A 72089-nucleotide genomic window follows, 5' to 3' on the forward strand; every position below is an offset into this window, starting at 1 on the left:
TGCTATTTCCATAACAACATCTTCTTGGGCATGATATAATGTGTATATCTTCTTGAACATTTTCATACCAAATTTAAATATTCTGTCCTAATACTTCATGTTAAAACGTAATAAAGTCAAAATAAATTATTTCAAACTGTCAATAAGTGAAATTATCATAAACACACGGTAGCGGGAGTAATTTTGACCTACATTTCATGCAAAGATGAAAGCAAAAAACAATGCTCTTAAATGAATCTGCTTTTATTTATTTGGTGCAATACATGTTGAGTTTATGACACTACGGGAAGAAAATTATATTTATTTAAAACACTAACTGCGCCGAACAAATCTGTCACAGACTAAAATGGTTGAATTAAGAGTGGTAATTTTACATAACGCTAAACACAATTGATACATAGCTTATTCCAAAACTACATAGTGGCCTTAGTCATATTTATGCTCTTTTGAATACAAAATATAAATTATTATGTCAAAATTTATCTTAATAGTTTTTCATACTATTTTATGAATATAATATTTGGTACAACTTCTAAAGATTACGTTAGATTTACTATAATTCGATTTCTACTTGAAATTTCCATTCATTATATATGCACATTGAAAATCTGTTGTTAATATACAATCAATACAGAAGGGGTTCCTTACGTTTTAGTACTAGAATTGGTTTAAGGCTTATTAGTATAATGGAAAAAGGTTCAGTGACGTAGAACCAAACCGGGACGAGAGCTACCGGGGTATTATACCAACTTAATGTGCTGAAGAAACTAATTTTAACCCATGTTATTTTTAAGGTTATTTCTACATGCAAATATTCTATATATTTTTCACACATTATTCTGTATTTATATATTTTAATTATATTTATCTACGTCCTTATTTATATATAATATATTGCGAGGAAAATTGTGTACATTGTTTAGACTGTCTTCCGACTATTATACAAATGATCAATGTTACTAAACGTATTTCTTGCTCATGTGTTTAAACATATGGCAGTAATACTTAAGAAAATATTTTATATATATAATTTTTACCGGATGTTACCGTAATTTTGTGATACATCCGATTGAACACTAACCTAATCTTTGTTTGAAGTTTGTTTTTGACGATTGAGACGGAAACAAGATTTTTCTGGAAATTTGCCACTGTTCAGTGATACAAAAAATCAGTAACTCTACGTTTCGAGGTCTACAATCTGATCTCTTCTTTAGGTAAATAACTAAGCTAATACATAATTAAAATGTATGTCAAAATAAACAAATCATTGTGAGACAATTTTGTGTGTTAACTTCACTAACTCTAAAGTGTGCACTTAATAGAAACAAAACACAACACTGATTATTAAAACTGAACTACAGAATACAGATCACAATATGTCTGCCTCAACCGAACAACCATATACGACTGACATTAACCTATGTTAAAACTAAGAAAATTGTCAATTTATTAAAACTATTTGAAGATACGCAAAAGATCAGATAAAATAACATTAAGTCCAAAATTTAATGTGCTTGCCTTGTTTAAACATTTCTAAATGAACCTTAAGGCATTAAAATTATCCTTAAAAATAATAATTCTTTAGGTTATAGTTTCGATTGAAAAACGTATTTAAATCAGAAAAAGTCAGATTATGCCACACCACATGTCGCATAATAGATTATCACAGGTAGCGTGCAAAATGTTAAGATACAGTTAATTTCATTCTCGAGATGTCCTGCTGCCAGATTGACAGACAGACAGACAGACATGGCACAGAATTGTTTACATCTCCGACAGACAAAAAAAGAAATTCTGTTAGCTACTATCATAAAAATCTCGTAGGCGAATTTTTCGTAGGTAGAAATGAAGCTTCATGCACCATTTCAAGTCTATATGTCAGTTTGTTTTTATGATATCTTGGGGACATACAAAAAAATTATTTTTTTTCAGTCTCACAAGTAATAGGCTTCGCTAACTATCAGCCAATATATGCTATTTTTAACTCGTTGCTATACGGAAGTATTTTCCATTAGTTAAGAGATTTATAGAGACAGAGGCTAACCGTTACCAGAAAGAAGTATGATCTTTAACTACCTAATAAAACTGATTTACTGTGTAACAGGTATTGGTGTCAGTTTCAACAAACTCAATTCCCATACCCATCTGTTAGTTCACTTCTTACAAGAAATACTTTTGGTGTGTGCAAAAATTCTTTTAAAATAAAAAATATTAGATAAATTCAGCTACCCCTCATGGATGGTGGATTAGTAACTTAAAAGAAAACAACAATATAAATTAAAATTTAAAACATAATACCAGCATCTTGTGACTCCTTAGTGGACTACAATTATAATTAAATTGTGAACAGATAGCACGTGGGTCTGCTCAGGCTCGATATGTATAACTGTGTACAACTAGTTGCAAGGTACATCATCTCAGCTCTCGGTGCAGAAAACACCGCCAAACAAGCGGCCCCGCGCCACGACTGTTCCGGCGCTGAGTTGCATCAATATTCGATTACCTCAGTCGTGGTATCAGAGTGTTAATGGTGTCAAAAATACCAACACCCTGAATAAATTTCTCGTAAGAGTGTTTATAAGTGATTTAGTTTTGTAACGAATGGCAATGGTAAATTAGTGTAACATTCCTACCGGCTCATTTGACGCTTTTACTTTTATCTGCTAGTGTTAATTATGATGGATTAAAACAGAAGTAAAAGTCAATACTACGCACAAACCTGCTCTGACAAAAGCTAACTTTCAATGAACATCAAACAGTTTTACCAAACAGAGGGAAGTCGAGAGCTTGTGACGTCACAGCTTTGTAAACAGCTGATTGATTGTCTGTCTATCCATCCTCTGTCATTATCGCCACAACTCACAATTCTATCAGTTTTTCTTGTCCTTTGATAATTGTTTCACACTCTCAATGGTTTTCTTTTGTCTCAATTATACGGCTTAATCTTTAATTCTTCTTGTCCCGAAAGTTCTTACCACTTCTAAAGTTGTATCAGATGTTTCACTTTGTTAAGCAGAGGTTCAATGCTAAACAACTGACAGCAAAAATATAATTACAAGGAATACACTCCTGCGTTCATTAATGTTTAAACTGTGCAGGAAAGAGTGTCAAATAAGCACTTTGAAAAAAGTTGTAAGTGACCGTTAATGTCAGAATTTAATTTATCTCGAACCATTATGTTCATTGACACTTACGAAACAGAACTTGTTATAATGTTATGATTACTGAGAATTGAACTGTTTCAAACCTTAATAAAACAAGATTAACCCTTAACCTTTGTCAATACATTATAAGTGTTACCAAACGTATGATTAAATTTAAACATGACAATTATAATTTTTAATAAATGGTAATGTTTTACAGTTGTTAAAATAAAATATTTCTAATCTAGCACATCGTTTATTAAAATTTAGTTCTTTTTTGAAATTATGTTTTGATGACTGCTGACTTGACTGATGACTACTAAATCTGATGAACTAATTTTCCACCATGCCATGTAAATTATTCAATGTGAATACATTCAACTATAAAAATAATAAATTTAGTGTAATATTTCACGAGTCCTATCTCTGATATAACGGTATCTACTAGTACTATCTCGAGGGATATTTTCTTTCGTCAATATTAGCGCGGGGAAACATCAAAGGTGACGGCAAAGACGGCTCTGATGGCCGGAGTAATTTCTGTTATACGACCGCATTATTTCTATTCTACGATCCTATTTATTGAGCAGTCGTCCAATTGCGCAATTCGACCAATACTATTTTATGCTTTCATAGAAATGTGTTTATATAGAAAATCTTTTAAGAAATTCGGTCGTATAATAGAAAAGGCCTTGTTTCGCACTCAACTATTTAGGTTTGCCTAATCAAACTAAACGTCCTGTCACTAAATCTATACTATCGTTCATTTTAAAACAATTTTAAAACCAACAATTTTAAAATATTTTAATTCATACGACATAAATTTATATGATGAATTAATGTTTTTACATAGTAAAAATAATATACATGAGTAATGAAAACGGTTTATTAAACCTATAATGTAAATCAGATTTATTATAACGTAATTTATTTCCCGAACTTGCAATAGAGTTTACAACAGTTATTATTCTGAATGCTTTGTTGGAGGATCAAAACAATCAACTACTAAATATGATCAAATACAACATTTCTTTGAAAAGAATTATAAAACTGGAGATGTAACAAAGGAAATACTATGAGTATTCAGTCTCAATCTCGATCAGAAAATATTGCAGCTACGCTGAATAGTGACGTGCAGATGGAACACTGCTGTTTATTAAAACTATTCTAGGTAACATATAGTAAAATCAACGTTTTTCTTTAGTTCAAATACATTGAAATTTTTATATTAAAACAAGTTCCAGTTTTTCTTACTACTTCATGGAATCGTACAAAATCAACTGAAAGAAATTACATCGTTGCAATTTTACGAATTAAACTTGGGGGGGGGGGGTGAGAGGGAATAATTTAGAAATCATGGTGTGAAGGCATTTCCTATAAGGATTTTTAAGGAAAATTCTGAATAAACTGGCCTCACAATTCGACTTCATACTTAATGAGGAATCTATAGAGGGTTACTACTTGTCTCCGGAAGCCGTGATCTCAACCACCCTCTCGTTCTTTCTAACGAATTTCGTGTCTCTCGATTAATGCTTGACACCGACTGAAAGACAGTTTAATGCTTAAGGAGATTCAGAGAATGAGCTTGACCAATTAATTATATTCTTTTAAATTATGGATGTATACCCCTAGATCGCATTTCAATTACCATAAGCAGTAAATACAATACAATATTTGGTTATTTGTTTTTTTATTTTAAAGAAATTGTAATGAAATTAACAAATCCAAATTTTTCAGTAGGGCCAATTGGCATTGTATGAGCATACATAACGTGGTTTTATTTGACATTGACAGATAAATTACCTCTAAGAAAGACATCGATTGGCAACCAAACTAATTTTAATGGAGATCGAATGGAAGGGTATCAAAATATCAAACCATAATATTTGTCTCTACTCATGTTTTTTTTTTTTTTTTTTTTTTTTTTTTTTTTTTTTTTTTTTTTTTTTTTTATCTATAGTTCAGAAAAGGAAATACATTAGCCTTCTATACACCCTGTAACAAACCAAGACACGTATATTCGTCATCCAACCGTCCAAAGAAAATGGAAAATTCTAAATTGAGGACATTCTTGATTATTCGAAAAGAATAATGAATAGAATAAAACATTAATTTAGCACTGTAGAGTTGTTAAACATCGCTGCACAAAACTAGCTTTCACCACCCAGCGATTCTGCATTGTAATCAGCATGCCTTCTCTATGGTTGGTAGGTACATTCTATTGTAATGTTACTTGCTATAAAATATTATAAAAGTAACAGCTTTCAAAATCGTATGATTAATTTAACGTAAGCGACACATTTTGCCAACATTTATCAAAAGCAATTTTGCTATGTTTTATTTTATTTTGAGACTAGTAGTTAACGTTCCAATTTACTCTTGTAAAAAATTCTCAATGTAAGGTTAAAACAATTTATTGTTTGTATAATAAACCACATATATCAAAGGTTAACTTCCTAAATCGTTGTAGAAGTTATAAATGAATTGTATTTGTAAATATTTTTATTGTAAATTAGAGTGCAATAAAGTAGCTGATTTATTGATGTCAGTAAATACCTTGCTTGGTTCTTACCGTGTATAAAACATTATACCACATCATGTATTATTTGACCCCCTAAATGGGTTGTCCAGTATCTAGTTTTAACATTGAATAAAAGACGAAATACTTTTTCGCGACAAGATTCTGATACAATAGATGGCTTGAGATATATTTATTAAAGTACAGGCATTTCAGAAACTCCGATAATGTATCGGATCCTTGCGATTTACTTTGTTGCGACTGCTCGTTTTACACTGGAATAATTTTGTTCTTAATATTATTTACCTTTTTAAAACATTTCCATGCTTAAATCTTAAGGCATTCTTGAAAATGTATTATTGAAATATGCGTATTTTAAATTTAAGTTTTGTATATCGTGTGGTTGTTAACTATTCTTTTTAAAGAATAATAAAATTTCTTAATTTTCAATTTTATTTTCCAGTATAAATAACAATAATACTATAAAACATTGAAAATTATGCAAATATTTATTTTCTAATACTTCTAAAATCAAAGATCATATACCCATGGTGAGTTTATTGGGGTTATTGAAAAGAATTAAAAAATTGTATTGTATTTTTATTTATTGTCATTTAAAGTAAAACAACCGCTGCTTTAGCATGAGACCTAAAACGATACTTGAAAGTTTGTAAATGATAATTGTCTTTATAGGATGGATTTGTCTTGCTGTACTGCTGCTATAAAACTGATGAAATAATATTGCGGGCAAAGCTGGTAATATCCCAAAAACACCGGGAGCATCCTGCCATGAGACTGGGACAATTAGTGATGGAGTTATAAACGAAGCAGATGTATCCGAATGTTATAAAGGAGGGGCAAGGTATAGCAGATAACAATGCTTTTGTAGTTTCAAAAAATTTTTCAATCTGGCTAATTCAGGAATATTGGTATATTCGAATGGTAAAAATGCAACATAACTAATCAATAAGATATTGAATACATGTACCTTATCAATTTACCCTAATATCTTTTTACATTAAACTAACAGTACAGTATATTTAATAAATATTTTAGAATTTGAAATGATTACTTCATAAAAAAAAACAAATTTATAGACGCAAATAGTTGTATTTAGTTTTGAAAGGTTTCTAAATACATACATGTAAAATTCTTGAAATTAGTCCAAAGAGAAATTAGGTGATGGGATTCAATCCCGTTGTATCTAAATTATGAAGCACCAAAGCAGTGACTGGAACAAGAAGCTGATACTGTTGAGGTATTACCATCTCTGGAACTGACAACAAAGAGCTGAAATTGTCAGTTTTTTATGTGGTGGTTCTACGAAAACTTGAGCTAGGTCTTTGAAGAGTGAAACTCGAATAAAGGGAATTGGTGAAATATCGTACTCGTTTGAATCTTCCAGGTTACAATTACCCATTCCATCACTGACTTTCTTGTGACAACTTCAGCTGTAGTCACTTTTTATAATCAGTAAAACATCTCAACTTTGGAAAATTGTCATAAATTTTAATATTTTATATTGGAATGCCAATACGCTACTAGATGTATTTGGAAGAATCGAACTATTTTCAATTGGAATATATAAAAATATTTACCTTTATTATCATTTTTAATGATGATTTATGAATTATAAATAGCTCACGACAGTAACTTGTACATTTCGACCGTTGTAATGGTTGAGAATTGCCGCTGCTTCAATATCACAAGCGTTAGCTGAGAACTCTAGGGAATGTTTTATTAGTTTTTCTCTGGGAACTATATCAATATAGACTATTGCAGTTGCATTATAAGGTATTGCAACACAATATTGGCTGATCTATCCCTATATATTTCAGATAAAAGAATACCCTGATTATTAGTCAGTTATTGTTAGCACAAGTGTAACTGAAAAGAATTAAAATTCGTTTTAAGTTTATCTTCTCCAGTAAAAGTTTTCAAGTATCGGTGTGAAGTAAGCGATCATATCTTTCCAAATTTACTTACTAAATATACCGAAAAATTGACTTAATTAGTAAGACTGTGATTAAAGCACTGACAATATACAAGAGCGATTAAACTAAAATAGTAATTTTGAAATTACTCATTTTTCACGAATTAAAAACATTTTGTAACTTGTGAAGATGCATATTGTTGTTAAATACCAGCAATACATTAAATTTAAAACCAATATTTTCTTCAAAGTCAATATTATTTAAAAACAAATTTGAATACAAATATTTCATCTACAAGCATATTTATAACCTGCCTAATGTATTGAATAAAGTTTGATCCTCAAAAGTTGCTATGAGTACGGGAAGAGTTACATGAAGGCTACATAAGGGAGAGGCCTGAGTCAATGAACGTAATGGATTCTGGAGACGAGACAGGCGTACGTTGTGACGTGATTTTACGTCATCCGCGTAGTCCCACAACTAGTTTGTTGGTTTTGTGTGCGAGAGAAAACAGGTTGCCATTTTTCATCACACTAGTAATCACTAGAAAATACTGATCAACAACTATCAAGTATGTAAAGTACTTTAACTTTGTAATTATATACTTTGCATAGTGTTTGTATGTTACATTTATATACTATTCAGTTAGATTTTGTTACTAATGTGTTTGGAGTTACCATAAATTACGTATAAGTAAATACTTACTATACATGCTTATTATGTATTTTTGTATCTAAGTATAGGTAAAATCTGAAAGGCATAGCCCTTGGAATAAATAAAAGTTAAATTGTAAAATGGACTCATGATTATTCATCTGTTTTGTAGTGTTATAAAACAGCGGTTACCCACGGACTACCCTTCCATCAGAGAAGTGATGAAAGTAATACAAATGTATAACATAAAGGTGGTGATGTCATGATCATGTATCGACTGTAAAATAATATACGTGTATATAATATACTAGGTATTTCCTTCACCTCTAAAATAATATTAATAAAACACATTCAGAAATATAAATGGTTTAAAGAAGCTTCTCGTGTTATTTCACTTCTAAGTTAACATTCAAAACTGGCGTTTGAAAATGTATTCATACTATCTTAATACGAGTGTTTTCAATTTTTCAAGTGAAACATGTAGTGAATCCAGTTATATTAACTTATTATATATATAAATCATAATAACAAGTTACTTTATTCTTGTTTTTGAAACAAAAATGTGAAAATCCAATTAAATGTATACAGATAAATGAATATAAATGCAGGACGTGGAAGTGAAGTGCAGTCGATGCAGTATGATGTCGGCCGTCACGTCGCCACATGTTGGTCACGTCCTGCAGAACGTGATGTGTCACGTTATGGATTAGAGCTACGTGACATTTAAGTCCATTAAACCACAACCTAGGATGATCTAAGGAAGTCCATAGATATGAGCATTTCACAAGATAAGATAAACAATATGTAAATATTGTTAACACACACTTGTCTCTACTATGTTTTAGGGCTCGCCAAATACATAATAATAAAGATTACTGAATGTCTTTTTTTCTTGTGTTGAATTTCATAATGGAAAACGTGTCTTATTAATCAGGCAGTCTTTTTAAATATTATGTCCTATAAATTTGATGGTGTCGATGTCACAATTCTTACATCGCATCGTACGTCTTGTTACTTGTTATCAAAGCTTTAAAATTTTCTTAAATGTAAAAGCCGGTAAACCTAAACTAATAAACTGACCCATAGCAAGGTTCTGACTATTATTAGGTCTATATTGATCTGCTTTTTTTCCGAACGACTAAATTATAATGTTATCAAAACATAAATAATGTTTAATAATGTTTTTTCTGAATTGCCTAAAAATGTTTATTACATCTTTTTATAGCTTACAATACTTTACTCCGTTTTAGTTTATTACGGACAGATTGCTTGTATTTATCAGTGATTTAAAATGAGGAGTCACAACACAATATCATTGGCATTTGCCAAACCTTTAAAAATGTTCATAAGAACCAGACATATTTTGAAGTGTAAAAGATGTTGATCTATGGGTGGTTCAATAGTTACCAAACTATAATTAGAATCATTATACATGTTTAGAATCACAAACATTTAAATATTTGTGTCGAGTAAAATTAAATTTAAATTATTTACAAGCAATATTAGAAATCCTTAAACCGTTTCATTAGATATAGAATAGACTCATATAGCTGTACCACGCCCAAAATCGTCCAAATATGTAGATTACAAAAATCTCTTTCAACACAAAATCGAACAATTAACTTGGAATGGTAAACAATTACTGAGCTCAACAATAAAAGTCAGCACTTCAATGTCCATCTTAAAACAAATCTATCAACACAGACATTTATTACATTTTATCTTAAGACAGACAGATTTAATTTTTAGTTTAACAATCACCTTGGACGATAACGATATTAAAGAAGTCTACTCAACAAAATTCCTTGGAATACACTTGATCGAGTTATCAAGTTGATCGAATTATCCAAATACGGGCCAATTCATGTGCTGATGTCGTCGTAGCTTCTTGGGGAGGTTGTGCAAACAAAGATTTTTCTACAATGTTTATCCTTTAAGAAACCACCAGAATTATTACAAAACTGTAACCTAGAGAGTCATACGGACAAACATTCAGAAATCTGAAATTGTTGAATTACCCTTCCTCTGTAAATATTGGAGACATTTTTTCAAGACAAAGTGCAGTCCTATAAGAGTAGCAACTCTTGTGAAGTTAAAGACAGAGATACTGTAACTACCGGACTGGAAAACACAGAACGTATGTCTTCTCATGGAGGAGTTCAATTTGTCAACCAACTACCCAATGTACTACTATTTCTAAACTTTTTTTATAATGCTACTATTTCTAAGGCCTTGAAACTTTTATAATATTAATTAATAATAATAACTAATGTTTAATAATTAATTAACTAATAATGTTAATTTCGAGAGCATTCTACAGTATAGACGAGATTATGACTCTCGTTGGAGAGACCACAAGCTAAGTGACATTGGTACATGAGTGGTAAAAATTCGGTATGCATGAGAATTGGGATGAATCTAAAAATTGTACGTATGAATGACATTCAAATGTAGTGAATGCATGCTCACTTTTAGAATTGCGATAGCATATCAGTATTTATACGGAATAAAACATATTAGTGTTATTATTATTATAGAAATTTTCTTGAAAACGGAAAGACATATTTTACAAAATAAGTTGTTTTTGTTTACACGAGCCTGGAAATTTTAATAATAATCAAAAGTAATCCATTAAAAATAATTAGTAAACTCAGTTTTGACAAATATATTACTTTTAAATTATTATTTCAGATTAAATTATATGTTTGAAGTTCAAAGTGTTGTTTAGATTATAATAGCAAGTGATTAAAGGGGTTCTTGGAAGTAAGTACGTTATAATCTAGAGAGGTCGGTGTCCTGTGACGGGGTGGACACGAGCTGGGATCAGCAATTGTGTGGAGAGGGTGGAGAGAGGACGATATTCACTCTGTTAGAGTAATGGTTCAACTCTTTGACGTGAAGTGATAAAGAAAGCTACTGTCGCCTCAACATCTTCTCGGACATAATATAAATGTATATTCCTTCCTGAACATTTCAATAACAACATTTATATTTGACGTATTCATTCTTTGTTTCAAAACTTCCAGTCAGCTTATGTGATTCATAATCATTCAAACAAATAATGGCAAAAGGTGACACAACTTCATTTCAAACACGAAACAAAAAACTATAGTCTATTAACGACACCAAAGTATTGTATACTATAATCCTAAATGATATTTTGGCATAAAACAGTTTGGTTCCGTCCAATGAAATAATCGCAAAGTTTATTTTTTCGTTTGTTTTGAGTGACACGAAAAAATCTAAAATTGCATGAACATGAGGAATGGACAAAAAATTAATGACAATCAAATGTTGTAGGATTTTTAATGTAGGATGTAAACAAAATGATATTTAAACATAAAACATCTATCATACTCTGATTAAACAAAGCTGATAGTTTTGTTTCAGTTTTCTCATGTGTAAGTGAGCAACACAATGCTGCAAATCAGTATGCATAGCCCACGTTCATTACTGAGACCCATATTACAATTTCAGATGTATACCTATACATTTTGTCAAGCGCAAATTTATTTTATTTAAGTAACAATTATGTAATACTGTGGCGTTTGCCACTTTATTTTGTTGGTCTTTGGACGGACCGGGAGCTGTTTCCTTACAGCTGGTCGAGCCATCTGTTTTACCAGATGGTTGTTCTCTTTCTAGATGTTTCTGTGGCTTTCTGGCTTTTTGATTGGTTCTAGTATTTTTTCAGGTTTTCTAGATATCGGGAATTAGGTTTCTTGTCCTCTTCTCTTCTGACTTCGATAGGGCAAGGACATCTTGGAGTTTTCTGTGGTCGGAGTTACAAAATCAAAGCTGGCTGCCCGCTCCCTCTACGAACCGGCACGGTGTTTTGGTGTTAATATCGTATGCCTACCTTCCAATCAACGTTTCACGACCTCGTTTATTATTTAGGACCCAGTCTTTCCAAATTCAGTTTTCGAAAATCGTCGCATATTGGTAGCAGAGCGTGGTTTCGATCCACGGACCTCTGGGTTATGGGCCCAGCACGCTTCCACTGCGCCAATGTTCTGTCTTAAACTAATTTAGAAGTCGTGCAAAACAGGAAATCAGGTTCAACTTGGCACATGGATGAAGATGTGAACTTAATAATTCAAGTAATTGAAAGGTACGCCATCTCAGCTCTAGCAGACGATGTTAGCTGTTCCGGCACTGAGCTGCATCAATATTTGATTACCCAAACGCGATAACAGAGTGTTAATAGTGTCAGAAATAACACATCCTTTAAAATTCCTTAAAATGTAACTTGGAAAAACCAATTAATCTTTTAATGTTTTATTACGTTAGATACCCCGTACTAAGTTCAGTGTAACAAGCGTAGCCTGTCAAAAACTGTTATGAATCAGATGTTCTAACCGCTTTAAAGTTGTTACTCGACATCAAACAGTTTTACCAAACGGGGGAAGTCGAGTGTTAGTGACGTCACAGCTTTGTAAACAGCTGATTGATTGTCTGTCTGTCCATCCGCTCTCATTATCCCCACAATTCCGACCGTTTTTCTTGTCCTCTGACAAATGCTTCACACTGTCAATGCTTTTATTCTCTCGCAATTATACGGTCCAACCATTAATTCCTCGTGTCCCAATAATAGTGGCTACTGCTAAAGTTGTATATCCAGTTATCCTTTGGAAAGCAGTGATTCAAATTTAGGTAACCAACAAAGAAATTTGTATTATAAGGAATACGCTCCTAAGTTTTAACTGTGCTGGCGTTAGAAATATTGTTTATGGCCATTATTGTAAGAATTTCATTGAACTCGAATCAGTATGTTCTTTGGCACCATAAACGTAATTTTAAACGAGTAAAACTACGAGACAGAATTTTTATTGTGTGAAAAATATTTAGTCTTATATACTCATTGAATATAATCAATTGAGCTGTTTCAGCTCTCAATACTATCTGTAGATGGCAACATCCAGCCTATGAGCGCTAGTAGAGGCACACTCATTCTTTGTACAAACTTTAAATTTCCTCTTCGAATTTTTCCATGTAGTCCCATAGGTAGAATTTTGACCATTGTATAGAACTCAACTGTAAATCGCCATTAATGTCTTTGTGATATTTTTATTTACTTAGGTCAAGAAATTGAGAAATTTCTCATTGCACTTAGTCCTAAAAAGGACTTTTCATTTTGCTTCCAAAGTGACAGAATATTCAAGTTGGGTAACGTTGGGGATTTTCGAGGAAGGGTTGGAGTCACTATATCTCAGTCATGTTACCTTGGAAGAAGGGGAGGTCAGCTCTTTAACAACCCCTCCAGTCAAAGCGAGCAGGGGTAGTACACCCTCGTGCCCTGGCTTACAACAACCATAAATACTTAAGGAGCCCCACCAACTTCTGCACTTATCCTTCGTAGTATGATAGACCTATCGATTCACCCTCGTACCCAAATATCTCGACATTTGCGGTCAGTGATTTGCCGCTCCTGGACATGTATAGGGTGGCACAGATTTTACAATTTACAAATCTGTTTTGCTGTACCCATTGAAAGTTCAACTGAAAGGTATAAACTGGAGAAGTGAAACCTCCTGATATTTTTCAATACCTCACGTCACCATACAAAAATTTATATACACGTTTTACATTAATTTGAACAATTTCATCTAGCATGTACAAATTTTACATTTATAATATTATTTTATTTTGCTATCAACAGCTTAATGTTCAAACTCAAATACTTAAATTTACATTATAGATTGAATTGAACGAAATAGGATACCCAAAGCCTGTGCGAGTTATCGAGTCTTTAAATCTTGCGCGTATACTTCACGCAATCATGCATTATATATACTTAAATCCAGATGCTCACGTTCCTGAAAAATGTTACACTTGAATAAACGTAACATTAAAATATAATTTCCGTGTATAATGTTTTGTTAATTTAATATTTTAGAGTAGTTGAAATAAGTATTGTAATTCTATTATTAAAATGATGTGGTACGATAAAAGTTATTTCACTGTAATAATATTAAGTAGTTACTGTGTATCTTGCAACGGAATTCTTCAATAATTACTGTATTGGATTAAAACATAACGGGAAACAAGTGCAAATTTGTACATTAAGTACAATGTTGTCTATATTGTAAATGTTAAAATGATATTAAATCATGGATCTGTTTTTATACCACTAAAGTAAGTTACATTCGACTGTTTATTTAATCATTATATTGATTAGGATTATTAATAAATGATTAAGGATTAAGACCACAATTATAATCAATATCAGTCTTCATTAGATCAAGAGTAACCCATGTACCAAGATTCAAGTCTCTAGGACCTTAACGAAGAAGTTTAACATTAGATTATAAAGAATAACCTAATGCAACTTTTACTCATAGTTTTTTCTAAATGAAGTTCCTACAGATAAATAAATGTATCGTACCTCCTACTCCATCCTCACCCGCAGTAATGTTTACTAACTATAGGATGCTTTCAATATTATTTATTTATTTATAGGAATCTTTATATTTTTAATTAAGAGAATTGTAAACTTATATAATAATTGAATTGTAAGAATTGTTATCCTTTGAGCAGTGCTGAATTTCTTGTTGAGTCGGGTTCGAGGAATGCCTAGAAGCTTCCTTTTGTATCTAGGTATTGAGCATAGGTTACAGGTCTGGGTTGGATAGGTACCATCCAATTCAGAAGTTGTGTTTGCTCAATTTTGATTGGCCAATGTTAGGTTGATTAGATGGTGGGAGGGACTTCTAGATCCTTCCGGTGGCTTCAACCACGTTTTCAGGGGGTTCTTTGCTGTGTGCTCAGAGATAGAAGTTCGTGTAAAGTGATAGCCTACTCTTGCCGTATTGATTTTTCGGTAGGAAGGTTGAGTATTAAGATTAAAATTATTTTCAAAATTTAAAGTTTGTTTTTTCAATTGATTAATCTATTATAGTTATTTTTGATAGTTGGTGAAGTCTTCAGCAGATGTGTGAGGTACTGTGAAGGTTAGAATTTAACATTTAAATAGAAAATTACTTGATGATATTTTCCTGTTCAATTTGGTTAAATCAGGAATAGCCTACTGAAAAAGAAAATTTATTTTATGTTCTGAGATTCTATATATATTTGAACAAGTTCCTAAATTTAACATTCAAAGCCAAGCGGATAATTCTGGATAATTCAATAATTTGTAAATTGGAAATTTACAGAAAATAAGTACTTTGAAATTGGTACAAATTTGTGTTTAACTGGTTGGGCATTGTCTTTGTTCATATATTAAATATTAATATTACCTTAATTAGTTTGATTTTTATTTTGAGAAGAAGTCTTATTTTATTATTTGTTTCATTTTATATTTGAAGAAGATTATTTTATTTTGAAGTTTAATGAAGATTTTTATTTTGAGTTTGTGTTGAAAACATTAGCACTGAGAACTTGAAGGATACAATTATTGAATGATTGATTGATTGTTAATTTTAAGATTGGACTTGTGAACTTTTGATGGGTTAAAAATATGAAATAATTGAGAATAAATTCAAAGTAAAAAAGATAGCTTGGCGTTGCTGTATTATTGATTTTAAATTTTATTAAAATTACTATTATTTTATACTGAGTTTAATTATTGAATTCCATTGGAACTTGTGCATTCTTAAAATAAAGGGTTATTAGTTCAGAACACAATTGATCGCTCTTATACTAAAACAAAAATAGTTGTAATTTGTTTATAGAAGATAACCTTACTATAGACACGTTACACTAACCATGGCAATAAGTCTGTTTTGCGTTATTGACAACTGACCCTACATCACCTTCTCGACCAATCTAATCTCACCAACACATGACTCCATTAAGGATACTCGTCCCGCTGGCCATCTTATCCTATTTGCCTAAAGGTAACGTGGCAGCTCGTTCCTTTCGTCGGAGATCTGGATTCATCAAGCTCAAGATTTGACACTGGGAAGAAACGAATTTCAGCAGAAACCTTTCTTAGTAGCCTCTGTCATAGGTTACACTAAAATGCACCGATATCATGAGCTTAATAAGCTTCGAGGGGCTGTCAATCTTGGGAGAAATAAGATAAATTCCGAAACACATCAGCTGTTCCAGTAACTTATGCAAGAATCGTTGCTTCTGGAATGTAATGGCTTCGCCGAACATCCCTGTACCATGTAACATATAGAACACACATAATCCTGGCTGTATATGGAATATGAGTATGTACGAGCTGTATCATGAGAAAGGTGTGATATTAAAAATGCTGGCTTTACTGGCAACTGCTTAACAATCCACGTGCGAGTGTTTAATATACACTGGTGTCTCCGAAATCGTCATATGTATATCATCAAACTTCCCCACTTTACCTGCTTCATTATGAAATATTAGAATACATTAGTATACATTAGTAAGGCTCACAAATGTATCTTACAACCCAAAGACGACATAATAAGTACAGCAGTTATACCAGCAAGCGTATTTCACAAGCATTGTGGTAGTGTTTAGAATACGTCATCTCTACCAGAGCCAGATCATCTAGTAAAGTATAATATTTACACTGATGTAATATTTGTTTTAGCCGTTTTATATTTCTTAATAATTTCGCAGAATTTTTAATGTTCTAAAAATGTGTAATTGATAAATATTCTCGCATTATATTTAATTTTTTATATTATAACGTAAGTACCTTGCTTTAAATTTTCAGACAGATGAGGTTAAATCTTGGCAGACAGTCGTATAATTTACTCCCCCGTCACCCATTAATTCGGAGAAACCATAGGATGTACCGTCTCCTTCGCTTCCGATGCGGTTCTCGTTTACCTACAACATATTTAACCGCAAACCCCCTTTTGTTTTACTCGTTGTGTCTTTAAGAACTAAAACTGTCGATTTATGTGGGTGTTCAAAAACCTCCGCTTTACCCCCCCCCCCTCTTTTTACGTTGCCAGATGACTACAAGTGTTGTGAACTCTGATTTACTTCATCACTCTTAAGTGACCAGACATTTTGAAGACCCTGTGACAATCCTTTCGATGGGAGTAGTAACTCAGTGCCGTTATGGGCGGCAGAAGAAGAGAACTCCGATGAGTTTGGCAGTCCTCCTGTAATATAAATATTTAACCTCTCTACTGGGTATACCTTTTCCCCCCTACCCAGGTCTTGTAGTATTTAATTTTTTCCGGGAAATTTCGTAGTCTACTTTGTCTGTGAACTATATCTTAATTTTATCACGTACTGCTTTTATTGTCTCAAACTATTTGTAATAGTCCATTTTAGCTCTCTCCGAACTCGATATTATAGTGGTTTGCCACTCTATTATATAACCACTTTCTCAACAAAGGCAATACAAAATATTTACAATCTTATCTAGTAACAGTTTGGTAACATTAGATTACTTGGTCTAATCCAACAATTGTACCTGGCAAGGCTTTATATTAATTTAGCTGAATTACTTGTTTTTAGTAATAAAAATTCTAACAAAATGGCCGCGATCTTGCGGTTTTAGATGTTAAGAATGTCAAAGCTCTCAGCGCGACAGCACATCCCTCATTAGCTGATGTTATCTCTGCCGCTGACATTACACAAACAACGCTCTCGACATTGGAGACCTGAAGGAGACAAAAGCCTCAAGCCACTTCTCAAGGAGTGTCGGTTACCTGCAGTGGCCGCCTCACCCTTCTTTCTTGTAGTCGACATATATTATAGTGCTATTTTTATTAGTATCAACTACGAGGGAGGAGGTGAGTCTAACTATAGATAAAATTTTGATTAGTATTAAAGTTGTGCTTTTTTTAATTCAATTTCCCATTTAATGAAACATGAATTATATTTTATGGGACAGTTTATACTGATAAACAGATCCATTCATACTCGTATTGATTGTTAGCTATTATAATCAGCTAGTAATAAGTTGTGTATAGTAATGACTCTCAAATTAGTTAAAAAATATTTCAAATTATATAAATGTCTTTATGTTAAACTCTAGGATAAATCAGTTAAAACAAACTGATGGTCATAGCATAATAATTAAAACTTGCTCTCAGTATTAAACAAATATTTGGAAAAGTCTTTAAAGTTTAAAATAATTTTGAGATTGTCTTGGAAATTTTATACTTGAAAAGGCTGCAAATTTTGTATAAATCATCACTACCAATCGTCACTGTTTATTACTGAACTCCTGAGTTACGAACATGTTTTTATAAGTTTATGTTCCATCATAATATGAATGCGCATGAGAAGCAATCGGGATGCAAAAGTTAGAAAAAACATTACCGAGCTATTTGCTATACTACCAAAGACTACCTCACTCACATGTATACTGAGTTGCTACCAACTTATGGTGTCTCGTGGACGGTATGCACATTTAAGACACAGTAGAATTGTCTGACGCTTGCTGAACTGTAGTAGAGACACCATTGGGCAAACACCAGCATACCCTGAAGTTGATTGGAGTTAGTAAAGAAGCAGTTGTTCGACTCTGAAAAAAGGATTATGTCATTCCGAAGTGACATAGTCTATAAAATGAGGCAGTGATTGTCATTGATAGTCAGGTGGTAAATGGAGTATATGTGGTGAGTGATTACATGATGATAATTGTATCAGATATAATACAATGGAGGTTGGTCCTTCCTTATAAATACACGTGAAGCGATGATATCTTTTTATCTTCTGCCAAGCACGAATATTTGGCTAGGTATTTGGTTTTCTCACAGTGACAAGTTTGGCGAGTTCGGTTTAACATCTTACTCGAATACTCAGGAAAATCACCACAAAAGTTCTCCGAGACTGCCATATTGCCACGAGTATTAGAAGAGCTGTAGGTGTCAGATCATTCACTAACTTCTCCTAAATTATACGGTTCGGATTAATTATACAGGTTCAGCACTCATCCTAACGCTCATTATTTCATATTTGTAGGACGTCATAAAAGTTCTCCGAGACTGCCATATTGCCACGAGTAGTTGGAAGAGCTGTAGGTTTTAGATAATTCACCACCTCTCCTGAGTATAGGAGTCGAATGAATTATACAGGTTCAGCACTCATCCTAACGCTCATTATTTCATATTTGTAGGACGTCATAAAAGTTCTCCGAGACTGCCATATTTGCCACGAGTAGTTGGAAGAGCTGTAGGTTTCAGATAATTCACCACCTCTCCTGAGTATAGGAGTCGGATGAATTATACAGGATCAGTGCTCATCCTTACACTCACATTTCATATTTGTAGGACGCCATATTTTTTCCTTTATGTTATTGACAATGAAAAGGTTCTAGGACTGGAGAAAATGGTTGAGGACATTCACTTATACCTTGATTGAATTAAGAGGGTGTCCTAGCCTGTACGAATTCATACATTCGCGAGGTATTCGTTGGACTTTATATTTTTAAAACTGAATGCAAAGATAATATAACACATTCTTTTATATTACATATTAAAAAATGTTCACTTATACGACTACTAAAGTTTACAAAACTAAACTTTTACCTTCTCTAATTTTCCAAGATTACAGAACTGGATGGTTTATCCGGTGAAAAACGCAATTCAAGTAGATTTTGGTAAAACATTGCATATGCAAAATGTTACTTAGATTGTGATAATTTGTAAAAATTAATTAATTGTAAAAATAAGGTACAGAAAGACATACACAGAAGGGTGGACATTCAAAATCCCACTGTCCACTGCTATTACCTTTGAAGCTTTGATTTTTAACATGAGGCAATGGCACAACTCGAGATTGGGTGGGTAATTAAAGAAATTTTAAATTAAAGTTATGAATGTTTTGTTGAAACGTCAGTATAAGTCTCTAAAATTGATTTGTGTATGTCCTATTTTACAATTAAATATTATTATTTTAGTGGCCGAAAACGTTTTCATTAAATAGGAATTTAAAGCGCAAATCTTCCAGTTACAGTGAGCCTGATAATTGAATAAACTTGATCAGCAACCCTTATCGGCGTAGGATGAAAGCTTGAGCAAACTAACCTAATTCAATTTGGTAATTAGCTCGTAGTCATTAGACTCAGTTTTGTGTGGTTGTGTATGTCTGGTGTACAACGTGCACTTTAATATTTTTAATCCATAATTTTCCTTTTTGATAGTTAGTAGTTTGATCAGTGAAAATAAAATTGTTTTATTTATTGCTCAAAAACCACTCGTTAACCATTTGTGAATATATACACGCATTCATTATGAAAGTTAAAACGCTTTGCATCGGCTATGGTAGTTATATATAATGTATTAAATTCACTACACAAAATGAAAAGACGAACGTAATGTGTGCATGGGAAGAAATAACTTTAAGAATTTCAGTGTATTATTAACATGGCACTGCAACAAAAATAATATTGTTCAAAACTTATCTCAACTGAACAAAGTCAAATGAGGAAATTTATTAATTATTAAAATATATAATCTGAAATTATTCACGCAAGACCGCTGTACTTTTTTTTTTTTTTTTTTAATTGTAAAAGCGTGGTATACTTTCATTTCAGAAGGACGAGTTAAAAATAGGAGAAATGGTATATCATTTAGTTGGTAATCAGTTTTTTTTTTCTCAGGTAGAGATATTAACGATGAAAATTTTAAAAAATTCAATTTTGTTTACATCTTCTTATATCCCGGGTATATACATGAGTAATTTGAACAAGATCCATCTAATAAGTTGGTGATCAGGAGCGTGATTCATCTGTTATATTCTAAATCAGCTTCAGAACATCACCTTTTGTCAAAACATCATGACTTTCACCTTTTGTCAAACATCATGACTTTCAACTTTAGTCAGGATATCATGAGTTTTCTTTAGTTTTCTTCTTTTAGTTAAAAGCCTATAACAAAGTACCTAGCATAATAGTAGGACAAAAACTATGGTGATCCCATATAAAGTTGGATTATATCTTCCAGTTATAGCAAATGATTCTATCTTCTTCTTCTATCCTAGACCTGCGTAGAATTAATTTAAATTGATTGTTTCTCTTAGGATCAACTCTCAAATTTTTTAAAGTTCTTCTATAACAGTACCTACAACTAGTTATAATAATTGCAGGAAATGTTTTATCTTGAGATTCAGCCATTTGTATTCAACTAGACTGAATAACATTCTTAAATTTTATATTCATAAATAGCCAAGTTACTAGTTGGAGAAATTTGGACAGAAATTATGGCTTATAAAATATAATTGAATGCTCCATATCGAGTTTAGACTTAATTTTGGTTAGACAATTATTTATATACGGTTTGAACACTTGTAATCCATTTTGCATGAATAATTATTTGGGTGATATAATCAAGATGAAACGCAGACGCAGTCTAAAACGGAACGTGAATCTGAGCACAGGATGGAGATGTGGTGTTCGCCTGGATATGGTAAATGAACACTCAATAATTCAACTAAATAAAAGGTGTGCAACCTCGCTCTCAACTCGCAGTAGGGCAGACGACGCCACGTCACACCACAAACACTGCACCGCCCCGCCACTAAGAGTCATCAATATTCGATTACCCTCAATGGGAGGAACAACAGGCTGTTCTAAATGGTGCTGAAAATGGCAGGTTTTCCAAAACCTCAATCAATGTAAGACTGTTGTGTCAGTAGCCAATTGTTATTCCAAAATACAATAAAAACAATTCATTTAATAAAATTATGTTTTTCCTAATCGGTTGTTTTATGTCTGTAAAGCTATCCTCCACTGGAAAAGTCACAATTGGGTCACTACGCTATACTCGTAACCAGTCTTTAAATTGTAAATTACAACCAAACAAGCTCAAACAGAGGGAAATCGAGCGTTTTATAGCAAATGACGTCACAGTCTTTGTGCACAGCTGATTGATAGTCTGCCTATCTACCACTGTAATTACTGTCACAATTCCATCCGCTTTTCTTGTCCTCTAACAAACGCTTCGCACTTTCACGCTTTTGTTTTTCTAAAATTATCCAACCTAACTAACCGGTGATCCCCTTATCTCTTGTAATAGTCCCGACAGCCTGACACTTTTATCTTGGAAGTTATCAGCAGTTTAGAACTTTATTTTTACTCAGAGGAGAATCAGTTATGCATCTCAGATTAGCTTATGATCTCGGAATGTGACTACGCGTTTCACAGTGGATATAGTAGGTTACCATAATATCGTAGTACTTTGTTAAAGCGTTCGCTATATCGGTGAAGCGAAAACGATGAAGGAAAATGTTCTTTTCATTTTGAAGATGAGAACTATCCATACTGCTGCTATTTGATTTCATTATATCGTAGAAATGAACTGTTGTAGCTCTTTCTCTGAGTCAAGAGATCTTTAAAACTGTCACAAGGCTTACTGTGTCACCACTCGGCTTGTGATGTTATTTTCTTACCGGAGCTCCTCGCTGTGCGCACATAATTTGGAAAGCATTGTTTAGCGGGTGTTTACCATTAGGCACAAGTATATGTAGCCCATACCAAGCAACTGTTTTATTGGCGCTTTATTTAGAAATGTTTAAAAATTAAGCCGAAGATTTGTGTACTCAGAAAACCCCGATCAAATAAAGATTTAAATAAATCACCTGATACTGTCCCAGTTATGTTTCTTTCTAGACCTTTACAAAATAAATTGAAATAAATTATCTTATCAAATATCTTATTTTTACAATTTAAAAAATTCCTATTGTAATTACTAATTATATTCTTATCTGACACATGGCATAAATATTTGAGCTCTCAAAAATTTGATAGCACCAATAACAAAATAAAAGGGATTATTACATAAAAAGAGGAAACTTATGATGGACGAGGGAGTTGTTTTCTAAAAGTTTTCAACTGTATTTTCTTCCAAGTGCGACGCTGTTTAAGCCATTCCAACAATAGCCAGAGGTGATGGAATCGTTGAGCTAGGTATGATAAAAAACGAGCTATAAATGTTTGTTCTTATACTATTTATAAATGCTCCACCAAAGACACCAGATCTTTTATTAACAGTATTATGTATAGCCACAATATATTTGAGTTTTTGTGTGTATCATGAGTTAAACTTCACTGGCAATGGAACAAAATTACATAATGAGTTTAAAGCTTTTTAACGATTATCAAACTCATTATGTAATTTTGTTACATTGCCAGTGAAGTTTAACTCATGATAAACACACAAACTCAAATATAACATTATAACATTGCCTATAACATTATATTTTAAGTAAAAAATCAATAAGTTTGTTACTTAAAATATAATGTTTATACATTAGATGTGTATTTTGATAAACTAATTTACTCTGAGAAGTATTTTGATTATAAAACATTGCTATAACATTTTTTAATGGCCATTTAACAGTGAATGAATAGTTTCGATTTTTTCGTGCTCATCCTTTAATTACGGTGTATAACGGAGTCTAATAAGCAGCGATTCATGAAAAAATTATCTCATGTGTTATCATAACGAAAATTAAGTGTAAGAAAGAACATACTAGTACGAAATTCACCCCTTTAAGATTAAGAACTGATTCATTCATTCATTAATGATATCAACGTGACAATAAATAAAAGATTTGTAAAATCAAAAGTACAACATGTTAGTAACAAACTATAGATAACAGAAAAATGATAGATACTCAATATTCATATCAATATTGATTAAACTGAAAACAATACGCCAACTAATATAAATCTGTGTAGTATCATATCATTTGATTACTTCATGTATGTGTTTGACAACTTAATTAACATAACGCATTTAGAACTAACTCATAATGCATTTAAAATGCTACTTTTCAAAACAAAAACTGTAGAATGTTTATTATACTTGTATTAGGTAGGCTAAAGACAACGCAATCGTTAATGGTAGTAAACCATGAGTTAAACACCCCAAAACATTCAAAATAAAACTTCAAATATATTATTATTAATATATTGCTAACTCGTATATTGTATAATAAACGCAGGTTTTCTGGTTACTTATATGTGTTTTTGTTTCAGGTAAACACGGGTGTTACTCCATAGCCTGATTTGTGGTGCTATACGTAAGTGTTAATAATTAGGATTTAATCACTTTCTTAAAGAAAACGTGTACGAAAATGTATAAAAATATTTGAGAAGAGATCTCATTATACAGAATGCGATACAGTAAGTGTGGATTTATAGGTTTTATTAAGAAAACTGCAGTTATGTAGCAGTTATTTTGACCTTACTTATTAGCAAGTAGCATACCCAGTTGTATGCTTATATCTGTAAATGGTCTTCTCTACACATTATTTTCACTCAAAGGCATTATGTTGTTTAAGCTAGTTTTATTTAAACATTCTACTTATGATAGCAACGGAACGGCAAATAAACGGTGTTAAATATAAAAATAGATCGCTGCTCATATAAAACTATAGAAAGCAAAAAATGTATCTTGGAAGATTTACATTAGTTAAGTAAAAACCATAAACAATATATTAATTGAATTATTCAAATAAATGATATGCAAATGATTGCATGATATTTGCAATTATGTCCTAAAACGTAATCAAGGAGTAGTAGCCTAAGAATCTCTACGGTTTTCCAAGATTCTTAACGTCTTCGGGCCTGATACAAATCTCGATGACACCTTCAGTGACACTAGATAAAACATAGATATGTTTACCTCCCTCATCCTAAAAATATACGTCTGAAAATATGCTGTTGTACAAATACAAAAAGACTAAAAATACAACAAAAAACACACAAAAACAATGATTGTGTTTTCATCTTATTAATACAATTTTAATATTCTTATATAAATTTGTCTTCTAATTGTATAAATTATATAGCTATTTCATTGAGATCTGGAATCAGCTATGGATCCACAACAAGACGTAAACATAAATGCGAATACATTCATTGTGTATTTTAGGTTTATGTATATACTAGGACACACCCGCGGCTTCGCCCACAATATCTATGCAAAATTCTGTATGTTTAAAAATAGCTTTCAAGATTTCAGTAACACATGAAATTTTTATACCAATTTAGAGGAAGTCGAATTTCATAGGTTTCTTAGTAAAAGTACTTACCTGTTACCCATTATTCAGTGTCCATGATTAATTGGACTATATATTAATAAATATATGAGTAATTCTTATTTCAGGTTTTGCACTTCTAATTAAAATGTATTACATTTCCAATGTAAAATTAGAGATTGGTAGAAACAATATATATATATATATATATATATATATATATATATATTATATATTATATATATATATATTATTATATATATATATATTATATATTATATATATATATATATATATATATATATATATATTATACAATTTAATGTCAATAAAAGTCGTTTGACAGGTATTTGGTCTTCCGATCATATGTTAGTTTGCTTATTTAAATGCATATGTGACAGATACAGCCAAATACAAAATAATTGAATCGGAAAAAGTAAGCGCTCTGTGGTGTAATGGTAGCACATTCACCCGGCAAAAGTGAGAGATCCGGGTTCGACTCCCGGCGGAGCAAGTACTTTTTGTGATTCAATGTTTATTGAAATTAAATAAGGCTATTGCCATTTATACAATTTAATGTATATATATATATATATATATATATATATATATATATATATTATAGAAATACTTATAATTATGTAATAAGGTTCAATTCAAAACAGCACAGTATTCTAAGTATTCTAAATGTTATAAATATAATTATTGTCATTGAACATTTAAAACAGAAATTTGCATCAATAATACTGACATTACAACAGTTATCACCCATATGTAAAGATAAATACACGATACAGTAAAGTCCGTGTTCTTGCTTCCCAATCCAGGTTTACTATGTCGTACTATTTCCACGGACCAGTCTAGGAATTAAAATCAGTATCGTATACCTCATCAGTGACAAATGTATGCGATGTCCCCTCGACGAGTTTCTGTCATAAACATTGTATTTAGTGTTTCGTATATTGCTTCTGATTCCACTTGCCATAATCACACTCACTGCGCTCGCTTGATTCCTGGAATCGTAGCAATGAAGCGAATGGTTTGTTGAAACACGCTAATGCCCAGTTCCTCGATTTTTCATTCCATCAGCTAGTGTAAATATGCTGTCCCACAATATATGAGGAAAGCAAATTCAATACGTGACATTCACAATTTTGTTTTATAAAATAAAATATACATTAATTGGTTTGCTTTGATGCAACGATGCTGAGATAAGAAATTTGTTAATTTTGTTATTTTTCGCTCAATAAATGTAAACAAAATTGTGGTTAATTTATATAAACAGATGGTTGTTTTGTCACAAACCAATGTTTACACTGAATATTTGATAAAATTTGGCAGGATTTTTCAATATTAATATTTGACAATTTTAAACACCAAGATGGGATTTTTAACTGCTTTAGTGACCAGTGGGGCGTAGTCCGGAGGAATTTTCGAAATAACGATAGGTCTATATTCATCCCAGGGACCATAAGAATGTTTATGTAAAAATTCAGTACAGTCTGTTAAGTCGTTTACGCGTGAAATTAAAACGAACAAAAGCACTTTTGTATTTATAATATTATTAGGATGTAGAAACTATTATCCTCATCATACAATGAAATTATTAATCAAGATTAAAAGCCTCTCATAAGCTCTTAACAACTTTGTTTTTTAAATATAATTTTATGGATCTATCTCATTTAATTTAAAGAATTAATCAAATGAGTAAACATGTCTCAAACATAAAAATTCCACGAATATCTTCTGCAATAAGGAGCACGGTTACACCAGTCAGTTACATAGCCTGACACCACAACCCTCATTAGCTGGGGTTGCTTCTGCCATTGACATTACACTAACAACGCTCTCAACACTGGAGTCCTGGAGTAGACGAGCCTCCAGCTCCAGGTGTCGGTTAACATTAACGGTCGCATCCTCTTTTCTCGTAGACGCTATCTTGACTGTGCTACGGATAATAACGGCTTGCGCCCGCGGGTAAAACGAAACAGTCGTGCTAAAGGCTTATGATTTACTTTGTGTATTACAACTTTATACAGACAATATAGTAGTACACTGTACTGATTTGTTACTTAAACCCTGCGATAGGGCTTAAAAATAGAGACAATTGTAAAAAAAATCACTGAAATTGAGCTTCTCTTAAATAATAAAAAACAAATCATTCTAAATATACAATATTATCTTGGAATGAAAATTTAAACTTCTATCAACTTCTTGTACAGTGCTATTTTGTATATATGTTACCGGCAATGTGTACAATTCAGGCATTGTATGGAATACCTAGGCATTGTATACATTGCCGAGTGAATCCAGGCAAAGTATGAAATAAACTCATTTCTTAACAATTGTACAAACTTTGCCTAGGCATTGTGTATAATGCCTAGGCATTATATAGAATGTCGAAAGTTTTGCAGGCAAAGTATAAAATGAACAACATTGTTAAAAAATTTTTATTGCAAATAACAAACATGAAATGTATTAAACAAAGGATCTGAAAATCCTCATATTTTACTAGAGTAAAATTTAAAAGTGAAATATTAATTTAAGAAATTACTTGTTACAGCAGGAAAGAGAACTATGGCACTTCGAGTTGCATTTTCGATTGTTTTTAACACAAGCACATTGTTTGGTTTGACATTTAGTTTTGCAAGTGCATCTCACAAATCCTTGGCCGCTTCCTGTTGACTGAGCTGTTGCAACGGTACGAAGTCCTGTTTCTTGATCAGGCACGTCTTCTACTCGAACTAGGCTTTTTTGGCAAACTGTAAACTGTGACCTTGCGTACAGTTGTTTCAAAACTCCGTTGGCGGTCCCTAATTTGTAAAACCCATCTTCTGTCGTATCCATGACCACTGCCAGAATATTTCTCAAGTCACCTCTTCCTTTGTCAACGTCAGGAATTGGAACACGAACAGTGACTCCTTTGGTGACGGGGGGAAACTTTTTATCGGAATTAGCTTTCATTTTCTTAGCTTGTTTTTCAAGACAAGCTTTTGACCTCTTCCTCTCTTTATCAATATTTTCCGAATTAAAACAAGGGACACACAACAGGGTTTTTTCAGTATCATCACACCCCTGAATTGAATGGCCACATGAAATATGTATGTCCGCTAAACATTTTGTGCAGTTTTGTTTCTCATTAGTTTGCTGCAAACAAACGCTACACATTTGTAGAAGGCTAGAACTGACCGAGACATCAACGGTTGCCTCATTAACTTCTGAAGTGTTATGATCGGTTTGGAGTGGAGGTTCTAGACTTGACATTGTTTGTGTTTCTGTTGTGTGCATGTTATTAACCACTCTTTCCAAATCTTCTTCGCTGTTAATGGAATCCAAAATGTCTCGAGGCAGAGAAGATGTTGTAAGACCGACCTTTACTTTACAGCCGAAGAGAGCCTCATAGGGCGTTCTTTTGATTCCTGAATGTAAAGCTCTATTTTTCATAAGTTGCACAAATCTCAATCCCTCACTCCAACGGTCAGTTTTTTCATCTTGCATCCAAGTCGAAATCATGTTTTCAATATCTTGGTTTGCACGTTCTACACTACCCTGACTTTGAGAATGACGTGGTTTGCCATGAACGATTTTTAACGTAGGCCAATAATCTTTTAAATTGTAAACTATTTTGTTTGCAAACTCCCTTCCATTGTCTGACTGCAATATACTTGGTGCTCCAATGAGAGTAAAAATATCAACTAGGTGATATGCTACTTCCTCAGCGGTTTTAGTTTTGAGAGGCTTAAGAATCACAAATTTTGTCAAATGATCCTGATAGACCATTATAAACTTAAACTCCCTGTCGGGCTGTGACTGGAAATCAATTAAATCTACTTGACAACGAGAATTAAATTCTGATGAAATCAGGGGCTTTACTACCACTCCTCTTTTCGAACCCTTTTGTTTCTTCTGACATGGCTCACACAAACTAATATATAGCTCAACATCATGACGTGTAACATTTTTGTACTTAATATCTAGCTCTTTTAACATTCGATCTCTTCCACCATGACCAATAGCTACATGAGCTTCATGGAGAACAGTAAATAAATCTGAATCGTGGACATAAAATTTTACAACACTGTCTCCTTGTTTTAATGGGTGTATTAGTTTTTGCACATTTTCTACGATCATTACATCATACCTGTTGAGTAGCCAGTAGTGACGAGGTTCCTTTCTGGGCTTGGCCTTGGCATCTTCGACCTCCAACACCAGCTTCTTATAGTCGTCTTCAGTCAAAAAAACACTATTTTTAGCACTTGCATTCCGAATTTTTACAAGTTCGGCACTAAAACGAAGTTTCATTAGCGATAAACGATCACTAGAACTACTGATACTACTGTTCACTTGTGACATTTTCAAGCAACAATACAGTGGCACGACAGAACAGAACTGAAGCGTAGGCCTAGCACAATACTGTGGCGTGACGGAACAGAACTGAGAGCAGCGTTATAGCGGGGATGGGCGGGGGGAGTATTTAGCTGTGCTCGTAGGGTCCTAATACTACCCTTTCAACAAATAAACGCTAACTGTGTGGCGGGTTGCGTTTACGTGCTAGCCGCTGAGATGAAGGCGCAACAATCTCTTTAACGACTTTAAAACTCACGATTTTGATTTGCAGATTAGTATTGACAAATATTTTATTTTTAAAAAGACGTTAAACAACACTCTAACAACTGAAAAACAAGGATAAGTCCTATTATTGCTATTATTTGGTATTCTCTTGTTATTTAATTCCACAAAAAAATCAGCACTGTCACAAAACAGACTGATTGTAGTGAGTGTGATGACTAATTTGGCTCAATACGATTCCTGAAAGGAGGGTTTTACCCATGAGTCACGGGAAATGTTTTCGGGACGCAGCGCATAATGCTACCCCGCCACCCCTACCGCCTATCACCACACACTCAAGGTCACGCGCGCAGCTAAAGTCCTCGAACTGTAGGTGAGGCAAGCACGTTGTAACTTGAAAACAATGGAACAGACAGATTTTTAACTCTGCCTGAACTCCAGCAGGCATTCTATAGAATGCCTAGGCAAAGTATGAAATGTTTAAAATTTCACACTTTGCCTGCTTACTTTTGGCAATGTATAGAATGCCTAGGTATTCTATACAATGCCTGATTTTACACTTTGCCGGTAACATATATATATATATTGTAATTTAAATGAAAGACAAATGTAGTAAACAAAATAGCAATGTACAAGAAGTTGATATAAGTATACAGTATACATTATATACATTAAAAATGATCAGAAGCACAAAATATCAATTTTAACTTATAATACCGAATCAATAATATTAATTATGATTATTAATGTTATAACAAAAATTGAAAAAAAAAATTGAAAATTATAATATTATTATTGTCAAGAATAAGATTATGTAAATTACAAAGAAAATATCATTATGTATATAATTTTAAAGTTGTACGATATGTTACATAATTAATTGCCAACTGATTATCTAAAAAATAACACAGTACAATAATATTATGGTAAACTTTCAATAGAACTGGCTGCGATAATAGTATGCTAGACATTTGTAATAGTATGTACAAACTGTAATAACACTAGAATAGACATGTAATAATACTAGGGTAAACATGTAATAGTACTGGGTGCAATAATAATGTGGTAGACATGTAATAGTAAAGGCTGTAAGTACACTACGGCAGACACGTAGTAGTCATGGATATAATAATATTATAGCAGACAGTTAATAGTACTGGCTGTAATAATACTAGGATATACACTACATCCCATTAACTGGTTAATACTGACTGATAATGTTTACAATGTTCTAAAAATGTATTTAGTTGTCAATAATTATAATAGTTTAGAACGTATACAAATATCAAAGGATAAGAGCCTGCTAAAATTGAAGTTGTCTTCCTGAAGAATAGGAAGTTGAATCCTTTGTGAGCCTAAGTTAAGCCTTTGTTAGGGTAGGGTTTAACTCCTTTGTCGCCTAACACTGTTCACTGCCCCCTCCCTCACCTCACACAAGCGTTAGGGAGGCATTCTCAACATACCTTTACTGCACTTCCTTCGTTAAAACACATTTTATCTCACCACTATTTCCCTGATTTTAGTTACTTTTCTAGAAATAAGTTAAATATAAACATTCTAGCTCTCATTTCTAATCTATGGCTAACATTTAAATATATATCAATAAATATACGATTTTTACTTGGTGAATTAAATTTAAAATGTCCTGTGTACTTTATAGTTAATTTATTTTTTAAAATAACAATTTTATTTAGTAAGAATTTAGTCACTGACGGTCAAATATATGTTTTAATTGTTTTCTTTTAAACCTGTCGTATGTATCTTAATAATATTTCATGTCAGTAACAAGTAAACACAGAATTAAATAAACTACGACTATCTGCTAATAACCAAATTAACTGCATACTGCTTAATGGAGACAAAACAACATAACCCAATTTTGTAATCTACTCGGGGAGAACAAACTCTGTTATATATATCTAGCATGCATCACGTGACTTGTAAGACAAGTCCCTTATCACTCTGTATCTGCAATAACTATTTTACACTTTTACTTTCTGCTTTGATGAACGCTTAAACTATCTGTGACAAGTTAGATTGAACAAAACTTAGGATATTATTAATAATTACAGCCTTTTGAGTCTTAATTTGATTTAACTGGACTTAAGGGATAGTCGAGAATGGCCTCCTGCGTTAAAAATACATTAAATAATAAATTTAGTAGTATTCTTGAAGTTTAAAATTGTATCTGCAATTAGTCAAGAACCATTTGTACGTGGATAGATTTTGTATAATTATGAGGAATAAAACTAATTAATACTAGCGTAATAATTACTGCCGAGAAATATAATCTAAAACCTCTTGAAATTCAGAAAAATTACTGATAATGTTTCAATATCAAAATTGTCCAAAATTCCGTTGTTAAATTTTACCATTAAGTGCTCTCTGCATCAGAAAAAAGAGGATACAATCTTTCGTGCCTGTTAAATTGTATATTGATGTTTCTCGCGTATATATAGAAAGTATTGTATAAATAGTGTATCTAGCTCCTCCTTACTAATGTATACAAAGCGATACAACGTATCATAAATGAAAGTCTTTACCGAACTGTCTATAACCTTATCCCATATTATTTGAACTGTTTTATCCTTTGACCTCTTGAAAAAAATCAAAATTGTTCATCCATGGACGAAGAAGATTCTATGCACCAAACTCTCTAGGACGTTTCTATCAAGAGTTATCGCACAGAAGGATTTAAGACAACATACTGATTATAAGAAATCCTTAATAATTCGATTCTTGGATGTCCGGCCTGGTTCTTTATGACTGGTTTTAAAATGGATCAAACAATTTACCTTGAGAAGACATTCAATTTTGACGTATCCGTGAACGAACGTCATAGAACGAACATAAAACCGGTTACACATATGGTGGTAGTTGTTTTCCTGGTGTATACTGAAAGTTCTAAAAATAAAATGACCTTTTTGGAAACACTCGAAAAAATACGCATACTTATGTACATAAAAAACTGTTACTTACCTTGTTTAACTAAACAAGGTAAGTAAAGTTGTATGGTATTGGTTGGGGTCTTGAACATTCTTATTTTTCTTACTAAATAAAGCTAAATTCATTTTCGAGTTTTGACTAGTATTTGATTCATGAATAAGTGTGGCTAAGAAATTTGACGTAATCTGTTAAAGCTATTTATAGGCAAACTGTAATAAACAAATTAATTTGTCTCCTAAAAAGTACGCGCTAATATGAAAATCATTTAAATTTGTTAATGTTATTTTTGTTAACTGCAAAGGTTAAGTAGTTGTGATACGTGATTGTTTATTTCTTTGGAGGGTCAAACAGAATGGATTAAATCCTTTTGAGGTTTTTGTAATTTTATTTTTTCGGTGTTATATTTTAGTGTGACAAGTTCATGTTCGAAAGTTTTGGGAGAGGTTTGCTTAACATAACTACTATTCAACAAAGCCGAACTAATCATTACTTTTATATTTCTTTTATGATTCAAATATTGCTTTAGTTTAAAACAATGGAATAATAGTTATGACAAGGGATCTAACGAATCTCTGTAAGTTTACTACATCAATTAAGGACCTCACTAACGAGCATGACGTTTAAAAGAGTAGTACCCAATTATCTCCAATATTAAATTCTAAGTCGATTTTAGCTATTGTTTTCTTACAAACTTTTGTATAAATAAATGTTTTATGTTTATATATATATAATTGTATAACCTCTAGAAATATTACTACAGAAAGTAATTTTTTCTACGTGGTTTTTAAATCAGTAAATGCCAGTTGTTTCAATAACTGTTCTATAATAGAAACATATACATTTTATGTAATAGTTTAGTTTTGATCAAAGAAATGTTTTGATAACGGTAACAAACTTACTCCCATAATCTACGTTTTGAACTAATATTAAATGTTCAGCGTGATGATAATGTAATAAACTATAATACATATTTTATAATGGTAATATTACAGTTAAATTTTGATTTACTTATTGATCTGCTGATGAAAACCCACTTTGCTAACATTACTAGCTGACATTAACGATACTTATCACTCGACTGGCTTGTAAAAATCGTATTCCTTTATGCCTGTCTGTCCACACGATATCTAAAAAACGAACTGACCTATACACTTTAAATTTTGCATCAAGCTTCATTTCTGAGTTCGACGATGAGCATGTTTCTCCATGGGATTTGGCTGAGCATTAACGAACACTTTTACATTGGTTGGTATGGGCTAACCATGATGGCAACGATAAATGAATTTGTAAATAAACTGAGTACATTCATGTGGCAAGTATACCTATGTCGCTATAGACTTGACATTTTGTATACAACCTCAGCAAAGCCTGTTATGCGTCATGTGTTATGGCATAGTCCTTACTAGTAACAATAGTGACGTAGCCCCCTCACCAATGATTACTACTATTATAGCATATTTTCTTTAAAGTCGAGCTTTAGCCACGCAGTGTTCTAATTAAATTTTGGACGGCCTCAGTTAAAAATTAACATTTTTAACTCAGGGTATTTAAGAAAAATATGTTTTCCATTAGTTAATACATTTCAAATTCAAAAGTCCCGTCCACTCTGATACGTAGACGGTTAAACACTCAATAATGCAACAAAGCGAGGTACGCCATTTCAGCTTTGAGTACGGCACACAACACCAAGCCCATAACCGCCGTCGTTCCAGCCCTTAATTCCATTAATATTCGATCACCCCGAATAGTACAACACTGTCAATGCTGGATAGTGCCAAAATTCAGGCCTATTACTATCCCAATGCTCCCATTCATCGTCTACTTGTGCCTCACGAAATATTATAGGGCCAAACCCTACCTGGTGCTGGAGGTTCTTGTTCAGCCTCATCACTATTACTAAATTTGTCATCTAAATCAAGAACGTTTACTACACTTTCGTTCTATTTGATAGTGAATATTATCATCGTCACTATCAAAGTAAAACCGTACATGCTCAATCGTGCAAAACATTTGCATCACCGCCGCCGCCTCGGCTCGTTGATGCCATTTCAGTTGAAACTCACTTTACATGTTCGTTTGTTGATAAGTTATGATTTCAGTACTATACTCTCGTGGTTTAGTACTCTGCCTATCTCACCGAAGTTTTTATTATTTAAATATTACTATGAAACATACCTTAATTAAGAAAATGTGAATGTATCATGTGAAAAGATATATCTTGATAACGTTTCTATTTCGTTATGTAACGTTTCTGTTTTACATATGAAACTTCATTTTTACATCGATAATTTTGAAGTCATCTTTTAAGCCTATCAGTAGCCTGAGGGGGAGGGGGTTAAACATTTCTTTCCTGTATGATTGACTGTCTGTCTATATATCCTATGGAAATCTCGAGAATGAAATGAGCTACAGGCTGGAAATTTAACATGCAACCTCAGCGAAGCCTGTTACGTGACACATGATACGGCATACTCGTACATTGTTTATTAAAGTAGATACATTAAAATAGGCCGATGAATTCTGAGTTTCTATCACTATTATATAATATTTATAGTGAGTATAATTAAAGAAGGCGTTAGATTTTAATCTACCTTGTCATGGGTTTTGACGAATGTAAATAAAAACAATTTGTATAAACTCAAGTTGAAAATGTTACAGCAAGCAATGTCACACAGCCTTTGTAAGCAGATGATTGATTTTCTCTCCGCTGTCATTATTACGATATTTCCGATCAGCTTTTCTTATCAACTTTTTTATTCTTATTATTTTTTTATTCATCTTACGAAATTGTTTGTGATTTTTTAATTTTGTTTTCAGTCTTTATTTTCGTATTCACATTAGTAGGTTTATTTAAGCTTGAATTGTAACGTATTAAGAACAAATAATAAATATATTTAATTGTGTATTTCAAGGATTGTATTACTTATGTTAAGAACCTGATATTAGTATCATAACATCGTTTCTTTCTTTTTAAGTAAAGAACCTGACATAACAATGTAAATATATACGAAATATTCGTTATATCCCGACTGAGTTAGCTCTGGATGGAAGAGATGTCAAAGTGACACATAGCCTGACATCACATTTCTCATTAGCTGAGGTTGCTTCTGCCATTGACATTACACTAACAACGCACTCAACACTGGAGTCCTGGAGTAGACAAGCCTCTAGCTCCAGCTCCAGGTGTCGGTTAACATTAACGGTCGCATCCTTCCTTCTTGTACATTTTAAAGGATCTGCGTCCATATTTAATGTGTTGATAATGATACTATACAAGAATTTAGGTGTATCATTTGTTCTTTAATCATTGAAAAGCCATATAGGGATTTTTTATTTATTATTATCAATTTTTTTTAAACGTCACACTTGGCCTATACTGGATTTATTACAACCTGTAGGTTACTTCATTCATATGAAATGTATCCTGATAAAGTCGAATACCTTTACTAGCTGAGCGTTAGCGAAGCGTCATCTTAGAGGTTGAAAAAATTGCATGATGTATACCTGTACCTGCCTGCCTGTCTCTCTAACTGTCTATCTGTCTATCTGCCTGCCGGTCTGTCTTTTTGTCGTTTGTCTGTGCACGACATCTTGAGAACGAACTGACCTACAGATTTGAAATGTTGCATGCAACTTGAGCGGAGCCTTGTCACGTGACGTGTGGTGGAGCGTACTCTTACTTTATATATTTAACTTTAGATCTTAAATGTAATATTACATAATTGTATTATAACATTCTAACATGATTAGCGAATTTTAAATCTAAGTTTCTGATAGATAGAAAACTAAATTCCTCCTAATTCTGAATTAAGTCTTAGTTACCGTTGGGTGTAAGTCCGTTGTTGTCAAATACTGTTCATAATCCCCTTACCACCCCATGAATGCTAAACTCGTAATTCTGGCATTGAGTTTGCTAATTTAACGTTTTATCCCATTTACACTAAGTGTCTCAATAAATACAGGAAAGTGTTATGATTCAATAAAAGTGTCAATATTGCACCCTTATTTCATTCATTTATTTTCGGTCACGTTAATAAACCAAAAAGTATTGAAATATTTCCATTCACATTTTATTGTATGTGTATCAGGAAAATAATATACATATTGCGTATGTATAAAATACAACGTTAAAAAAATCATTAACACTATCGGATTTGTTTCTGAATTAAAGCAATTTCTTTACGTAACGAATACCTGGCGTATGTTATATTCTTTCTTTTAGATGTTTGGTTTAACACACTTAACGTCAGTTTCATCAATTATATATTAAATATTTCACAGCATCAGATGTAGAGCCTCTCGTTACTAAATTTCAAAAACTTCATTTCTGAGAATAACAACCTGCTTTTAAAAGTTACTGGACGGATTATGTAACAAATCGTACTAGTGGCGTAACTACATGACAAAGATGTACTCATTTGTATAAATAAAGTCTTTCAAAATAATAATTACTCTTTTATAAATAAACATCTAAATTTAGGTTATTTTCTGTACTTATCAAATCTATTTGTATCATATCATTCATAATTTTTTAATTTCTAAAAAACTGTTTTCATTAATTCATTGTTTTTACTTTTGGCATAATATATTTGTATTGTATATATTGTTATATATTTTATCACATATAGGGTTAAATATCATTTTACATGTGATAAACATTAAACTAGTTGAGTTTTAATTACCATTAAACATTGATGTTTGTATTTATTTGTGTGTTAAACAGAGGCAATATAAATAAAATCAAGGAAATGTAATATCAGTAATATTATTTATGATCCAAAAGTATATACATTCAGATTTGAATTTCACTTACAAACTCAAAGAAGCCGGTAAATACTTGATGTTTGACTGAGGATAATATTAAACCAGAAACATTCTGCTCCGTTACTTCTACAGAGTTAAGAAATATGTCGCGTTTAAAAGATACAGCTTGCTTGCATCCAATCGTCCATTTATTTTCTAAATAATATTAATTTTTAATCTCAGTGTAATGATTTTATTTAATGAAACGTAAAGTTATAAAAACGTATATGAGTTTAAAAAAGAAATCGAAGGCTCTAGATGCCCATAAGTTGTGGTTTCTCATTATAAATTAGGCAATATCCTTCACCAAAAATAAATGAGAAATTTTATTCCTTAAGTGGGTGACTTAATAAGAACTGCAATGATAAACAATGTTATAATGTTAAGTTATGGGAATTAAACTAATTTTTCAGTAACAATTAATACATACAATAGTTTTTTAGTTTTATTTTATACATTTATTTCATTGATATTTTTTATATTACTTAGATCAATTTTTAAACTGTTCGATTTTATATTCTAAATTAAAAAAAAAGAAAATATGCAAGAAAAATGGGGGAAAGGTATATTTTGGATGCATATTCATTATACCTTTAAAATGACTCACCTCCCACGATTCTACAATTAATAGTTAAAAATATATTTAAGGTTTAATATAGCTCTTATGTGGTAGAACTTAAAGTCGTTTCACCTCAGCCAAGTATAAGTGTTACTCCCGGGTAGACCCACTTATATTAGCTAATAATAATGGTGTAACTTTGGAAATATGTAGTTAGGTTTTATAATGGATATATAGTGTTAAATGTACTATATTTTATCAGCTTTGGATAAGGATCAGCTTTTATGAAATACAGCACACGTTTCGTTCTGGTATTCAGTATTCATAAATATTCTCAAATTCTTATATTAATTACGTATTATCCAACTATTATCGTCGATTAAGAATCGATTATGTTCGTTAATCGTATGGAGATTGACCAACAACGTGGCTGGGATATAATATTTTCACATTAGATTTTAACTGTCACTCTTCAGTTGATAATACATTTTCAATTTGGAAACTTGATTTGGCATTTGATGATTAAAAACTATTAATTTGTTTACATTTTCAATCGCATCAATGATAATAATAATGAGTTGATGTTTCACACTTATTCGTATTAAGGGAACTGTATCTGAGTGATTAAAAAAAACAGATAGAAGTAGTTTAACTTAGATGAAATGGATATTAGTCTCAGACAACAGATGTAGATCGATAATTTGGCTGAATAGAACAACATTGGTTCCTTAATCTTATTGGCTGACGCTAGTATAACTAATATATATTAGTGTGAGAAGATTGGTTATGAATGTCTAAAACTAGAAAATATATTTACAGTTTTATAAGTTGGTTTTTTATCCTTTTAGTAAAACTGTCGCTGCTGACGATCAGTTTATTATCAAGGGATACTTTTCTATCGAGTTCTAGAAAAACCAGGTTGTGCGCCTATACAGTACAAGTTGGCTCTTAGCGGCGGACTAGGAGATTATATCGAGTCTTGACCTAGCACGTAGTAACAGTATAGCACTGCTCGCCTACCCGGGATTATTCCATATTCTGTTTGTTTTCTGCACTATCAACATATCCCCTGCATGAACATTCCTGATAAATTACCTTCTAAGTATTCCTCTAATAAATATCGAACGCGAAGCATAATTAGTTGGAATGTTAAATATATACATTTTTCTTTCATCAGATAACGTAATATGAGACCCAAGATCTACAGTTAAGCCTCGCTGGGTACAAGTCCACTCAGGGCGAAGGAACGTGCGTGCCGAGATGTCGTATTAACTTAATTGTATTGTCCTGCCCGTGCGTGTCCTGGACTCGTCACGCACTCCACCAAGTCCCCAACACTTGCAACGCTCATTTTTACACCCTCATTCATCCCTCTACTCTGATAATGAGGTTTCTTAATGAAATCCTCAACTTACAGTCAAACAAGCATTTTTACAAAATAAAGATTTGTTTTTTCCTAGTCTTGTATTTTTATGACGGTCTGAGCTTTAGCGAAGCCTGTTACTCGAGGGAAAGGACAAATTTCATTTCTGTCTGTCTGTTTTCACGATATCAAAAAGATGAACTAACATATAGAGTTCAAATAATTGATAATCAGGGCTGGATTTACTTATGGGCTGAATGGGCTATAAGCACAGGGCGGTAGAATTCAGAGCGCGACAAATTTTGGTAAAAAATAAAAATGAAATTATTCCAAAAGTGAAAAATATGTAAAAAATTACTTGTCATAGATTTTTACAAGTAATTGATTGTAAATTACCGCCTTGCCGCCGAAATCGCGTTGACCCACCGCGGTACCAAGGTAAGCCTACATGGTTGGTGGGGGGAAGGGGAGGGCGGCGAATTATGGATAGCTCAGGGGCGGCAAATCTTCAAATCCGCCTCTGGAAAGCTTAATTTTTATATGTGTGACACTGAGTACGATTATGATACATGTCACTCCATGGGATTTGGCTCAGTTTTAGTGAAGATTTTTAAATTGGTCCATGGTGGTAACGTGAAAATAGCAGATTAAATCATTTTGTGAACAAATAAAGTACAGAAATAAGAAATTTAACCTTGTATCGATATGTAGACTAACTACCCAAACACTGATAATAAACTCAATGTAATGAACAAACATGTGAATGGATCATGATAAAGATATCTTGAAAAACGTTTCATCTTAAGTCGTGAAATTTTGCACGAAACCTAATTTCTACGTAGACAAGAATGTGTTCAATGATAGTGCATATCCAACCTTGAAATTTGGCCAAGTGTTATTGAAACCTATCACTCAGTTGACTGACACAATTTCTCTTGCCTGCCGGGGATGTGCAAAGTTCTTTTCCCCGAAGAATGTTTGTCGTTTTGTTTGTAATTAAATTAGCTAGAAGAACGTTTTGCATTGAACCTCAGCGAAGCCTGTTACGCGACACGTGGTAAATATATGCTCATGACTGATAATATTTAACATATACTACTTACTTATTAGGCACTGTGTTTTATTAGGTTGACTAAACCTATGTATAGGTACATTTTATTTTAAAAATATTTTAGTTTATTGTATTTAACTTTTAACGTAATTTTTGTTTTAAAATTTCTCCAATATTGTATAGCCATCTTGATGTAAAATATTATATGACATTAAGTTTTAAAATTGTGTAAATAGTTTTGTAAATAATGTATTTTCATGTATTTATAAATATTAGCCCCTGTCGGTGTTGCACACAATAATTACTATGACAAACCCGGTCCTTATTTTATTGTATGTATATCATTATATCCCTGAAATCAAAACTGCAAAACGTCGAGAAAACAATGTTTAAGCACGCCAGAAACTTGATATTTTTCTATAAAGTGCATAAAAAACGAAGTTGTCAATCAATTATTTACAAGTATGAATAGCCACGATATTAGAACGTATTGGCGTACTAATCTGGCTAACAAATTAACCAACATACGTATAAGATCAAATTTTGTCCCAAGTTTGAACTTTTTGCGGTTTGTGGGACAGTGATAATCTTTACAGGCCACGTTATATACTAAGATATATTTATAAACTTTGGGACTGGGGAAGGCATTTTGGGCTCCAGGAGTCACATTCGGCAAAGTTAGTTTCGGTAAGTGCTACCATGAGCAATGGGCCGATGTTGTATGAATGTATAAATCCACATATAAAATAGGTAAATATTGTTCGGTAGTTGTGTACTACTCGTTTCAAACCCACGACTTATTTTGAAATTTCAAATTTAAATCGCGATGAGTAGTAATAATAATGTCAAATTCTAATTTAAATAGCATTTAAAAAATGTAAACAGTTCAGAATATTATTCTTAACAACAGAATTTAAAACAATCTATATAATCACATTTTCTGTTATTATCAGATTTTAAACAAATGGCTTGGCTTATTGATCAAGTGTTTCCTTTTTGTTTCGTAATAATTTTAGCTGTTGTAAATAATACATTCGCGGTATATACCTAAGACGTAAAAACCAATGCTGTCTTCTGAAAGACACTTTTAGTATTCATAACTACTGTACAATACGTTTTCTATTACAGACCAATCAAACGCCTACAGTTCTGAAAATGCAATTACATACATATTTGTTTGGCATAATGAATCATTATTTTGCAGGCGTTATGTTTTTAACGTTTATCAACTTAGGCGATTATATTTAATCAATTATTTATTGGAACTTTACTTAAAAAGTTGTTGAACCGTCTGTAAAGTAAAGGAAAGTACAATTTTTGTAGTCTAATAACAGTTGTGATAATATCAAGGTTTATTCACTTAGTCAATAATTGTTTGTTCATTAAAACATACACAGGCATCAGGTTCGTTAAGATAGCAAATATATTAACATATATTTAAATTTTGAAAATGTCTTAAAAAAAGAATACATTGTTTTAAGTTTAATTTAAGTATTCAAAAAGAGCACCATATAGCATGGTAGAGCATGATATAGCACCATAATGTGCCCAATGTGAAAGATGGAGCAATATATGGTTAACACATGCAAAATAAGAAAATGATTACAAGAATTATTTTAATATATTTGACAATGAAAACCTCTTATCCTTATTATTTAATTATGTGTTGTTTATATGTATGTCCTTTTATTAATTTACATAATTAATTTATCTTTTACTTTTGGAATACTAATAATAAAACCTAAAGGATCGGAATGTATGTATGTACGTCATGTATGTAATATAAAAATCTCTAATGAATTCAACCCGAAACATTGATAACTAATTAGTCAATAATCAGGTTCATTCAAATGCTGAAGTCTTAAAACTGATACTCTGATTTATCAATTAGTTCGCTATAGCATCACAATCTACGGTTATTTGACATACGCTAGCTTACTATCTGGAAGCAAATTCAGCTCAAAACATATTTACTGTGGGATGACACAATTGATGATATGCCAATAGCTGATTTCTAACGTAATTAAATTAGTAATTGGTTCACATCAAATGGAATGTTATGAGTAAATTAAAGGTAAGAAGTCATTGCAAAAGCACAAAGAGCAAAATTCCTGATTCTGCTAAAATAAACTGTGTGGTAATTTTTTCCCAAATTTTTAGAATTAGTATTGTCCTTTATCCTATTACTCCAGAAGTCGAGAACTAATTTTATCTGCACACAGAGCCTGGCTTTTCTTTAAATCGAAAGAGAAATTTCCCCTTGGTAAAAAAATTGATCGTCTTCCACACTAGTTTTGGTTGAAGTCGAAATGGGAGTACGATGAAATGGTTAAAAATATGTATCCATGATTTTTCTCAGATTATATTTTTTGTAGCATAATTCAGTTAAAAACGACCGTAATAAACATAAATAATATTTAGATCACCGTCACACAACTAGAAAAAAGGCTGAAACGTCGCACTTTACAGGCCTTTATATGGTTACCTGACACTGATTTAACATTTATTTCCGTGTTTGGCGCTTACTGTGAACTGTATCAAGTTAACAAATATGATGTGACAAAAAATTATAGCTTCATATTCTTATTCTTTTTTATATCTTCCAATTCCACCGAGACTAGCGTGGCTGAGAATCGATTTCTGTCTTTGGGAAATTTTTCTATCGATCTCAACAAAAGCAGATTGTGTACTTATACAAGCAAATTTGCTCTTGACTACTAGAATATATTGCTGTTTGTGTTTATAACAAGGATTTCCAAGCAATATACCTCAGTTATACCGTTTAAGCCATATAGCAAACATATCTACAAAAGAAGCACTAAAAGACGTGTTTAAGTTGCTATGTTTTAACTATATATACAGCACTTTAATTAGTTTTTGGAAAATTAAGCGTTTACTCTAACATTTAACTGAATTAAAATAAAATATTAAATTTGTTCAGTGTTTATCAAGTTTATTTAAACTCAAGTTTATTACATTAAACACAATAACGTCAACAGGTGTATGGGTTTAAACAATATTATTTTCTTAATTAATTAATATTATTGAGATGGATTTTTGTCAGCCGAGGTATTTGTCGAATAGTTTTTTTATAACAAGTTTGAACTGCGTTCTCCGATTCTTGGTGATCGAAAAGTTCTTATGGGATATCCTTGCGTTCGATATTACTAAAAATCTTTTGAGATACTAAACCATAATTGATTACAAAATGTTTAGGACTTTTGTGAAAGTTCTACCAATTTAAGATTCCAACTTGCAGATTAACAACGCTGGACAAGCGTACGCTCGCTTGTCAAGTCGACCATAAACCGTATTAGGATTCATTTCCTTACAGGGTTTTGTTCCAGGAAACGTATAAGAGGAAACGTAGTTGCAGACGCAGTTGCAGGTGGCTGTCATTATGTTGATGAGCCGAACCTTTGGCATTTCACGCGAGTGTCCATTGTGGCATGGTCTGAGCAAGGACAAGGCTAGCAGAGACTATACGAGTAATTGTGCATTGTATCAATCTCACAATGGACGCCGGAGTCATATTTCTCCAATTGCAGGACAATTACATATTTCGGATCATCTTACACGGTAGTGCTCCCTGTGTTCTTCTTTGTGACTCAGTCTTATTACCATAGCTATTGTTAGTCCTTACAAAATTGCTATACCGGTAATAGATTGTATCCTAGCACACCAGATTTATAAAGTCCTTCCGTTCGGAAAGAAGAAGTAGGTAAATATTGTGACAATGTTATGTTAGCAATACATTTATACAAATACATTTTTTTCATTTTCCCCATAAATTACGGAATTGTGAATTATTTTAAGTATCAAAGGCCACCATGTTGAACCGAGATGGCGCACAAAGCTGGCCAATAAACTGAGCCTAGGAAGTTGTCATAGTGAAATAGTTTTTTGTAAGAAGTTGGACTGGTTTTACCAATTCTTGAAGATTGAAAAATTCTTATGGGATTGACATGCAATCGATATTTCTAAAACCTTTCGAGGTGCTAAACAATGATTGATTACAAAATGTTTGTAATATTTTTAAAGCATTTCTGAGCACGTTTAATTGTTTTCTCTAGGTGCACAATAAAAAGTTGAGACTTCTTAAAAAGTCTCAACTTGAAACGTGCCGCCATATTGAAACGATTTGGTGTAAGAAGCTAGTTAATAAATTAATGAAATATTGATTATAATAATTTTTGTACCAATTTTATCTGGTTTTGTTTATTTTTTATGCGACAGTTATCGTTACCATAAGCCGCGTTATATATATCATAGAAATAAATATTATATTTTATATATATATATATATATATATATACTTTGAAATTGAGGGTGCTTTAAGACTCTGACTCTGGGCCATGCTCGCAGAAATTGTGCTACCATGAGCACGATCGTAATACGTTAGGCCGATTGTGTATACAAGCAACTAACCTATAAAATAGCTAAATCGATTTCAATATTTCTGTTAGTACTCGTTTCGAAAGTCAGGACTTAGTAGTGGAACAATTTCCAAATTTCAAATTTAAATAATGGGGAGTAGTAATTAGAATATAAAATTCAGATTTAAATAACATATGACAAAATTTACAATGTACAGTATAAACAATTTGGAATGTAGTTATTACCATTTATTTTACATACAGTTCATGTATAAACACATTATTGTATTAAATGGATTTTGGAAATGGCATGGTTTATTATTTTCGTCACAAGGTTTTATTTTTATTCGGTTACGGATGATAGCAAGTATATTTGGCTGAATGAGTTGTACTCTTCATTTTAAATATGAATTGTTATAAATCAATTAGTATGGATATTCATTATTTTTCTGGGCAGTTCATGTTATTGAACTACTGGTACATATTTTATCTACATTGTCATAGCTATTACTTTACTGTATCCACACAGAGTACATCGTTCATGAACAGGGTTAAAATCGCGCTCTTTCACCTGAAAGATGTTCTTAGGTATTCATGAAGTCAGTAACTGTTATTGGAAGAAATTCCAATTTCCGCCCGCCCCCATCTCATCACTCTCCATCTCGTCCAGAAAATGGACGTCTTCGACAAGAAAGTCACTAGGAACCTTTAATGGAAAACATTATTCCAAGAAAATGTAGTTACACCCTTTGTTATTATGCTGGAGGGAAAACAAATACTTCCGGATCAGTAGGGACTGATGGGACAAAGTAATCCTCAATGATAATATACAACACGTTTTAAGTGTTAATATAACACTTAAAAAACTATACATTAATAGGTATATATATAAATATATATATATATATATATATATATTAGTATACATATTATATATATATACTTATATATTATGTGTGTGTGTGTGTGTGTGTGTGCGTGTGTGTGTGTGTGTGTGCGTGTGTGTGTGTGTGTGTGTGTGTGTGTGTGTGTGTGTGTGTGTGTGTGTGTGTGTGTGTGTGTGTGTGTGTGTGTGTGTGTGTGTGTGTGTGTGTGTGTGTGTGTGTGTGTGTGTGTGTGTGTGTGTGTGTGTGTGTGTGTGTGTGTGTGTGTGTGTGTGTGTGTGTGTGTGTGTGTGTGTGTGTGTGTGTGTGTGTGTGTGTGTACTATAATAACACAATAAAAATATTGTGTTATCTTTGAAATCTTTGATACCTTACTAGACAAAAATTTGTATAACCATATACATTTATTTGTAAAAACATGGACTTGATTAGTTTAAATTTATTCGAAATAATGTATATAAAAAATTTTACTTATAATGGTACAATTATATATTTCTATAATTTTAAACTGCCACAATCTTAAAATCTTAAAAGTTATTGAAAAATAATTTAGATTAAATGTTGCTTTTTATTGGTTGATATTCATTTACGAACTCATCCAAGCTACTGCTTTTGTACTCGACAGTATGTTTTACTAAATCTTCTTTTACAAATATCTATGAACAAAATTAAAAGCTTCACTATGTGTTCTTTAAACTACTAAAGTTTGTACTTTTCTCCCTTTTCTCTAAATGTGACAGATAAAGAACAACTTGAAGTGGATACCTTCATGTTGTGACGTTTCAAATCAAATAGGCACAAAACCAAATATACAGTTTTGTTTTAAAATATTTTATACCTTACCCTCATACTGTGAATGAGTTTGACTTCTTTCACTATAAAAGTAAAACAAAACCCTGTCTGTAGAAACTTGTTCAGAAACGAATAGTCAACGATTTTCAATGATTCTTCTTCCAACTTAAATATTAGATTTCAGACATTTAAAATATATAAAAAGGCTGTAAAATACTATTTTTAGGAAAGTAAAATGAATAACAATTGTTATAAAATTGTATACCATCCAGCAATGTGGTATGTATACATCGCCTTCAAAAATATTAATACAGCCCATTATATCTTTCCTTTATATACAATTTGACTTCTTCTGTTAAAATTGAAATATTTAAACCGGATTTCCAGATTAAATAATTTGAAACCCCGTTTACAATGCATATTGTACTAAAGAGTTTTGTTCCTAATATATCTGAGTATTGAGAGATATTATTTTTTATTTTCTACTAAGTATCATTAATGTACGATCCTTTACTCTGATTTATTGTTAAAATAAATAGCAATTCACTAAAATAATTATAATATAAAGCAATCCTTTTCCCACGATTCTTTATCTTAAATCTAGATAGCTAATCGTGGCAAATGCTTTAAGCATTATCGAAGAATTAACTCAGCTTTATCGAAATGAAAACTTTTAAAACATTTGTTACTAGCAACTAGTACAATATTGTCAAGGTATTTAAAGCGATCTAAAATAGCGGTAAACGATCAGACAAGTGGAACAAAATAGGTGCTTACGACAGCACAATCGACCTTGTGACCTGATGTAGCCAGACCTGGAACAGTTTATGAGGAAGTCCTGTAGCTCCCCCTGTCCTGTCAGTTAACCGTATACCAGCAGCACACAGATATTAGCACACAGCTAGCAATACCATAAATCAGATAGTGGCCTTGTCACCTGGGCAACACTACACTACCGCATGTATATCTCTCTACAATTGTGATTCCTGCAGCACGATCGACCTTGTGACCTGCTGTATCTAGACCTGGAACAGTTTATAAGGAAGTCCTGTAGCTCCCCCTGTCCTGTCAGTTAACCGTATACCAGCAGCACACAGATATTAGCACACAGCTAGCAATACCATAAATCAGACAGTGGTCTTGTCACCAGGGCAACACCACAATACCGCATGTTTTTCTCTCTACAGTTCTATTTCCTGCAGCACGATCGACCTTGTAATGCCAGACCTGGAACAGGTTATGAGGAATTACTGTAGGTCCCCCTGTCCTGTCAGTTAACTGTATACCAGTAACACACAGATATTAGCACACAGCTGGAAATACCATAAATCAGACAGTGGTCTTGTCACCAGGGCAACACCACAATACCGCATGTATCTCTCTCTACAATTGTGATTCCTGCAGCACGATCGACCTTGTGACCTGCTGTATCCAGACCTGGAACAAGTTATGAGGAAGTCCTGTAGCTTCTCCTGTCCTGTCAGTTAACTGTATACCAGCAACACACAGATATTATCACACAGCTGGAAATACCATAAATCAGGTAGTGGTCAGCTGGGTAACGCCACAATACCGCATGTTTTTCTCTCTACAGTTCTATTTCCTGCAGCACGATCGACCTAATGCCAGACCTGGAACAGGTTATGAGGAATTACTGTAGCTCCTCCTGTCCTGTCAGTTAACTGTATACCAGCAACACACAGATATTAGCACACAGCTAGCAATACCATAAATCAGACAGTGGTCTTGTCACCAGGGCAACACCACACTACCGCATGTATCTCTCTCTACAATTGTGATTCCTGCAGCACGATCGACCTTGTGACCTGCTGTATCCAGACCTGGAACAATTTATGAGGAAGTCCTGTAGCTCCCCCTGTCCTGTCAGTTAACCGTACACCAGCAGCACACAGATATTAGCACACAGCTAGCAATACCATAAATCAGACAGTGGTCTTGTCACCAGGGCAACACCACACTACCGCATGTATCTCTCTCTACAATTGTGATTCCTGCAGCACGATCGACCTTGTGACCTGCTGTATCCAGACCTGGAACAATTTATGAGGAAGTCCTGTAGCTCCCCCTGTCCTGTCAGTTAATCGCGTACCGGTAACACACAGATATTATCACACAGCTGGAAATACCATCAATCAGACAGTGGTCTTGTTACCAGGGCAACACCACACTACCGCATGTATCTCTCTCTACAATTATTGTGATTCCTGCAGCACGATCGACCTTGTGACCTGCTGTATCCAGACCTGGAACAAGTTATGAGGAAGTCCTGTAACTTCTCCTGTCCTGTCAGTTAACTGTATACCAGCAACACACAGATATTATCACACAGCTGGAAATACCATAAATCAGATAGTGGTCAGCTGGGTAACACCACAATACCGCATGTTTTTCTCTCTACAGTTCTATTTCCTGCAGCACGATCGACCTAATGCCAGACCTGGAACAGGTTATGAGGAATTACTGTAGGTCCCCCTGTCCTGTCAGTTAACCGCGTACCGGTAACACACAGATATTACCACACAGCTGGAAATATCATCAATCAGACAGTGGCCTTGTCAGCTGGACAACACCACAATACCGCATGTATCTCTCTCTACAATTGTGATTCCTGCAGCACGATCGACCTTATGACCTGCTGTATCTAGACCTGGAACAATTTATGAGGAAGTCCTGTAGCTCCTCCTGTTTTGTCAGTTAACCGCGTACCGGTAACACACAGATATTAGCACACAGCTGGAAATACCATCAATCAGACAGTGGCCTTGTCAGCTGGTCAACACCACAATACCGCATTTCCTCTACCCTTCCTCTTCTAACGTCAGTGATTCCTGGCAATATTCCATATCAGTAGTTGGGTATTGGGATCTAAAATGCCGGGGAGAGAACATCAGCAATAACAAGAGTAAAAATTACCCTGAATTTGGAAATCTTGTCTATAGACTCAAATTGCCATGATCATGGTAAATATTTCGAGGAAATGTAATCAGTATACAAAAATCACTACATATTTTGATATTGATTAACGATAGATAACCTTGGTTAAAGTAAGTTAAATTCACCAAAGACACTTATTTATCTAAGAAGTCTCATATGTGAACTCTACTATATTATGTGTCTTTATAACAACATTTGTCGTTAGTACTCAACAATATACGGTTTTTTTCGTGAGAGCAAAATCTTGCTTATCCAACACTTATATTAAGTTACGCTATTAACTGTTCAGACTTCAATCTGCTCTAAGTTATAAGAACTCATTTTACCGGATTAGAGACAAATATCCTGTCCTTAAAGGAGTAAGCCAATGATCTCTTAGTCCTTCGAAACTGATATTTTGAGAATTATTTTTCATTAAAATGTATTAAGAATACTGTTTATGTTTTTGTTTTTTTTTTTTTTTTTTGGGAAGTGAATGAATTAGATTAATCGGAACTGTTTTCTGCTACATATACGATATCTACATCATTTGTGTCTAGTATTCGTCTTTGTCTACTACAACAACAAATAACCTAACCTGAATAATGCCTTATTTGGTGTCCCTAGATAAAATTGTATATGTGGCTGTCCTCTCCAGGAGCACAGCCACAAATTGTAAAAGTGAATCCAGGAGCTCTAGTACGAAACGACCATACAATCTGCACGCTGCCTATACTGTAGATATACTAGCAATATTTTTATAATTAGTATTATTTTGGAATAAAAGGATGTCTATGTATTATTCATACCAGACGTCTAAATCTGTCCTTTTTATTTTAAATAACATAATATGAATAAACTTTTAACACTTTTAAACTTTTATTTTTCTTATACGATTTTTGTTTGATTAATATCAAACATCCAAATGCCCAAATATACATACAGTATATCCAAACATCACAAGCACTTATATTTCTAATATAGTAATCAAGCAGGCAGAGGATTTAAGAAAAATTAATTAATATTAATTTTATTTCTGCTAATTCATTTGCTACGCTACATAAAACATTTATAGTAAAAATAAAATGTGTTCTGGTCGAATATTTTAATTTCTTAAATACGTTTTTTTCTTATACAAGTACCAAACCAATGCTCTTCACCTGTCGCAACCAATAACAGTTTTCGTCCCAGTCTTGGGTCTGGGTATTGTACAAATATTTTATTTTATTTCGTTTTCAAAACTCATGAATGATATTCGGTATATTAGTTAAGGTGTTAATTTTATAAAATACAAGTTTATTATTTTTCCTCTGATTGGCTGAACTCAATCTCTCTGTCCAACCAGAAACTGTTCAATAAAAAAAATGTTATTGAATGGTTTCCAAAGTAAAACTAGTTAAAGAATCGTAATAAATACAGGTGAGTTTTTCAGTTGAGATAAGAACCCTGAGATATTTCAGTCCAAACCTAAAAACTGAGTTCTTTAACTGCCCTGGGATAGCAATGATTGTGAGTCTGCCAGTTTTAAATCCTCCACAAACTGTAAGGTCAGGTGGAGGATTCCTTCCAATTGCAACTCACCTAACCATTTCCTACGGTTATTTAATGCAATTTTTACGAATTAACAAAATACTATTTTTGAAATTTGTCTACTTCTATCTCTTAACTTGGTAATTAACATTTTTAAGTTAAATTCGTTACTTACTCAGAAAAATGTTGATCACTGAATATAGAAGGAGTATTGGAATGTGAGATATGAGATGAAGCGACAGTACGCGATGTATGCTGCACACGTCCCCGTCATTACTCAATCGCGGCTGTCACAATAGCAGTATCATCATCTCATCTCTATCTACCTCAATATTGCACTCTACATTTGCTTTTTGATATATGAGATGGTGCGACAGTGCGCGGAGTATGCGGCACACGTTCCCTTTATTACTCAATCGCGGCTGTCACAATAGCTGTATCATCACATCTTATTTCCTCATCTACTCATACTGTATTGTAGTTTAGATCGTTTTTTGCGCGCCAGATTAATAATAATATCTATATTTCATTTATTCGCAATGTTAAATTTTATCACCATTGTCAAATCATATTAAACTCATCCCTAACAACCACATTATGACAGATGCAGTATATTTCAGAAATTCCATTGGCACATCATGAACTCATCAATTGCATAACACGCTTTGGACCTCCAAAAACATTTGAGACGAGCTTTAAACTAAATTTTATTATTGGAATTTTTTTATTTCAGGTAACCTGTTGGTTAGTCTGCAACTAATCTGGTAATGTGATAATGACAGTCGGTGATGCTGAGTTCAAGTTGTATCCTCCTGGTTTCAGAATGTTTAAATTCTTACCACGGACAAATTACACCTTGTTCGGCAGAACAGGAACACTTTGAGGCAGGTCAGAGTCAGCACCTACAGCTCCCTGAAAGTTTTTCTGCATGACTCTAGATTTTACTTGCCAATGATTCTCACAACCTATTTATAAAGCCCGAAAAGAAGTTACATTTTGCTTTTGGTAAATATCCCCAAATCATCACTCCATAAGCAAAGTGTGAGGATCATTTAGTTCATAGCATACCAATTAATAACTTTTAGAGAACAGAATATATGCTGGAGGGAATTACCACAAACATTATCAATATGATCATTCTAAGTCAGTATTTTATCAAGGAAAATTCCAGTCTTCTTGGTCTAATAGGCCAAATTGACACACCATTGCAATGTATGGGACAACGACCACATAATTTTATTTGTGTATAGGTCCACAAATAGATGAGACCACGTTTACCATCATGCAGTCTAAAGCAGAAATTAATGGCATTAGATTTAGACTGATTCGTTTTTAAATTCATTGCAGCAAAATGATAAATGCATGAATTAAATTCCACGAAATATGAAATTTCAAGATCTTGTTTTGACTTGCAAATAAAACAGAAAGTCGTGTCATCTGCATATTTTTCACCGTCGATTACTAAATTTAGTCTACATTCATAAAATATAAACAAAAGACGTTTATTTTTTCTCAGTCCAAACTATATGGTATTTTGGATTTCTTTATTTTCAATAAAGTGTTACAAGTATTTCATAGAAAAGGTTTACTAAATACGGTAAAAATTTTATAATTGCTTCTGAGACTAGGGTCATTGTTTTGAAAAAAGGAGTGGGAAGGTTTCTGTTTCGATTGACCAATTGATAAATTTCGTGAGAAGTTTCAATATGTGCCTAATGTAAAGTTTGAATAGCCACATTAATATTCCGTTTGTATTGCTTTTTATAAATTAGAATTCGTACAAAATGTACTACCTACTCCCCTCCCACAGGGGCCATTACATAACATCCATCCCATAAGATTTAGATCCTTTGAACGACGATTCCAATGCAGCCACAAAAGGACAATATTTATTGAACTCATTTGCCACTAGTACTTGGTTATTAACAATATTGTCTTCGATTTTGATTGTAATTTATTAAGATTTATTATTTATATTTGTACAACTTGATCATTTTCCATGCAGTTTTTTAAAAACATTTTCACATTTACGTAAGGTTATTAATATCATAGGCTTTAGCAGCTCGAATTACTTTCCTATAGATCCCCCGGTAATTACTAAAGAAGTTTTTGACGTTTTCGTTTTTCTGAATAAGTTGTGAAAAGATTTGAGCTTTTCTCTAGAAATTAGATTTATTTTGGTTAACCATAAACTCCTTTCCGGTTTAGGTATTTGTTTGATTTTTAGAACAGACAAGCAATGTCCAAATAATAACTGAAACTCTGATTGAATGCTCGGTACATATCGTTGACATCTTCAAAGTAATTAAAAAATTTTCAAGAATCTTTTTTTTTCAAAAACACATTCCGGTGGAAAATATTTTGAAAATCAGCTCTCACAAATCTTTATTTGAAATGTTGTTTCTCCTGTTTGCAGTGATTAAAGATCGTACTTTTAAAAATAGAAAAATAGTGTGGGGAAGTTGTGATAAAATCACATCTCATCTCTCTATCTACCTCAATATTGCACTCTACATCTGCTTCTTGATATATGAGATGCAGCAGCGTGTGTGGTGTATGCAGCACATGTCTCCGTCATTACTCAATCGCGGCTGTCACAATATAACGGTAACATTACATTTCTTTATCTACCTTAATATTGTATTGTAGTTTTCAGATAGATTTTTGCTCGTCAGCTTTGCTTTATTTCTTAATAATACCTGGCGTATGTTAGATGAAACTGCAAGCAAACCTTGGTATACCACAAATTAAGCCTTGGTGTACACTTTTCCAAAGTGATATATGTTAGTTTATCATAATTATTTCCAAAAGTTTAATATTGTAGACATTACATTTTATTATATATAACTAAGTTCTCGAGCTGGCAATTTTATCTTGATATGTCTAATAACATGTTTCCTTAAATTTTCCTTACAACTTTCAAGAAATCTCAAGGACCGGAAAAAAATACTGTATGAGTTACAAACTTTATATTACATTCCATTGTAAATGTATTAAATTAAGTATAATAATATTTATGAACGTAAATTGCACTAAAACATTCGTCACAAAATAACAACGATACTGTAGATTGCTGTACGTTTGTTCTACTACTTGTAAATAAACCGATTACGATAGCATATCAACTGACGTTTAGAATGCATAACTTTTAGAAGTATGGGAAAAATTTCTAGTTGATTGTGAGCATTAGATCGAGAAAATGTCACTTTTGGTACTGTAAGTTGAAAATGTATTTTAAGTAATAGTCTGTATGTAGAGAATTAAATTCATTATGAAAAGTAAAACCAAAAATAATGTAGATTAATTTTTAATGGGATTTTTGTACAAAATTATTTAAATGATCTTATAGGAAATGTATCATATTTTCATCATAAAATATTCAAAAGACGTCTTATTATAAAACTTAAATGAGATAACAGAACCGTAGATTTATCTGAGAATTAGCGGTTTGAGGTGGTATACGTGGTTAACCTTTTGTAGGTAGAGTCGGTGGACGCACGGTCTAAGGTGTCGGTCTTGGAATCTTACGCTGGTTCGAATCCTGCCTGGACCGATGCACTTTTTATTAGCACTCTCCGTCTTGTGATGTATCGATTCTCTCCCTCACTCTGCTTGTTATGTTCCTCGCACATTCCTATAGTGTACTATAGTGTGATGATTGGAAAGAGTAAGATTAACAATATCGGACTTTCTATAAAAATAGACTAAATTGATCAAATTAGATTGACAGGCTCGCTCTGCAATCATCTCCTAAGCAGCAACCACGCATGACGTTACTTGAAATCCGCAAATTGCAAAATTGTCCAAGTAAAGTTGAGTTCACTCCAAACAACTAACTCTGTACCAAATTACTAAAGTTGGTAAACAAAATAAACAAGAGCGGCACAAACTACATGGACGTAAACCCTTAAGGGAATCTCTGACACTTTATTTCTAGAAAGTTCCTTGTCCCTTAAGAGATGTATTTCACGGAACTAAGTGGACTTGACGTCGGTGGTAAATCTTTGACACAATTCGTGTATTATATGTAGTTTACTCAGCCATCCAGAGCATATACTTTGTTTAGTTCCACATTTATTTATGCTGGAATATCGGTTTAAGTTCTTCAATAATATATACTTGAAACATTACTTTAACAACAAAGATTTCATGTATGAAATTACTTTTAATAAGGAAATAATTTAATGAAAACCTGTGTTTTATCCATATATTGCCGTTATTTAGTCTTAAATTTATTAGTCTGTAACATATTCTTACATGTATATTAAATTAAATATAATTGACAAACCACATGTTTGCTGCATGATCATTAAAGTTTAATAAAATATACGAGTACTATTATATCGAATTTCAGTAGTTCTGAAAATGTTTATGTGAAAATATAATAATATATCTTCAATCGTAATATGTATGGAATATAAATGGCATCGTGGACTCATGAAACAATTATTATGGTTTAATGACGACATGTTGTTCCACACTGTAAAGATGTTCAATATATTTCTATTTGTAAATAAGTTCTCTCAAGTTGGCGATATTGCACATTGCTTATTCAGAAGCACATGCACGGGTTATTCCCTAACATTATACTTACAACTGTCAATTAAACCTCCCTTTACACATCTTACTTCAAATACTCGTAGTTTCAATAATATCAAATTATTTTAATGGAAGTTTAATAACATTTTTACTTATTTACAGGTTTAAATGAGCAGAGTGGGAGGTATATTTAAAACTTAGATACTATAAATGTTTTTATTTAAATGAACAAACATCTGGCAGTACATATAGATATCGCGTTAAAAATGTAATGAGTTAGTCGGGTTGGTGTATCCTTAAATTAATGAAAACCTGGAGACGGAAATAGTGGCCTTCGCTAGCACCGCGAACTCCAGACGAGATTTACTATCCACTGTTGCTATAAAAATCTGATTTAAACTTTTTTCCTCATGAATACTCAAAATCGTCTACAACAATTTACTTTAAGAACACATTTAATAATTACTGTAACTCATTTTTCACAGTTGATGAAAAATATGACAGCAAGGTTCCATATTGGGTTCGTTTCTTTCTCTTGTGTATATGAATAAAATTAGGTCATCAACTCTGCACGGGAATCTTGTGCAGTATGCCGACCACACGATTCTCTGCTTAAATGGCAAATCAAAGAAAGAGTTAGAACAACAGGCTTTTGCTAATCTCAACAATTGTATTCAAAACTTTGACAACATCACAACAAACCCTTCCAAATCCATCTTTTTTTCCTTAATACAGCTGGGCGGTTGGATTGTGGACCTGCCCCCTTGCTGGTAGCCTCCTTAATAGGATGTTGTCTAGTGAACTAAATTCCTTGGTATTCACCTAGATCAAGAATTAAGATGGAATGTTCACGTCGATTCATGTTAACACAAAATTGAGGTCTTTAACCAAATATTACCCAAGTAAGGTATTGATAACGTCGTATTATGGACTAATTAACCCACACCTACGGATTTGTGTCATAGAGAGGTTGAGAAACAATAATATTTTAAATAGATTCAATCTGCAAAAAAAATCAATTCGATCAATAGAAAATACGGACTTAGGAGAGTATTACTGACCAGTCTGGAAAACGTTCCGACTGTTGACTCTGCCAAGTTCTACATTTTGAAAACAGTATTATTTTGGATTTAAAGGATGTGCTCTGTCAGCAGCAGAGATATAGCCTACACAGGTATGAAACAATTTACAGAGAAAACTACGGGAAGACACAGAATGATAGTTTAGTTTAAATATTTTCCCTCACAGATCAACCAAAAGATTACCAAATTCCAATAAAAATGCTCTGACACAAAAGCATTCTATAAATTCGACGATCTTTGGACTGTAATTGGGGTAACCAATTTTTTTAATTTACACCGGAAAAAAGTGCCGAAGGAAAGCGTTGTATGAATGCAAAAATGTATTATTGGGTATTGTTATTATTGTATAAAATGTATTATTGTATTATTATTTGGTTGTTTACCAAAAATTTACCACTTTTGGTACAATGTAAGTAAAGAACAACAATAAACGTTTGATGATGTCTCATTTTTATTTATCTCTATATTGTGCCTAATGTGCTTCAAAGTTAACCCCACACATTAGCTGAAGATAAATTAACATATTCTTCAAAATTGACATCAAACATTAAATCAGTCATTGATGTATTTCCTTGTGCACAAAATCAATACTTCAATACTAACATGTGTTGGATCTTTTCAAAACCCGACTGTAATGGAGGCAATCTCGATTTTAGCCCCGTAAGAACAATAATCTCAAACATTGTTACTCCCTCATTGTTGGTCATAACTTTAAGCACGATGAAAAGTGCCTCAACTTAAAGGTATTTCAAACCAATCACTCTTTTTACTTTTTGATATTCTTCTCAGTTTCTTTTCTGAAAATTTTTAAACTTCATTGCACTTCCTCGATTAAAAACCTTATAAATTCATAAAACGAAACATCAAAACATTTTACGAGAAATAAAGGCGTAACAGTGTTCAAGATGTAACATTGAAGTTATTAGTTTGAACTCAAGGTGAAATGTGTGGTTGAACGCTACAGAGCCGGTGTTAAAGTCAGATTTGTATCACAAGTACAAGGAACTTTTGACAGAAAATTAAAATATGTCTAGTGTTTTAAAACTTTCACGTTAAAACAAAGTCTTGCGTGAGTAACAAACTCGGGGCTCGCAACTGCTGCACTGATCGTAATTTTATCATCTTGGGTCGTTTCTCGGCCCCAAAGTGCGCGTCTGTGAAGTTGGGAACTCTTGGCGTATGTTCACTTGTAATCACCTTCAACGTTTCATTCCACTCGGGTCGGTTTATACATCTATGCCAACTTTCAACTTTCACTTGCAAACGCTTGAGAATCATAATATGATTTGTGCGGTATTTATAAGCTTCAGGATTTAAGTTAATTTCCAATTTTTTCTGGATCTTTCTACATTCATCCACCCTGCGGTTTCTAGTGTAAAATTGGTCTGGGAATTCTCCCAAATAGCTAAATATTCTTTTTTTTATCAGCAATTTTAAAAAGTATTTTTATATAATTCTATTGTTTGTTAACCTTATAGATATTTATGTGACAATTATAAAATAGTAAAAAAAAATTATTTTGGTCGCTTCACGTGAAGTCAGGATTTAAAGTAGGAAATTTAGGTAGTTGTATAATCAGGCTCAAAACTGCAGTAAATTTGAAATTTTTACAGAATGTACATGAGTTACACCTTCAGAGCGTGATTTTTATTGCTCATTATAACATTTAATTTTTTTTAAGAAAAAAATATTTTTTCTTTAAGTCATAAATGAAAACCATCATTGAGGTGTTTTATAGCTACAAACAACATCTGTGGCCCTCCAAGACTTTAATTTATTACATATTTGTCTCTGTTTAATTTTTACAGCAAATATAATCTCCCCTCTCATGAAAAACATAATTAGACGAACGTGCTTTCAACCCCACTTAATTCGCTTATAATGTTATAAATAAATAATAAAACAACAACAAAAGGACACTTTGCGCAATTTTCCTAGAACAAAAACAATATTGTTTGACCTGTTGCTTTGAGTGTGCAAAATTAGTCGAGTACGGGAGACGGACAGGCTGTGACGTAGTGTCTGCAAGAGGGTAGGTCTGGTATAAAAGACAGGATGTTGGTAAGTGGCGGGTACACCAGGCCATCCCTGTAACATTGTTGTGTAAGAGTGGACAGATAAGTAGCCTTGAATGGTAGTTAGCCCAGGCCCCGATTCATGGGCTTAATAATTGTGCAGCCCGTCTCAACCGCCGCGCAGTCTCTGCAGAATGTTCTCAAGATGCAGGTCGCTTTAATAATACGCAAAATTTAAGAAATATTTCGATATTAATTTTGGTAAGATTTCCGTCTTCCTTGTAACCTGAAGATTTATTTACTTGCAGTGATCAGACTTTTACTCGAAATTAAGGTGTATCATTGCAAATTAACCACATAACGTTTGGAGCATCTAAACTCTAGTGAAATCTTATTTTGCATTTTTCTTCAGTAGAATGTACTCCAAATGAAAATATGCAAATATTTACTGCATAATACATTCAAAGAATTGTATTAGAATATATTTTTTGTAAAAAGCACAATTAAATTTATTTTCAAATAGATTTCAAAAGTGTTGATACAGATCATTGTAACATATTAGAGATCTATAACTGACAAGCAGTTTGTTCAATTTTAGTAATATCGTGAACTGTTAAACTATACGTCAAACTAAAGTATTTATAGATTTTAAGATAGTCTAAAAAACTCGACTTTTATATTCCTACTAAATATATGTACTATAAATATAAATATACTAAATATATTTAGTAATGAAATGAAACTGTCAAAAGCTATATCAACCAATGTACACTCCGTTTATTACATAGAATACATAATGACTATAAATATTGAAGAAGTGTGATGAAAAAAGAGAAAGGGAAAGATATGAATCATATAGGGAGTATGTAAATATAATTAACAGCCTTCTTTTTAGGTGATATATAATTTATTCATATCTATAAACAAACTGTAAATAGTTTTATAGTTCATTCTAAGGTTCATAGTTGGATGCCCTGCGTACCCGTAAATACAATAATACAGGTGACAGGTTTTGTAATATTGAGATGCAAAGTATAACCATAATTAATTTAAACATAAATGTTAAAAATGGTCTAAAGACTTCATTTTCTGATTATTTTCTGTCTACAATCTCGATGCTTGGCGGTTTCTCTGTTCGAGTTTGTGAGCTTGCGAATATAGTGTGTTAGGGAAGCAAAGGTGCTTGGAGTAAATGTCCATATAAACGTGTCACCACATTTGTTTCTGGTGCAACGTGACTATACAAGGGCGGTTTGATAAGTCTGGTAAATTTGTATCAAAGAGCGGGAAATTTTCTGAACATGCACTGATGTTGATAAGCCTGATATTTCCGCGCATATTAAAGCAATTTTCGAATGGCAGCTGTTATTAGTTGATTGTTAGCAGCCAGATGAAGTGGTAACTGCGTAGTTAGTACCTTAGGATGGAGTAAACGATTTTCATGTTGTAAGTAAACATTTTAATTTGAAGGGTTGAATATTAGCACAGATCAAATCCGAGTTGGAGGAAATCCATGTGGGTTCTGCTCCAACATTGTAGACTATTTACTTGTGAGTTAAAACGTGGTTGGAGAAGCACGGAAGATGAAGCACGCTCTAGTCGCCCCGTTGAAGTCACCACACAGGAAACCATCGATAAGGTGCATAATATGGTAATGAAAGATCGAAGATTAAAATTTCGCGATATAGCTAAAATTGTAGCCATCTCAACTGAACGAGTGCATTACATCCTCCATGAAAAACTGGCTGTGAAGAAGCTCTGTGCGCGATAGGTGCCGCGCCTTGAACCCATTCCGCAACCCTTTTGGCACCTTGGACCAAAAACGGAAACAAAAAAACATTTCTACTCAAAATCTCACTTTTTAGGCACAATCCCAGGGACCTTTTGCGTATATTCATAACTGTGGATGAAATTTGGATCCACCATTACACTTCAGAGACAAAACAATAGACGAAGATTGTGGAGAGTGCTCCAAAGAAGGAGAAAACTGTTTTGTCAGCTGGAAAGGTAATGGCCACTGTCTTTTGGGATTCCCAGGGTATAATCCTATTTGAAAAAATGCAGATCCATAAATGGGTGCTGTTCTGCTGGATCGTTTAAAATAGGAACTCGTTGAAAAATTTCCAAGATTGGCACAGAAGAATATTTTCACCAAGACAATGCTCCAGCCCACACAGCAGCTATCGAAATGGCAAAAATGCTCGACTTGGGATTAACATTGGTTCCTCAACCACCCTATTTACCAAACTTGACTCCAAATGCCTGCTTCTTATTCCCAAACTTGAAAATTTGGCTTGGTGGGAAGAAATGTTCATCGAATGAGGAAGTGTTCGCTGCTGTGATAGACTATTTTGCAGTTTGACAAAGCCTAATATGCCTATGGGTTGCAAAAATTGGAAACTTGCTGGACCAAGTGTATATCCTTGCAAGGAGACTATGTCGAGAAATAAAGTTAATTTTTGTCTTTGAAACAATATTTTCTTCCATTTTTAACAAACTTATCAAACCACCCTTGTATTAACTGAGAATATAATCCCATCTATATAAAAATGCACTCTGAATTTAATTCTCTGGAGCTCAGCCGGCTAGAGTAAAACAAACCTTGAGTGTTACCTCCTAATTGTAGAGTGCCAAATCACATAAGAATGCCTCGTTTCAAAAATAATATTCATAAGCATCAAAGACCTTAATTTATTTTAAATTATACACTTTTTAAATGTTTATGCATTAAAATACTAATATTTTAAGGTTTTTTCTTAATAACTATATGAAAAAAACGAAGTGCTATTGGATGTAATATCCCATAACTCTATGGTGAAAAATAAGTGTGTGTCCAGTACAGCCAGTTCCTAATGAAATGAAAAGAGTTTGGTTGTGGTAGTGCGGTTTTCCAGCACGGACATTGGAGGTAATTACCATTTGCTCGCCGGCCTCTGGCACTGTAGAGTGCTGATAAACTTTCCTAACACATTAAAACAAGTACAGAGCCAAATTATTTGCCTGTAACTATCTCACGTGTCCGAAGGTATATCACTGCGTATATTTCGTGAAACTTAGGGGAGGTCCAGATTTTTCTTTAAATAATAAATACTCGTACAAGAATTAGGTTCTTTATTGTACCTGCATTCCCACTGTCAGTTTTGCAAAACATCAGCACTATGCTAGTTGCTTTCACAAGCAATTTTTTTTCTCTACCGCCACAAAGTGCTAATGCATCTTGTTTTGATCTGGATTATTCCAAATCGGATTATTGAAATCCTACCAAAGTGTATGTCTAATGGATACTATAGGAATTTATGTAGTTAAAACTTGATTATAAGATAAAACTATATTATTTCGGGACAAATGGATGAATGGTAATATATTTACCATTTGAATTTATGGAAACCACAATTGTTACGTATTTAAAATACGTTGGTACGTATCCAAATTACGCAACGTTCTTTTAGATTGACGTTCCACTGTGTGTTTTGAAAGTTGATACCAATTTTTTAATTAAATATTTTCAATTTGAATAATCAACGTTTTTGAATGTTAAGTAAATTAAGTAAATTTACATAATGATATAAAAAATTAAAATTGGCTCAGCATTCAACAATTTTACATATTATTTAGTATTTATCAAAAATGTATATCGTACTTTTATTTCTAGACCTTTTTATTTTTTGTTCAAAATTTAAACTGCAGACTCAAATATATTTAACTTAATTTAGCAATAAAAGTACGTTTAAACACTCAAATTGGCTTCCATTAGCCATATTTGTTCAATATTGTGTCTTAATATGTGCATATTTTAACGGTTATCAAAGTATAAATTTCTTTCATACTTTAAGAGAAATATAACAGCTCGTTAACTAACCCATTTAAATGCTTTCAACAATACAATTATTCATGTTGTTTGAGCTTTAGGCATGTTTTATTATTTTGGATCTGATAAACGGAACAATACAACGGAACAAAGTTAATAAAATCGTCAAAATATTCAGGAGTAATATACTTTTATATAGATACCTCACTGAAGTAGTTTACCACCACTTTTTGTACCAATACCATGAATTTTCAGATACCAGTGTAAGAGTTAAATACCTTTAGTTTCATATTCTTAGATTACATTTTGTTGACAATAAACTTAAAATATTTCAGTTTGGAATATAAGTCTAATTTTGTGCAGGGGAAGGTATTTTCCAGAATTTGGTAATGTTTTATTTGGGCCAAAAAAACTATATTCCTTTGTATGCACACCACAAAGTACTTATTTATCGCTCCAATCTGTTTCATGTTCCAAATGTCATGTCTATATATTTACAAGTCTACAATTAGTGATACAGTGTCAATCCGTGAGTAAATTAGTGACTCAAAAAGAACATTCAGTATTTATCTATGCAAATAAATATAATAACAAGAACTGTATGGCAACAAATATAACAGGGTAGCAGTACGCCACATTACTCACGTAGTACGCTTCGCTGAGATTGTACGCAACATTTAGTTTATAGTAAGTACATGTGTACTATGTGAGATGTTAAAATTTCTTTGCACATTTTTTCCACAAAATGATTCACGATCAGTGAAATCCCATGAAGTGACATCGATCTCGATATTGCCTATATAAAATTGACTTTTTGTGAAAATTCAAATCCTACGTTCAGTTAGTTCATGAGATATCGTGATATGTACACTTACAAACACTTTTTCATTCCCTCGAGTTATAGACTTCGCTAACGCTCTGCCAACAAGTAAGGTTAAGTTTCCACATAAATATAAAGTTCAAATGTTTATTTATAAAACTTACTGTAATATAATAATTGCTCAAATGTAACAGATTAAATAATGAATTTTATTTTTTAAAGTACAAACCTTTATTTCAAATGTATACGTAAGAAGGATTCTTACGTATAGACTGAAGTTTCAGTATGTAATCCATATCCATAATCACTCTTACGAACTGAAAGCAATCACTTTGGAGCAAATCTGTTAAGAGCAAAGTTGAACATCTGACATCAGATGGCGGCGTCCTCTCTCTCTTAAAACAAACCTCAATATTTATGAGCGTGTGCTCTGAGCTGCTCGGTGGGCAAGTCTAAGCGGCAGTGTCCTAAACAGGATTAATAAAATAAATCGTTTAATGTATTTTTTTCTGTTTCTTACTATAAATGTAGCCTATTCAATGTATATTGTAATTCGCACTTTTTACAATTTATTGTATTGCATGTGTGATGTAACTAACATAGAATGGTTATATTTATAAATAGCACTTACTAAATAATTTTCTGCGACAAAACTTCAATAATATAATTCTTTAATAAACGTAGCTATGGTGGGAAGGATTGATTCAATTTAATTTTGAGATTAGCTCCAGTTCACCTTCCTTTTATTGCATCGTCTGGTATCTGCATCAGATGTTATAGCTGCGTTACGTGTAGAAAACTCGGTTGCTCGGTAGATCGTGTCTATCACATCGTAGTGCACTCAATTGTGTACCTTATGAGACAATGAGACTACCACTCAACCAATTTATAGGTGTCTCTGATATCGAAACGATGCAATTGTTTCTTTTGGAACTTCTTCGTCGTCGGCTTTCTTTGGATTTCTTCAGACGAACATGACTCCAGATTCCAGGATTCAAGTCTGAGACAGAGTCAGATACCAGACGCTGCAATAAAAGGAAGGTGAACTGGATATAAACTAAAAATTTAGTCTTTAATAAATATATAAAATAACAATAAAAATTAGATTTAAAAATCAATAAAACAATAATATAATTCATAGCATTTTATCAAGAATGGAATTGATAATAATCTAAAGCTAATACAATTTTGTAAATAAAAAACAAATAACAGTTAATTGTATGTAAATAAAATGTGACACTTTGAAATCTTATGTGTATTAAAAAGAAAAAACAACTGTCTGTATGAAAAAATTGAAACATAGTAAAATTAATATTATTAATTAAATCGTGTACTAAATAATTTATTTACTCTCCACATAACTTAATTGTCATTCATACACAATGTAATGATTTTATAACTTACTAAACACAGGAGGTTTTGCAAGTAATCAATTTCTCCAACGGCCATCCATGTATTCATATTCTTTATCGTTTATTTAATAAAACATTATTTTTACCAAATTGTTGAAATTCCCAAGCATCCCAAATGACGTTGCCGGATAAACTTTACCTACTTATAATTTAGTCTTTTCTTATTTGGAAGTCTAAAAATCAACCGAAATCACTCCACATCCTGCATTTGGCTAAAGTTCTACTCGGTGCAAATACAGGAGTCCAAAATATAATAATCTCGATAATGTATATAACTTAATCATTATAAATACCGTACCTACAATAAATTGCAATATCTAAAAACACATTACAATATCACAAATAATTCGTGTGTAATAAGGCTAAAATCATATTACAACAATAGATACATTATATCAACTTATACTGTATACAATATACTACATTTCTTATATAATACGATTTAATAATAATAATAACACTTAAATATATTATTATAGACAAGTACTGAATCGTATATTATATATTATCCGTAATCACGGACCAATACCAAGTTATGTCATGTCATGCAGCGCTACATTATGCAAAACACCTTAAGCCACCATAAATATATAAATATAACCACGCTATCAAGTCTTACAACCATAGGCAAATACAGAATTATATGTAAAAATCAGATGCACTACATGAATAATATCAAAGCAGAACTGAAGTTAAGTAGAATACATAAATAAATATATTCATTATATAATTATCTCGTTCTTTCAAGGCGAGACCACTGTCAAAAGATGCAAAAATATGTACTATAGAAAACTACACTAAGTATAAGTAAGTAAAATGCATACAATAAAATACCAACAAATACATATATACACACAAAATATACGGACGCCTACATACGTTATGTGGTATGGTAAACATTAATTTTGTTGTTAGAATAAATAAGTTATTTTTAATATAAATCTTGGTTTCTTGCAAATAATTAACGAAATTCTTAATAAGCACATTAAGAATTATTGGGACAGGGTAATAACACTGCTAGAATAAAATGATTTTAGTACAAGTATCTTAAACAAACTTTGATTTAATTTGTTTTAGATATATTATAGTTTTACTCCTGTTTGTGAAGACAAATTGTTCAAGGGAAGCACTGCACGATAAATTGTTTTTATTTGTTTTTGTTTTTTTTTTTTCATTGTACCTTGTAGTCTGAAATCTCCTCCGATATACGACACGGGTATTGTTTTTTTGCAAATGTTATACATTTTTAATTTCAATGAATAATGTTTTGATGTTTTATGTCCGAAAATCCATCCCTCGCGCGACTTATGAGAATAAAACAGTTATAAACGTTAAACATTATTATGACACTTTTACTGGCCAGATCGTATAATGCATTATTCATAAAACCAATTTATAGAGATCTATCTGATGTTTTGCAAAATCTGGGGGGTAAAACACAGAATAGTAATGAGTTAACTAACAATGTGATGCGGGGTTTTGTTCGTAAAGGAACATACGTGAGACTGAAATATTATTAGACTGGATGTATTTAGCAGTATCGTGTTTCAATGAAGGTGCAGTGACTCTTTACATGTATTGGAGGAATGTGAGTTAACTAACAATGTGATGCGGGGTTTTGTTCCTAAAGGAACATACGTGAGACTGAATATTAATTAGACTGGATGTATTTAGCAGTATCGTGTTTCAATGAAGGTGCAGTGACTCTTTACATGTATTGGAGGAATGTGAGTTAACTAACAATGTGATGCGGGGTTTTTGTTCCTAAAGGAACATACGTGAACTGACATATTATTAGACTGGATGTATTTAGCAGTATCGTGTTTCAATGAAGGTGCAGTGACTCTTTACATGTATTGGAGGAATGTGAGTTAAACTAACAATGTGATGCGGGGTTTTGTTCCTAAAGGAACATACGTGAGACTGGAATATTATTAGGACTGGATGTATTTAGCAGTATCGTGTTTCAATGAAGTTGCAGTGACTCTTTACATGTATTGGAGGAATGTGAGTTAACTAAACAATGTGATGCGGGGTTTTGTTCCTAATGGAACATACGTGAGATGAATATTATTAGACTGGATGTATTTAGCAGTATCGTGTTTTTCAATGAAGGTGCAGTGACTCTTTACATGTATTGGAGGAATGTGAGTTAACTAACAATGTGATGCGGGGTTTTGTTCCTAAAGGAACATACGTGAGACTGAATATTATTAGACTGGATGTATTTAGCAGTTATCGTGTTTCAATGAAGTTGCAGTGACTCTTTACATGTATTGGAGGAATGTGAGTTAACTAACAATGTGATGCGGGGTTTTGTTCCTAAAGGAACATACGTGAGACTGAACTATTATTAGACTGGATGTATTTAGCAGTATCGTGTTTTCAATGAAGGTGCAGTGACTCTTTACATGTATTGGAGGAATGTGAGTTAAACTAACAATGTTGATGCGGGGTTTTGTTCCTAAAAGGAACATACGTGAGACTGAATATTATTAGACTGGATGTATTTAGCAGTATCGTGTTTCAATGAAGTTGCAGTGACTCTTTACATGTATTGGAGGAATGTGAGTTAACTAACAATGTGATGCGGGGTTTTGTTCCTAAAGGAACATACGTGAGACTGAATATTATTAGGACTGGATGTATTTAGCAGTATCGTGTTTCAATGAAGGTGCAGTGACTCTATTACATGTATTGGAGGAATGTGAGTTAACTAACAATGTGATGCGGGGTTTTGTTCCTAAAGGAACATACGTGAGACTGAATATTATTAGACTGGATGTATTTAGCGCAGTATCGTGTTTCAATGAAGTTGCAGTGACTCTTTACATGTATTGGAGGAATGTGAGTTATAACTAACAATGTGATGCGGGGTTTTGTTCCTAAAAGGAACATACGTGAGACTGAATATTATTAGACTGGATGTATTTAGCAGTATCGTGTTTCAATGAAGGTGCAGTGACTCTTTACATGTATTGGAGGAATGTGAGTTAACTAACCAATGTGATGCGGGGTTTTGTTCCTAAAGGAACATACGTGAGACTGAATATAATTAGACTGGATGTATTTAGCAGTATCGTGTTTCAATGAAGTTGCAGTGACTCTTTACATGTATTGGAGGAATGTGAGTTAACTAACAATGTGATGCGGGGGTTTTGTTCCTAAAGGAACTATACGTGAGACTGAATATTATATTATTAGATGGATGTATTTAGCAGTATCGTGTTTCAATGAAGGTGCAGTGACTCTTTACATGTATTGGAGGAATGTGAGTTAACTAACCAATGTGATGCGGGGTTTTGTTCTATAATAGGAACATACGTGAACATACGTGAGACTGAATATAATTAGACTGGATGTATTTAGCAGTATCGTGTTTCAATGAAGTTGCAGTGACTCTTTACATGTATTGGAGGAATGTGAGTTAACTAACAATGTGATGCGGGGTTTTGTTCCTAAAGGAAACATACGTGAGACTGAATATTATTAGACTGGATGTATTTAGCAGTATCGTGTTTCAATGAAGGTGCAGTGACTCTTTACATGTATTGGAGGAATGTGAGATTCAGCCTGGAAAAACTTAGCTTATGTCTGTAAAAGAGTTGACCAAAGAAGAATGAGAGCAGCAGAGAATCCACAAGTCGGATCTAAAGAAAATTCAAGACATTATTAAAACCTTATTAAAAGAAATCTAGATGACAAATTTGAAGAAGAAGAAGAAGAAGGAGAAAAATCATGCTATACACCAGGATTATATTATATTTTATATAAATATATATATATATATATATATTTATTTATATATTATATATTATATTTATTTATATATATATATATATATTTATTTATTTATAATGAAGGCTAATAAAACATGTTTTGTTATTGAGTACTAATGTTTTCTTTTATCGCGTTTTTCGAAAAAATTGCATTGTCAAAATTATGTTTTTCAGATCTCCTTTCATTTATCATTCTCAAATTTTTACTACTAGTATATTACAATGACCTTCGCAGATGAAACCAATGATATCAACACACGTGCTCGCATATGTATGTATGTGTGTGCGCGTGTGCGCGTGTGCTTGTACTACGAGTGTTTTGTGTGGTTGTCAAACGTCCCTATCAAAGTGGGTCATGGAGATGGAGACCACCCACTCGAAATTTTTAACCCAAACCACTATTCTTCTGTAGTTGGGATTACCGCACAGGCAGGGTAGGGTCGGGTCGGTTCAACAAAGGGGTGCCAGTTAATTTGTATCTGGGGTGCAATGACAATGACATCGAGAGGCCGGACCACCCCAGACTACATAATCACGCTCATTACCGACATTGTCTCTCCCGGAGTCAGCTGCTGCTCCTGCTCACGCGATCAGCTGATTGGTCTCATTCACTGTCACCTCGCCCTCAGTCTAAACTGACCCAGTTTCACGTCTCTGCAGCACTAAATCTACCTATGAATACCGCACTGATTCACATCGGTAAATCGATTGAGAGGTATTGTTTCCTTCATGGGTAGCTGGAGGAAACCCAGAGAATTGAGCAATTTACAGAGCGTGCATGAGGATTGACCGTTAGAACGTTTGCAAATCCAGATACAATTGCGACTACTTTAACAAACGTCTTCTTCAAAAATGAAACGCTGTTTGAAGGTATTACTATCCACAATGAGTTTATTGCTTTATTTATTAAAATATAATAAACATTTGTACTTAACGGACAAAGAAGAAAGCAGTAACAAAAACGTTGCTTTCGAATTACAGCTACCTTACTGACAGTCCCATTCTTCATCAATAATCCCAGTGAACAATCCACAGTAAAAACATAAATAACGGCGCGATTTGCTAAGATGACATTGTAGGTTACGTAACATTCAACCTTTTTATGAAACCAAGCAATCTAACAACGCAATTTCATCACAGGTGTTGGTACTTAAAATATCCATGTAAGTAACTCTGTCTCTTTACAAATGTATTTATTCGTTGCTATTTACTATGCTACATTTTTATTTTTACTCGCACTTTATTTCAGTACATTTGTCATGCGTACAGCATTATCAATCCAGTAGTGGGACGTGTTCAAAATTTTAACTCTCACGTTCTCTAAGTCTTCACGAAGTTAATTTAAAACTGAGTATAAAATTTGTACATACCAGCCAGGCAAGGGAGTGAGTTAATAAAATGTAAATTAGTTTGATATATCTGTTATAGAAGCTGAATAAAATTGTAGTTTTATTTTTTACTCATTTATATTAAAAAGTAAGAATATAAGTAAATCTTCATTAACATTGGAGGGTTAAAGGCCTGGTGGTGCAGGTACTCTTTGTTAATCCATATTGATTGATATTATATAATTAAACATCATTCGTTAAAATAATAAATATAGCCACGGAGAAATCTTGTAGACTTAGTAGGTAGTGGTGCTTTTAAAATAATTTCTAAACGGCAAATCACATTTCTATCCATGTGGTTGGATAAAAGAATTATATTCTTGACAACATAAAAATTATCTTGTTTTCGGGTTTTTGTTGGTACGTGAGAATTAAACCTTTAAATCTACGTTTTAGATTACTACTAGAAATTCTGATGTGTCAATAATGAGAATGATATTAATTCACTTCCTTACAAACAAACAAGTTTCCATTATTTACTTATGTTATCATACAAACATGTCGGTGATAGATATCCGAATATAGAACCGTGAAGAAGAGAACTGGGACGCAAAACAAAGAAAATACTTTTTACTGCCTTGCCGAGACCTCGCTTAGTCTTTATCTGATATTGGCAAAAGTATAAAGTTTTTATAAACCTAATTTTGAAGTAAATATGAAACAAAGCTCATCAACACTTTCATGACTTTCAGAGGAAGCAAATATTTTATTTATTGCAACCCCGTATTATTTTCAGTCGCTATAATATTTTTGTTCTGATATTACATCAAACTCTGGCATTTTGTGAGCCACATCGTAATACAAAAAACTATGAAGGTAGCGTGTATTAAAACATCTTTTACAACCTTTTTATTAGCACTTATAATGCAAATCTTTACTAGAACATCTGCACAACATTTTGCCAAGTTTTAAAAACTATGACGAACACTGTATTTGAACCAAGAAGCGTGAATTCTGGCGTCTAGTCCATTTTATTAAATTAAATAAACAGTTTCTCATAATATCTACAGTTGAACTTTTTCTAATTAAAACGATAACGTGTGTGTCATACTTATACTATCGTAAAATACTAATAAAATTACGCATTAAATGTTTACAAATTATAATCTTTGTTTTTAGGTTTACACAAGTGACCTTTTGCTTGACACACCTGGAATGTTATTGTTTATGGTTTCACTAATGGCTGTTTATCAGGGGGGGCAGCTCTTTTACTCTACGAATCGTTGTCTCAACGACCCTATTTTTATATTTGCAATATCAGTGTTGGGTCTTTTACACTACTAATCGTTGACTCAACGACCCTTTCTGAAAAAATAACAAATAACAGAGGGTCTTTTACTCTACGAAGCGTTGTGACAACGACCCGATTTACTAAGAAAACTAAAAGTTCAATCCAATGGTTCTTTGTCACAACGACCCCATATACCGAATATAAGAATAGAACTACAAGTGGGTTCGTTGACACAACGACCCTTTTTCTATATTTTTTTATCTAATTCATTAAAATTGGGCCGTTTACACTACGGATCTTTGTATCAACGGCCCAAATATAAATTAAAAGTTGAAAAGTAGAAAAAGGTTCGTAGAATCAACAACCTAGTTTCAGAATAAGTTTGAAATATATGTATTAAGGGGTCGTTGACTCAAAGACCCTATAATGCATCTAACCTCAAATAAGACATTCTAGGGCGTATACTCAACTGATCGTTGTCTCAACGCCCCTCCCGTCCCAAACAAGCACTTTCAAACGAAACAGGGTCAATCAGTCAACTCCTAGCCCGGTAGGCATGAAGGCGCTGCGTCTGTGCCGAGTTTAGTCCTAACATCTGATATAAGGGTAAATAACTTTTGTATAAGTTAATTATATCTAAATATTTTGTTTATTATACGTATATATTATTGAACTAGATTTAAAGTCTGGTAACAGTTGTATTTATAAAATATAAGAAATATTTTAAAAGACATACATTTCTAGTTATGATTCCCATTTCTTGTTTATGTATTAAAATATATTTCAACTCATGTACATATAAACTGAAATAATGTAACTGTCATTCATATTTCTACTTCTGTCGGAAACAGGTTGAGGTTTCTAATTATTATTAAATGGTTAATAAAACAGTACCCAACGTTCAAATTAAAGTTAAAATGAAAACATTGCAAACAAATGAAAACACTAAATACTAAATTTTGACAACTACAACTCCAAACATGCACTATGAGAATTCGATTGACAGTGCCGAAGCCACTCATCTGAGAAGGACGAAAGATTTAATTTCTGTATGTCTGTATGACCGCACAATATATCGAAAA

General features: G+C 32.8%; 1 protein-coding gene across 1 annotated transcript; it reads right to left on the reverse strand.

Moving 5' to 3' along the window:
* Positions 1 to 27623: 27623 nt before the first annotated feature.
* On the reverse strand, positions 27624 to 29584 carry LOC124362682 (KRAB-A domain-containing protein 2-like). Its single transcript, XM_046817383.1, has one exon. It carries the CDS (start codon positions 29477 to 29479, stop codon positions 27677 to 27679), a length of 1803 nt encoding a protein of 600 aa, XP_046673339.1. The 5' UTR covers positions 29480 to 29584; the 3' UTR covers positions 27624 to 27676.
* Between the last annotated feature and the right edge of the window lie 42505 nt (positions 29585 to 72089).

This window comes from Homalodisca vitripennis, chromosome 5 (assembly GCF_021130785.1).
Source record: "Homalodisca vitripennis isolate AUS2020 chromosome 5, UT_GWSS_2.1, whole genome shotgun sequence".
In the NCBI taxonomy this organism is placed as follows: Eukaryota; Metazoa; Arthropoda; class Insecta; order Hemiptera; family Cicadellidae; genus Homalodisca; species Homalodisca vitripennis.

Bases quoted from the DNA above. Each gene is read 5' to 3' on its own strand.
- LOC124362682 (XM_046817383.1), bottom strand. From the start codon at position 29,479: ATGTCACAAGTGAACAGTAGTATCAGTAGTTCTAGTGATCGTTTATCG.